Source organism: Apium graveolens, chromosome 10, assembly GCF_009905375.1.
Source record: "Apium graveolens cultivar Ventura chromosome 10, ASM990537v1, whole genome shotgun sequence".
Classification (NCBI taxonomy): Eukaryota; Viridiplantae; Streptophyta; class Magnoliopsida; order Apiales; family Apiaceae; genus Apium; species Apium graveolens.
Window position 1 is genome coordinate 38,661,192 of NC_133656.1, and position 72,089 is coordinate 38,733,280.

At 36.4% G+C, this 72,089-nt stretch overlaps 1 non-coding gene across 1 annotated transcript; it reads left to right on the forward strand.

Moving 5' to 3' along the window:
* The first annotated feature begins 39,919 nt into the window (after positions 1–39,919).
* Positions 39,920–40,026, forward strand: LOC141694766 (small nucleolar RNA R71). The gene has a single exon (XR_012564050.1). It is a non-coding gene; the product is annotated as a small nucleolar RNA R71 (small nucleolar RNA).
* Positions 40,027–72,089: the final 32,063 nt, after the last annotated feature.

A 72,089-nucleotide genomic window follows, 5' to 3' on the forward strand; every position in this document is an offset into this window, starting at 1 on the left:
TGCCTTGATGAGTAGTGAGTCATGATTATTGATCTAATTGTGATAGTATATCTGTTAAGCAAATGCACACATACATGTTTCTGGTTTGTAACTTGAATTGTGGGATTTGATTGATCTTTGTGCGAATAACTGCATTTGTTGAGATGTTGCTCATTGGTTGGTTTAGTTATTCTGAGGGGATCGTTCCATTCATGTAGCTTGCATTCATGCATTTTTATTTCTTGTTCTTTGAGTCTGTTTATGCTTGAGGACAAGCATCGGTTAAAGTTTGGGGGTGTATTAAGTGGCATTTATTTCCACTTAGAATGCTCTATAAAGGCTTGGATTGATGTTTTGTAACTCAAGTTATTTATGTTTTTGATGTGTTTTGTAGTGTTTTTGCATTTCAGGCATTTAACAGGGATCAAGGTGATTTAGCATTGCTTTAATGCTAAAATGGTGTTGGAAAGGTGTCATCAAGATTGCTCATGCAAATCCGTCAAGAACCAGCAAAATAAAGAAGGCAAAATCATTTTTTTCCAGAAGGTCGGCGCGCCCGCGCTGTGCTAGTGCGCGGCCGCGCCAGAGAAGTAGAATGTCAGTGCGCTCGCGCTGCGCCCGCGCTGGTGAAGCGCGCGCCCGCGCTGCGCCCGCGCTGGTGAAGCGCGCGGCCGCGCTTGGTCGGGATTCCAGATTCTTGTTTCAATTAGAAGACTGTTTTTATAGGCTTTTGGATTAATTGGGTTGCTATTTAAAACAACTTAATGATGTTTTTAATAACAGAGCTTAAGGAGAAGACAACGAGAAGACCTATAGCACAAATACAACCAAGGCGAAGAAGATCTAGTTTATTCTTGTGATTCTTTGTTTAAGTTGTAATCTTGGACGCTCGGTTTCTGTTTGTTGAACCTAATACTCTGGATTAGGTACTTTGTTTATTATTCATTTTATAAAGACCTAGTTTATTATACCATGCTTTCATCGGAACCCATGGTGATGATGAGTTCGGTTATGGGCTAATCGTTATCATGGGGTTCTAACGGATTTACTTATGGATTTCAATAGTTAATATGTTTTGATACCTTAGTGTGTGGTGATTGTATGACGTCCTAGTATTGGTTGTGCTTATTCATCTTATGAGCGTCGTGAACTTATAAGATAGTGTGTTAATCTCTAATAAAGCGACAATGAATTTAGAGGTTTAGAACTTGCCATGCTAGCATAGGTTCATGTATTTGATATGCATGATTCGTAGGTAATTTTAACCATCTTACTTGCCCTATATAATCACGATAGATAACTTGTTCGTCAAACGTTTATGTTGTCAAATTCTATAGATATATAGGGTCTCAATATAATTGGTGTCTATTCAGCTTCTATCTCTTTTGTAGATGTCTGGTAGTAGGGTATTCGTACAACGAAAGTTGGCGTTTACTAGTTTCGTGTTATCTGATTAGTGTCATCACCATTGCACGCTAAAGTTAAGAACAAAAGGGTTATTGAATGAAGTAGTAATGAAGTTAGAATCCCATGTATGTGTTATATAAGAAAATCAACCTTTTACTCTCTTAGTTAATTTCATGTTAGTTAATAATCTTAGTTATAGATAAAACCAATTTGTTATTCGTCTTAAAATTGAATAATAACCATACCATTGTTGCATAAGTACATTAATCAAAATTATCCTATACCAGTCTCTGTGGGAACGAACTAGAATTAATTCTATATTACTTGCGATCACGTATACTTGCGTAAATATTAGCGCGTGTTTTCGTCCTAACAGACATCTTGTTGAGAAGGTGCCCGTAGAGTCTATTTATTTCCCTCTTTTACAACTGCATCCTTTTGGGAGGATACAGAGGTAACTCCATGAGTGGTCAGCTTAATTTTTTCTTTGTCTACTTTGGCTTCTTGACCAGGTTAGACTCTAGTTGTGTTTCCTCACCACTCTCTGTAATTACAGTCAATGGTGCATTCCTTCTCTTCTTTTTACTCACTCCATCCTATTGGGAGGATGAAGTGGTTGGTTTCCTAGCTTCTAATGGTAATGAAGAAGGGGTTTCAGTTGTGGAAGGCTCCTGTTGGTTTTCCTGTATTTGTACTTCCACTGGTACAGGAGGCATAACTGTATTAGATATGGCACTAGACCTCATGTCAGGCATATGGTATGGGTAGGTTCTAAATATCTTTAACATAAATTTAGTGATTTTTAGACCTACTGGTACATTATTCTTTGTAATTAGTGAACCAAACAATATATTGGACACTTGTTTACAATTTCCTATTTTAGTCCTATCAGTACCATTAAGTAAATGTATGTCTGCAGCTTTATGATTTAAAGTAGACATAATAAACCTAGAAACAAAAATTTCCTTACCTCTAGTGGCCAAAGGCATTGTGAGCCTTGTGCTGAGTTCTTCCAGGATCAATAGCCCTACATTAATATGCCTGTTGTGAGCCATGAAGAACACCAGCGTTTGGACCACACTAATATATTTTCATATATAGTCTTCATTCAGGTTAAGGCTCTTACTATTAAGTCAATCAGGAATGACCATTCCCTCCTTAGATGCTTCTTGTTCAAGATGGCAAGGTTGATCTTCTCACTGTAATTTATGAAATCCATAAATTTAGCTAACTCATGTTGAGTTGGTACCTCCACCATGCTGTCAGTAGGGATTCCTAGTTCCTTGTTGACATCATTCTCATTAAATTTCACTTGTTAGCCTTGAACTGAAAAGCTTACCACTAAAGACATAGCTTGATTCTCATGCACAGCAGTCCTAACTATAGCTGAATTCCAGAAGTCATTGAGAATATCCAAGTACGTGATAGGATTAGCAGTCAAGTCACCTGCAAAGTAAGTCTCAGATAAAAACTTAACAAATCTCTTAAACTATTAGGAGCTTAGTTAACATCAGTGAAAGCTAAGTAGTTGGTACCGTCCTTTGGGATAACATCTCTAACAGTGTTTGAAGTCATTGAAAGTGTATGAATTTGAGTGGGTAAGAAATTTGAGAGATAAAGAACTTGAAATGAGAGAGAGCGGTTAAGATTCGCAAAAACTAGGTCAATTGAGATCTCGAAAGCGTAAAGAGGGGTTATGACAAGATGTCTGAGTATTTATAGAAAAATATAAGTGACTTGTCGAGAAGTAGGAGTAAATTGTTGAGATTTGCTGCTCGATAAGTCATGTGAATGAATAGATACATATCGAGATGTTGCTGTCCTGACTCTTGTCGAGAACTGGATAGTGACTTATCGAGATGTCAAATAAATACCCAGTTTGTCCTGAATGGTCTGGATAGTTGAATTCTAAGAATATAACACATTGGGGGTGGATGTGTTTCTTGAATAAGTTTGTCTTTTAAACTTGTTTGGATTTTGGTGAATAAAGCAGTTAGTGATTTGTAGAGGTATTGAAGTAAACATAAATAACACAAACACACAATATCAAAAACTCACATAATTGTTTTAATCAAGTTTATCTTTCTACAAAATTTGTGTTCCTATAAATTAAGAACTCAAATTCTATCTTGAGAGAATACAAGAAACTCTAGATTTGTTTGTTACTTGTGAACTAAGGACCCATGCATGCTTTACAGACTAGCAACACAGGTTTACAAAACTTGCACTAAAATATACTGAACCATTTTCTAAAGCAACCTATTTCTATTACCATTTCTGGCTTAGAAAATCTGTGCGGAATCTTGCAGGTCTGTGACCACCCTTTGTCCAGTTAATCTTGGCCCTTGATCTTGTATTCTTTAAGTTGCTTTGTAGAATTTCCAATTCAGTAAATGAATTGTGTGTTGACTGATAATCTTGAATCTTGACATTGTCTGCATTCTGTAATTGACAAGTATGTCGAGATCTCCAATTTGTTTTATAGAGAGGTGACATCTCGATAAGCATAATAACTTATCTAGATCGTTGGGTTCTCTATGGGTATACTTGACTTGTCGAGGTCTCTAGATTCTTGCATATGAAATGACTTATCGATATGTCTGAGATCTCAACATGTAGAAATAAATTGTTGATATCTATGAGATCTCTATATGCACAATTTAACTTATCGATATCTCTGAGATCTCTATATGAGAAATTGACTTGTCGATATCTCCAATTCTTCACATCTTCATTTGACTTGTCGATATCTCTTAGATTTCTACATGCACAAATGAATTGTCGATATCTCCAATTCTCTACATCTTCATTTGACTTGTCGATATCTGTGAGACTTCTCTATAGGCCATTTTGGACTTCTCTACAAGTCATATTGGACTTCTTGAATGGTTTCTCGATATAACTTGATCTGTGACTTGTCGATATCTTGACTTAGAACATTTTTCATAGAATAACTTTATTATACTCCAATATTCTACATCTTTTCTCTGAGGCATGATCATGGCTTGATCTTCTTCCAGAGTTTATTCCTTAGCTTGAATCTATTCACAGAAAAATCCCTCAGTCTAATCTCTAAACTATAGACTTAAGAAATATAAGACATAATACAAATATAGATTACCATACAACTTAATCTTAGGATTGTCAATATGACTTAGTCTTGTTATTATACAGGCATGTCTTGCACAACACTTTGTGACAAGCATCACATACCCCATCTTGAAAAAAATACGTGTATGTCTCTTCCTAACTCTCTTCTTACTAGAGTGTTAATTGCCTTGAAATTTAGGTGAGAGAGCTTTTTGTGCCACAACCAACATTGTTCATTTGATGCTTTAGTGTAGAAGCAACACACCTTGTCCTTGTTTGCTGAGTTCATATTTGCAATAAACATGCTACCTTTTCTTAATCATTTGAGAGCACTTTCACCAGTCTTTCTATTTGTGATTGAGCAATCTCCTCTGTCAAAGTTCACTTTGAAACCTTTATCTATAAATTGATTGACACTTAGAAGATTAACGTCAATCCTCCAACCGGTGTTACATCTTGAATGACAATATTATGACAAATCAAATTACCATATCCGATTGTGAATCCCTTAATGTTATCTCTAAAGGTCACCAAAGGGCCAGCCATCTCCTCAAATTGTGATAACAGGGCTCTATCACCTGTCATGTGTTAGGTAATGAATACAACACAGGGGGGTGAATGTGTTTTGGATATTTTTAAGGCTTTTTGAATGTTTGTTACTTGGTTAATAAAGCAGATTAGAAATGCAGTAATGTTATATTAGCTGAAATAAAATAGTGCACACAATATTTCAAAACTCACTTAATTTTGTATTAAAATCAAGCTAGTGGTTTGCTACAAACATGGGTTCTTTCTAAGTAAAGAACTCAGCTTCTTCCTTGAGAGAGTACAAGATAAACTAGATTTGTTTCATACAATTTAAAAGCAAAGGACCAATGTTTACTTTACAGATTAGTAAACACAGGTTTACACAACATGCAATAACATGTACTAAACCCAACTTTAAGTTATCTCTAAAGCTTTCCATTTTTGGCTTAGTGTATCTTTGCAAATCGTGTATGTCTGTGACTTTCCTTTGTCAGTTAATCTTGGCCTTTGATCTTGTACTTTTTAAGCTGCTTTTGTGGACTTTTCAATCTAAGTGATTAGATCGTTTGTTGCTTGATAATATTGAATATTCAACTTGTTTGCATTATGTACTTGAGGTTCATATCGAGATCTCCAGTTTGTTGTATAGAGAACTGACATCTCGATAAGTATAATGGCTTATCGAGATCTCTAAGTTCTCTATAAGTGTCTTTGACTTGTCGAGGTCCCTAAGTTCTCTATAACTGAACTTGGCTTGTCGAGGTCTCCAAATTTCTGCATGTAGAAATGACTTGTCGATATCTCTGAGATCTCTATAAGCATTTTCACTTATCGATATCTCTGAGATCTCCAATGAGAAAATTGACTTATCGATATCTCTGAGATCTCCAATGAGAAAATTGACTTATCGATATCTCCAATCTTCATATCTTAATTTTGACTTCTCGATATCTCTGAGTTCTCTAAAGCAGAAATGACTTGTCGATATCTCAGAGATCTCTATATACATTTTGACTTGTAGATATCTCTGAAATCTCTAATGATAATTTGACTTGTCGATATCTCCAATCTTCATGTATTCATTTGGCTTGTTGATATTTCTGAGACTTCTCTATAAGCTATTTTGGACTTCTCGATAAGTCATTCTGGAGTTCTCGAATGACTTCTCTATATGACTTGATCTGTGACTTGTAGATATCTTGAGTTAGAAACATTTTTCCTAAAACAGATTTATTCAACTCCAAGCTTCTTCACAATCTCTCTGAGGCATGATCTTCTTGATCTTTTTCCATAGTTTATTCTTAGACTTGAGACTGTTTACAGAAAAATACTCCAGTCTAATCTTTCATATTTTTACAGACTCAAGAGATACAATACAAAATACAAATTTAGATTATCATACAACTAATTCTTAGATTTTCCAATTTGAATTAGTCTTGTTATGATACAGGCATGTCTTGCACAATAATCTCCCCCAATTTGTGAGAAGAATGTTTATCACAAATTCATGCCCGGTAACAAGACTAACCCCAAGTTATAATGAATACATACAAATTGACAGATTAATAAATTTAACTTTTATATACTGATAAATTACATGAGTTCAATAAGTACATTCATCACACAAATTTCTCGTAGCCTATTTCTTGTCTAATGAGGTCCTTTAAGTCTACAAGTACTTCCAGTTCCTCTATGATTTGTGTCCCTCTTAGAGCTTCCACAAACTTAAGCCGATCATTTAATGAATAACTATTCAAGTAATTTATTCTCAATCCTGGGAATCTGCCAATTCTAATATTTAGAAAATGTCCATCCTTAGATATTCTGCTCATTCCCTTTGCCTTGAGTTCCTCAGATCTTTGCTCAAACATTTCTATTTCTTTAGTACATTTACTTTCCCTCTCCTCTCTTTTAGCCTTTTTTTTGCCCTTTTTTCTTCTCTTAATATCAACCATACACCCAATACAGCTCTCCAGGCCATCGTACTTGTATCCTTATCCTTCAGTAAGCTAATCACCCTGTTAATTTATATGGTTGAAAATGTGTCCATTAAATTCCTGCCAAGTAAAGTGTCGGAACCATCTTGATAATAAATTCTGACTTCCCTCAATGATACTACCCAAACTTTGACTATTTCTTGAGCTAACTGTTGAAAGTAGTCATCATCAGTGATGCACCAGTTTAGAGGTAGAAAATCATTTTGATTAAAACAATTCCAGATAGCCCTTTCAGTAACTTGTAGTTTCTTTGGTTTTCTTCCAACATACTTGTAATGAGTTTTGATTGGTGGCTTGAAATAAGGTAGGTTTGAGATTTTCTTTAAGGTGGTTTGGCTGGAAGTGATTGGTATTTTTAGTATAGTGTTTGCAGTTGGCTTGTACAAAAACATAGGCTTAGAGGTTAAGGGTGTTAAGTTGTTTGAATTTGTTGGCTTATAGGTATGAGTTTGTTGGATTTGGATTGGTGGGACATTTTTCTTGGTTCCTGAACCATCCTCCTTCTTATTTCTTCTTCTTTCATCTCCTGTCTTCTTGTCACCTCTTTTCTTATATTTAGTCTTGCTGTCAGTTGCCTTTGAAGGTTCACTTGGATTTGATCCAGAAGGTTTTTGGTCATCTTTCTTCTGCGCATCATCATCTGTTATGGATAAAAACTAAAGGTATTAATTGTTGTATTTGTTACCAGGGTTCGTGAGCTTCGAGGCTCAATTTGACTGTTCATGTGTTTCACGACTCGATCTGCCTTAACAAGATGCCTACGTACCTTGCTATATGCCAAGGATCAAGTCAAATACGTATTTCTGATTTGTGGGGTGAGGCCCCTTATATAGATGTTGGGAGTCCTTGTTTTGGACTAGGGTTATGAGACTTGGGGGACAAGTCTCAGAATTAGGATAGACTTTGGAGTCCTATAATAAAAGAATCAGAATCATTATTGGTTTGGCTGCCCTCTAGGCTATCTTTCATAGAGTCATATTACTGATTGGACTCATTTAATGAGTTGTTTATCCTCCCTATTTATTAATTACAAAATTAATAAATATTCAGGGTCAATGGGCCTTCTTTGTTCCATTAGGCCTGATCAATGTGTTAACCTTCTTGGGCCTGATCAATGTGTTAACCTTCTTGGTCTGAATGTCATACATATGGCCTTCTTTAATGGGCCTTGTAATTAATGCAACATTGATGATGTAATTAAGGTTTATTTTCCCCTATCATTTGCCCCCCAACTTCTGGGAAATCGTAAAAGATTTCGTAGAAGTTAAGCTCATTTGTTCCCTTACAGGGTATCGTTTTTTGCGTAAAGTGTGGAGCAACCTACACAATTACAACGATTTTCCTGGTACGTGGCTTTATGATTTTTATTGGGGCTCCCCTATTATTTTCTTCCCCAATTCTAGGAATTTTCCCTTAATTTGTGGGATTTATTCTTAATTTACATGAATTTTCCCTTAATTTCCGGGACTTATCCTTAATTTACAGGAATTTTCAATCAATTTTCCACAATTTCTGAAATTATTCCTTAATTTTTAGGATTTTTCCCTGATTTACAATTTCCTGGAATTTTCACTTTTCAGCTTTTTTCGACCAGGATCCTAGTCGTTAAAACGACCTGGATTCTGGTCGAATTTTTTCCATCTAATGGAGTCTGGTCGAATACACACGACCGGGATCCACAACCAGGAATTCGACTCGGATCCTAGTCATTTTAATGACCTGGATTCTGGTCAAATTTTTGGCCTATTCTTGGCTCCTGGTCGAATACAAACGAACATGATTCACGACCAAGAATTCGACCTGGATCCTAGTTGAATTAACGACCTGGATTTTGGTCAAATTTTTGGTCATCTGTTAGCTCATGTTCGAACATTAACGAGCAGGATCCACGACCAGAATTTCGACCTTGATCCTAGTCGAATTAACGACTTGGATTCTGGTTGAATTTTTGGTCATTTGTAGGCTCCTGTTTGAACAGAAACGAGCAGGATCCACGACCAGGATTTTGACCTTGATCCTAGTCAAATTAATGACCTGGATTCTGGTCAGATTTTTGGCTTATTCTTGGCTCCTGTTCGAACACAAACGACTAGAATTCACGACCAGGAGTTCGACCTGGATCCTAGTCGTTTGGGCTTTATTTTTTCCAAATCCTGTGTGGATTTGGGCCTTGAATTGGGCCTTTATTTTTTCAAATTCTATTTAGATTTTGGCCTTGAATTGGTCCTTTTCCAAATTCTATTTGGATTTGGGTCTTGAATTGGGCCTTTTATTTTTCCAAATTCTATTTGGATTTGGGCCTTCAATTGGGCCTTTTTTGAATTCTATTTGGATATATATATATATATATATATATTCTCTTAGATTTCTTCAGAATGCCCAAGAGTATTCCGGAATGTTCCAGATCTTGGGCTTTTCCTTTGGGCATATGTGTTTATGGGCTTTTTTGCCCTTCACCTTCTCCTTGTTGCCTATATAAATAAGTGAGGTGAGTCATTTCACCTCACTTCTCATTTCTTGTTCCTTGAATTCTCTTCTTCTCCCTCTAAAAACCCTAGGTCATTTTCAGAGTTTTCGAAACCTTCCTCCGCTTTTCTCCCGGTTCTTCAAACTCCCAGGTATTATTTCTTGTATTTTTTTTGTTTTTTCCCAAACTTGCATTTTAGTTTTGTGTCTTTCTTAAATTTTATGCATATTTTCATTTTCTACACTTTATATTAGATAGATGCCTGAATCTGCTTCTTTTGTACTTTTTAGATAGAAGATAAGATAATAAATTGCTTGGCCAAAAATAAATGTGGCCAAGAAGTCAAGCAAGTTTCTTATTTGATCGAGGTATTCCTCCTTGATCGATATGATCAACACCCATGGGGATGAGTACCCTTCTGATGCTCACTTGGACATATTTGATCATATCAGTACGTTCCAAGATGCTAAGGAGTTGGAGAAGCTAACCAACATTTTCAAGATCCAAAATCCCTACAAGTTGGTTTTTGCAAGCACCACGGACAGGGATTGCCACTGGAAAAAAGATGCTCTATGTGTCTACAGGGACACACTCAGAGCTGGAGTCAGGTTCCCCTTTCACCCTTTTATTCCTCATCTCTTAGAAGATGTCGGAATTAACCCTTGTCAACTCCCTCCGAATGTGTGGAGGTTGATACTTTGCTTCTTGTCACAATGTGCTAAGCACAATGTGGCCCCAACAGTCGCTATGTTCTGAAAGATCTTCCAATTTAAAAATAGCCCTGATAAGAACCCGAGATGGGTTAGTTTGAATCAACGTCCCACAATCCCCCATATAGTCAATGGAAAGTCCATTCCTGATAACAATGTGGGGTGGAAAAGGGATTTTTTGCATTTGGTTTGGGAAGGTGGCGAATGGGGCACACTCTTCCGTTCATCTTTCGAGCAAGTGGTAGATGGAAGCCCCAATAATATTGTGTTGTCTAAAGAAGAGACAACAGCTTCTAATCTCCTTACCCAGAATAACGGGACATCCCACTCCTGGGAACTCATCAAGGAGACGGTTTTGGTCGAGCGCGGCCTTTCTCCCGTCTCTATGAAAAGTAATTTCCAACTTTTATCTCTTTATTTCTTTTTGCATTTTTATCTTGGTTCTTTTCTAGTTTCAACTAATTTTTATCATTTCATGTAGTGGCTGAAAAGATCGTAGAGGTGACCAAGCCCAAGGACTTGGAAACCACGAGGATGAAGAGGGCTGGGAAAGTCTTCAAGGACCCACGCATGGGTGATCGTTTCCCCGAATTTCTTCTTTTGACGAGAGAAGGGGATGAGGATGGCCCCAACCAACTCCTACGCACAAAACAGAAGCCAGGGGCCTTCTTCCAACCGGCATGGGGAATACGGGGAAAAAACACAATCGTCGGAAATACGAAGCACGATAAAAAATGGCCGCTTCAGTCTATTTCCACGGTAGACTCCCAGGATTTTATCCTTTAACAGGACTTGGAAGCCAACGAGCTGTTCGGTGCTCAGGCCATGGCGACGGTAACTTATTCTCCTTTTCGTTTTTATTTCATTCCTTTTCTTAGCGGAAATTTTATTGTTTCTTTTCTTTCCTTTTCTTTCAGGCCAACGTCCATTTTCAAGAGGCATTCCATCAAGCTAAGGCTTGGAAGGTGGCGTATGACGACACCAACAAGAAGCTTGAGGAGACTAATGAACAAATCGAGAGCCTCAAGGCCCAACTGGCCTCCTCAACTTCTGACTTGGAGATTGCTCGGGCCAAAATTGTCATTTTGAACGACCAAAAATAAAAGAATTTTGATGCCTGGATGGAAACTCAGGAATTCAAGGACTTGATGGAGGAGCATGACGCCCTTACTCACCCCGTAAGCTACAAAGAAGACTGGGATGCCGCGGTTGAGGCCATTCAGGCTGAGTAACCGGAAATGCTCGAGGCAGAACCCTTTATTTGCCCTCTCAAGATCCCAAGGCTAGGGGGATTAACAGATAGGGTTGTGGACCTTATCCGTGAATAGGAACGATCGGTTCCTTCTCCTGATCACAGAGCTTCTTCAACTTAGGCTTCAGTGGTTCAGAAAAGAAAAGAGCCTGAGTCTAGCTCCGGAGAAGAGGGATCCTCCTCTGACGATGAGGCTGAACCTAGTGTGAAGAAGGCCAGGGTGGAAGAACCTCCTAAACCAAATCAGGTTTGGAGGAAACTTCTGATGGGCCAAATCAGGAATCATCCGAGGAGACTTCAGAGAGTAGCTCCGAGGAGTTTGAGGAGTCTGAACCTTCTAAACCTAGTGCTTTGTTTTTATGTTTTCTTTATTTTGTAGAACTTTTAATGAAAGTCTGACTTTGTTACCCTACGGGGTTTTATTTAATATCATTTTCCTTGTTTTCCCATATAATTAACAACTTGAACTCTAAAATAGGAAAAGTTCTTGAAAATTTATTTTCTTTGTTATCAAAGCAAGAATTTTTCTAAAGCAAATAAAGCATTGTCATAACCTGGATATCCAAAGTTTGAAATAATTTCAACTTAAGAATACATAGTCTGGTTTTCCAAAACCTTTGTTACATGGGTTCAACCCTTAATAGTCATGAATTAGAATGTAAATCCTACTAAAATAGAGATATAAAATCCTAAGCAAGCAAAGCTTCCAGGTGCTTTTGAACCTTGTTACCACTATAGCAAGGACAAGCTATAGGTAGTAAACTTTCAGATTTTGAGCATGCTAAGTTCGAGGTACTTCTTCTCAATCCATGGTCTCCAATTTATAAGATCCTCTTCCTTGAATGCTCTTAACCTTATATGGCCCTTCCCAATTCGGGGTGAGCTTTCCTTTCTGGCCTACTCCAGAAGCTTCCACCTTTCTGAGGACCAAATCTCCTTGACCGAAGAACCTTTCTTTCACCCTTAAGTTGTAATAGAATGAAGCCTTTTTCTGATGTTCCACTATCTTCGCATGTGCCTCAACTCATACTTCATCAATTAGATCCAGGGCTAGCCTTTTCCCTTCCTCATTTTCTTCAGCATTGTATGCTTGGATTCTGTGAGACGAGTGCAATATTTCTACAGGAACAACTGCCTCTTCCCCATATGCTAACATAAAGGGTGTTGCTCCAGTAGTGACCCTGCAAGTAGTCCGATAAGCCCAAAGTATCGGGAGTATTTCATCCACCCAATTATTCCTGGATTTATCGATCCTCTTCTTTAGCCCATATAAAATTATGTGATTTGCCACTTCTGGTTGCCCATTGGCTTGCGGATGAGCAACGGAGGTAAACCGCAACTCAATCTCATTCTCCTCACAATACTTCCTGAGCTCTTCATTATTGAACTGTGTCCCATTATCGGTGACCAGAATTCGGGGAATTCCATATCTGCATATGATATTTTCCCACAGGAATTGTATAACTTGTTTGGTTGTGATCTTGGCTAATGGTTTAGCTTCGATCCACTTGGTGAAATAATCTATAGCTACAATCAGAAACTTCCTTTGTGCGGTGGCCATGGGGAAAGGCCCAAGTATATCCATTCCCCACATAGTAAAAGGGATGGGAGAATTGATGGAAGTCAGCATCTCAGGAGGTTTACGAACAACTGGTGCATATTTCTGACAATATTCACACTTCTTCACATAGACTTTGGCATCAGCCATCATCTCTGGCCAATAAAAGCCTAAACAGGTTATCTTATGTGCCAGTGCTCTGCCCCCCAAGTATTGCCCACAGATTTCTTCGTGTACTTCTTCAAGAGCCAAACGTGTATCATCAGGTCTGAGACATATTAAGTCATGAACCATATAAGATCTTTTATACAAAATCCCATCGATTAAGGAATATTTCAATGCTCGAACAACCAATTTTTGGGCTTTAGTCACATCATTAGGCAGCCAACTAGTTTAAATATGGGCTTTAATGGGATCTATCAATGATGTCCCCAGCCCTAGAGGGGCTACAAGCTTAACATCAATACTCCGTGTTTTCAAAACACGGAAGTACACACTTCCCGAGCTCTTCTCTATCTCTGACAAAGTGAAATTAGACAACGCATCTGCCTTAGCATTTTCCTCCCTTAGAATGTGCTCAACATGGCATTCATCAAATTGAGTCATCACAGCCCTTACCCGGCGGACATACCTAGCCATTATTTCATCTCTTGCCTGAAACTCTCCCTTGACCTGGGATATGACCAGCTTCGAATCCCCACAGACTTTCAAGTTCTTGACCCTCAATGTTCCTGCCAGGCCGAGGCCAGCTATCAGAGCTTCATACTCAACTTCATTATTTATGGTTGGGAAGTCTAACTTCATGGAATATTCAATCAAGAAACCTTCTGGGCTTTGTAAAACAAGCCCTGCTTCACTCGAATTTGTTTTTGACGCTCCATCAAAATAGAAAACCCAATATTCCTTCTTCTTGTTCCGTTCTCCTTCATTATCCTCTTTTCTCTTCATACCCCGAGGTTCAGTATTTTCCTTCCATTGTCCCCCCCCCCCCCCCGACTTCTTGGTTGGGGATGGTACATTCAACCATGAAGTCAACCAAAGTCTGGGCTTTTATCGCCGTTCGTGGTTTATACTTTATGTCGAATTCTCCCAACTCAATAGCCCATTTAATCAGCCTTCCACTAGCTTTAGGACTGTGAATAATTTTCTCAAAGGTTGATTCGTTAGTACTTCAATTTTATGAGCTTGAAAGTAAGGACGCAACTTCCTTGAGGCCATGACCAGGGCTAGAGCAAATTTTTCAATAGTCGAATAATTCAATATAGCGCTCAAGGCATTCTCCGTGCAAGATCTTACTGACATAATATATGGGTTTCTGGACTTTAAATTCCTCCTTAACCAATATAGCGCTCAAGGCATTCTCTGAAATAGCCAAATATAGGTACAAAATCTCATTCAGAGTTGGTTGGCCATCAACGGGGCTTGAGCCATATACTTCTTTAATCCCATAAACGCTTCCTGAATTTCCTCAGTCCATATAAAATCTTTCACCTTTTTCAAGGATTTGAAGAATGACAAGCACTTGTCTCCAGATTTAGAGATGAATTGTCCTAGAGCCGCAACTCTTCCAGTGAGTTTCTGAACGTCCTTTATGGAACGTGGTGGTTTCATATCCAGGATAGCTTTTATTTTATCGGTATGGCCTCAATTCCTCTCTTAGAGACCATCAATCCCAAAAAATTTCCAGATCCTACTCCGAAAGCGCACTTTGCAGGATTTAACATCATTTTATGATATCTGAGCACCTCAAAAGCTTCCCTCAAATGAGTTATGTGATTATTCTTCACCAAACTTTTGACTAACATGTCATCGACATATATTTCCATAGTTTTGCCAATAAGATCCTTGAAAATCTTATTAACCAACCTTTGATAGGTAGCTCCTGCATTCTTGAGTCCAAACGCTATAACAAGATAACAGAAAACACCAAATCAGTGATAAATAATACTTTTGGGATGTCATCCTTATGCATCTTAATATGATTGTATCCACTGAACCCATCCATAAAACTCATCATCTCATGACCAGGAGAAGCATCTATCAATGGATCTATCCTTGGCAACGGGAAACAATCCTTTGGGCATGCATCATTCAGATCAGTAAAATCCACGCACATTCTCCATTTTCCATTAGCCTTCTTTACCATTACAGGGTTTGCTAACCACTCTGGAAATTGTATTTCTTTAATAAAACCTGCCTCCAAGAGCTTTTCTACTTCTTGCTTGATTGCCTCCGGTCTCTCAGGGACGAAACTCCTTTTATTTTGCTTCACCGTCTTCCGATTTGGATCTACGTTCAGTTTGTGAGTGATCAGTTTCGGGTCTATGTCGGGCATATCAGCTGTTGACCATATGAATACATCGCTATTCTCTTGTAAAAAATTTACCAACTTACCTCTAAGGGGCTCCTCTAGTGACACTCTAATGAAAGTTACTTTCTCAGGATCCTCGGAAGCCAAAAGAATCGGAACCAAGTCTTCTGTTGGCTTCCCTCTTTTCTCATCATTCTCACGGATATCCAGATCTTCAATGGGCAGAACCTGCCCCCCAACTCTATCAGCCCTAAGAGAGGCCACACAACAGCTCATTGCCATCTTTTGATCTCCTCTCTCTATCGCCAATCCCATTTCTGGTGGGAAACTTCATCACTGAATGATATGAAGAGGGGACTGCCTTAAAAACATGTATTTTTATTTTTCCCATGATTGTGTTGTAAGTTGATCCAATCATTACCACTACAAAGTCCAACATTTATGTTGCTTATCTTGGTTCTTGACCTATAGTCATTGGCAACTTAATTATCCCTTCCACGGGGCACTCCACTCCAGCAAATCCATATATCGGCATATCAGTTGGGGTTAATTGAGAATCATTATAACCCATCCTTATAAAGGTATCATGAAGCAAAATGTCCACCGAAGCACCATTATCTATGAGGACCCTGAAGGAATTTACGGACGAGAGGAAGCATGACATAACAATTATTCCGTAAAACCATGTATTGCACATATAGAAAAAACATATAAAATCAAGGGAGCGGAGGAATCGTAATCATACATTGAAAATCAAAGCTTTATGACAATGGATGCTAGCAGTTGTTCCTCAGAGTGTGAAGCACTCTACTGGTATCCACCAAGAATAATCCTTCGATGAAGATTTTATAAAGATGAAGCTTTATAAAAGTGGTGCCCTTTTCTTTTGACAAAGAGAGAGAGAGATGAAGAAGAAGGAGAGGGTGGCGACTAAGTTTTCACAAAAACACAAGTGCATACCAAAATCCTTCTTATCTCATTCTTTATATAGGGCTCACTAGGTTTCATATAATTAATATATATTATTATATAAATCCCACACTCTATCTTATAAAATGTTTAAGTAATAATTAAAACTATTTTAATCCTTATTATTTTTCTAAACTCTTTAGAAAACAACTTGCTCTTTCAAAATACCTTCATCAATAAATTAATCTTTTTATGGTGTGACCCTGTAGGTTCATTATTAAGCCGGTAGTAGAAATAAATAATAATAAACCTTCTATTTATTTTTTATATGAATTCTAAAATTTATTAAATATAAGTAACTGATTAATTATATTTATTCTACATCGTCAGTGATACTTCTCAACATATCGCGACTATCCGGATAATATGAATTCACTGCTTAGAATACCAAGAACCTGCCAGTGACTAGTTACCGTACAATGAATTCCTTCTACCCTTATAATATCCTTATTAAATACAAGGCATGGATCTCGTGTCAGGCCTATCAAATTTAATCATATGATTTCTTATTCATAATGCAAAGTTAATATTAATACAAATTAGAAACTCCTTTCTAATTTCATACACTCTGGCCCAAGATTCCAGAACTCGCATACTAAGAATAACATAAGATATTCTCTTCCTATACTGGAAGGGGTAGATCCTCTATTGACGTTAACAATCTCCATACACAAATCCCTATGCCCATAATAGACCTAATGGATGTCCTTGAGACTAAGGACTAAACCAAAGCATAGTTCATTATATACAAGATAACTTTAACGATCTCAAGTCTAAGGACACTTGTACAACTATCACTCAGTGAATAACTATTGACACGTGAGTAATCTCATTAGTTGTCCAACTTATCGAGTCATGTTCAGTGAACTTATTCCCTAATAAGAACCTACATACTAGCTATAGTGTCACCACACAAATGCCTATGAGAACAGACATCCTCATGAAGGGAGCAAGCATAGTATGTACCAATCTTTGCGGATTCACTAACTTCTAATTAGTTATCCTATGATCAGGAACTATTTAAGTCTAAAGTTATCATCTTCTAGATCTCACTATTACAATCTCATTATTAATTCTAGAAGCTTTACTCTAAACTATGGAACATCTTATTCAAAACACTTTAAATAGATAAAGCCCATAATAAAACCAAAACAAGTCTATTATTAATATTAATGAAATCAAATAAGAATACAAGAAAGTTCTTCCTAACTCATCATACATGATTGGATTTAGGACAAACACTTTCAGACCCTCTTTACTGGGCTGTTCCCTATTATTGGTGTTATGACTAGAGGATCGTCATGTGGAAATTTAACACCCTCCAAATCAGAATCATCGAGCGTCATTGTGACTCCTGTCCTAGCCCTCTTTGGGGCTTCCCCGATGTAACACCCCCAAATTCAAGGTCGGGAATTCGGGTTGTTACGATCACTTAATATTGTCTAATAAATAATTAATCCTCTTGTCACATCATTACTCGACCTTTTAATCAAACTCACACACACACAGGTTATATGCTCAGAAACATTACTAAATTAATGTTAAAGTATTTAAGTTATTACAGACCAAAAGAAATTGTCTCAAAAGGGTGAACGCCGAGAACAGCTCTACATGAGACTGGCTCGGGTCACAAATAGTCTTGGTTCAAGTACTCAAAAGGAAACTATCTCTACCCGTCTACCTGAGGTGGCTGGCGGACGAACAGTCTACGGTACTCACGTGCGTCCCCTACCCGCTTGCGGGCAGTCATCCTGGTTCGGGCCATGCTGGTAATCTGTTGTGATATGATATTCATAAAAGCAAGAGTGAGCACTAACACTCAGCAAGATATAGATATCCATTATTTAAATATGATCATTTAGGGAAAACAACCATTACGCATTGTATAGCCAAGGTTTCTAAAAGTTTATATGCTTGTCAATTTTATGATAAACTCAACTTTAAATGTATCAGTTTAATCAGTTTTATTCTCGTACTCATTTCATCTCAAAATCTCAATATGATGCTTGAACCAAGATTCTCAAATGGACGTGATATATATTCATCAACATCCTTATTAAAACTTAGCCTTGTTGGCCTTCTGTTGTAGGTTTCACAACAATTTATCCAAAGTGGAGGAAAGGGACTATACTGGAATAAACCACGTACCGGTGATCAGCCGAATACGAAATTTTCTCTACTAGTAGAAGGAATACAAACCTAGCCGCCTTTGGGCTTATCAAGACATTACACGATGGTTGCTCATTTCCGTGCAAGTCCGAAAGTCAATGGTCACAGAGACCATATAACTGTATACTGCGCCACTCCGTGCTTGGTCACTACCCGATACCTCTCTGTGCCGGGCAGGCCACATTCCAGTCCCAAAACAATTATATCATTTACATAAAATCCTATATCGAAGGAATAGATCGTTCTGAGTTGACCTTTAAATAATATTATTTATTCATCACTTTTAATACAATTGCTCCTTGGGAGTTGTCGGAGTTTTGAATTTAAAATCATTTTCAAACCCTTAACTGTAGTAGAGTTTTACTTATATTGTTCACTTGTTTTTATTGAGCGAGGAAGTAAAACCCTCATGCTTCTAGACTAAGTTCCCTAAGGTTTTGATAGGTTTCAGATGATTGATCTCTTCCGAGAATTTTGAATAATTTAGAAAGTATCCTTGGGAAATATGTCTATTTTTAAATGATTTTTAGAAGTACGGAATATTAAATATTTACGGTCTCATAACATTTTTAAGAAGGGTTCAATGAATTGATAAAACCTTAAGTACTAAATGCTTTTCAATAAGGTTCAATGAATTGATAAAAATCTTAATTAAATACTTAAGACAGGATTTGACGTCTTATAATTATCCTTCGAATGGTTACATACGTTTTAGATAGAGTGAATCGATTTAAAAACTTTTCAATATCTCTTTAAGTATTTTCCGGATATTTTAGTAACTCTTTAGGTATTACTTATAAATAATTAATCAAATAGGATATCCCTTGAGTGAATATTCGATAATCTCTTATAGTTATAAATCAATTCGCAATCGTTCGCTTAATGTGTATGTTACGCGAAAGTAATTTATTTATTGAAATAGAAATCTTCCGCGTCCGGCTCGTTCCGGAATTAAATCGATTTAAAAAATATCTCTGACTCCAACTATCTTGTATTATATTAAAATTACGTTTCAATTTCTCATACTCGTATAAAACGAAGTTTGTTTTCGTAAGCAATCGTATAATTTGAATGTATTGATATCACGGACAAGCATATATTTTCAAACTGTAAATCATGGCATCAATATTACAACAGTATATATTGCATGGATAATTTGTGATAGGGTTTCGTAAACTTGCCTCGAGTGCTAGGAGTGGTCTGGTCTCGGGGCTTTCGTTGGCGATCTAAAATCAATAACCAACGATCTTAGTTAGTACGCAATTATCGATTCCCTTTACTAAAACATTTTTATAAAATCGAAAAATTAATATTTTCTTAAAATTATTTTTGGACAGTCTTCCTTGCTGCATTATTTAATTATCATGATTTTTCCAAGATTCCGAAATCATTTTTAGCCTTTCAAAATCATCATGCAAATGGCCTATGTGAAGTTGGCTTTTCGTATGAACGCTCTACACTAAAACGGTCATAACTTCTAAACCGTAAATCCCCTCGCGATGCTCCACACATGTACAGAAACTAAAAATCAAGATCTACCCAGTCATGGCCAGTGACTCACAAGTTTAAAACATTTACATGGCCTAATACACTGCAGAAGGCAGACCAAGTGCAATAGGCTCAACATTCCATTTCAACTACTTGTTCTTGACACAATCACTACTTATGACCAACACAATACTTTTTACTTCTTAAGATACACCCACATACACCTTATACACTTTATCTAGCATCACATAAAATCATCACAACTCAAAAACTCAAGTACTTAGCAAGAATATGAGCAAAACAACCTTACACATACACAAACTTTTGGATCTTGACACTACATCATAAATAACTCATAAACCCACCCTTAAAACTTTAAAGAGTTGGAAGTTATACCTTCTTGAGCACTAGGAGGGTTGGTAATAAGATGATTAGGGCTTGGTTTGCTTGAAAAACACTTAGAAAGGCTATATCCTTAAGAAACAAAACCAAGAAACCATATTAGTCAAAACAGTCCATAAAGTTCTTGAACTTCAAGAATTTGTTTCTTACAAACCATTAAGAATTTGGCCATGAAATCATATACATACCTTTACTAGGATGTAAGGAAGCTTTGTGAATTTGTATAGAATTTTTAATAGAGGGAAGGATGGAGAAGTGAAGTAAAGAAGAGGGCTCTCCCTCTATTCTGCATGAACAGCCGAGAGCAAGAGAGAGGTGGGGGGGGAGGTTTGGCTTGATTTTTGTTAAAGTGGTGGAGTGTGTAAGATGGGTTTGATAGTGTGTATATATGGGAATAATAATCAGCAAAAGAAATGGCTTGATTGACAATTTAGATGAGTATAAATGGGGAGGTATGGCCTTGCACTTCCTTGTCTCCCCATTACTATTCACTCACTATTCACTTACTATTCCACTAACCATTTTAGTTAGCTTCTAATTCCCTAGTTACATCTCCTAACCACTAGTTAGCTTGGTTTTGCATGGCCAACTTGCATGGAATTAATTTCTCATTCGATTATTTATCGCACACGCGATTGTCGTTCCATTCCGATAGTTTAATCGTATAACATTTCGTTTCGTAGTGAATTCTTTTATCGCTTATAATCCTTTAACCAATTCTATTCTTTTCTCTTGATCATATAAACACCTTGATATAATGTTTATTCCACGTAGTATTCCCGGTTCTACGCCATTCCTTATGGATATGAAAACACGTAGTATAATCGTGAATCTTCGAATTCCGACTGCTTTTACATTCATTTATTTTCCTCGATAAACAAGAATATGATCTCGGATTTCCAAAATTCCACTATTCATATTTGTGATGAACTCCATACGTATTACATAACTAGTTCCAGTTACTATTCACTGAAGTTTTAAAATATTACAAAAATCAGGGTTCTTACTCCCGATAATATGCATAACTTCTCTAGTATGAGCTTTCCTCGAGTTTCTAGATGAGCCTGCAGCAGTTGGTCCTCCAAAAATCATATTAATCACTGGCCCTCGGAGTCATGGCCCTCGAAAGATTGTATTTATCATCGGTCCCCTAGGCTCGGGATTTCGCCACTGATCATCTTGATCCCTCCTACGATCATCGAAATTCTTTCTTCTATTGTTATTCCTTTCTCCTCCATCTCCAGTATAGTTGCTCAACCTTCCTTTTTCGAATGAGGAATTCTATTTCATCTTTCAATTGCCTACACTCATCGGTGTCATGACCAGCGCCCTTGTGAAATCTGCAATATTTGCTCTTATCCAGCTTGGTAGGTTCAGACATTAGGGGCTTCGGCCAATGAACATCTCTATCTTTCTCAATTTCCATCAATATCTGACTTCTTGGAGCGTTCAACTTAGAATATTCAGTAAACTTTTATCCAGGTCCTTTCTTCTTCGAGGTTGAATCAGTGTTTTGCTTAGTTCTAGGATACTAGTTCATAGCAATATATTCCAGATCAGCCTTCCGCTTCTTTCCACCAGCAGATTTATTATTCACCACTGTCTTCCTCATTCTTTCTTCCACTTTAATATACTTTTCGGCTATGTCTTGGAGCTGTAACATGCTTTTAGGTGCGCGCTTGACTAACATCTTGAAGAACTCGTCCCTATTCCCCTGCTGTAGTGATATCATAGCTACATTATCGTCAAGGTCCAGGACTTTCAAAGCTTCGTTGGTAAACGGTTCAGATAATCTCTCAAGGACTCTTTGGCTCCTTGCACAATGCTCATGAGGGATGCTGAACTTTTCTCATGCACTCTCCCACTGATGAATTGCTTAATAAAATCTTGACTTAGCTCTCTGAAGGACCCGATAGAATTCGGAGGCAAACGACTATAGCATCTTTGAGCCATTCCAGACAGGGTTTGAGGACAGGGCCGACACTTAATAGCGTCATTCACGGGTTGCAGCAACAGTGCATTAGAGAACGTCCTGACGTAATTAGCGGGATCTCCAGTGTCATCCTAAAAATTGATGGTGGGTGTCTTAAACTTCCTTGTGATATGGGCATTCATTATCTCTTCAGTGAATGGTGGAGTGGGATCATCAGGATCTCCTAAGGGCAGAAGATCACTTGGATCAGCCCTTGGGACAACAACCCTTCTCTGCAGCGGACCATCCAGGTCTATGATTGGAGGATAATTTCTCCTCCTTGGTGGTAGTGGGGGTCTTGGGGTTAGGTGCGCCTCCAGATCATGCTTCAGCCTTTGGATCTCAGCCTTGTGAGCCCTGATTCTCTCACACTTCTTGGGGATTCGTCCCTCGGGTGCCCCCTGGGACGCTGATTACCATCAGGCATCGACTCTTTGCCAGAATGCCTCCTTTTTGGAGCCACATCATCATCCAAAGATTCAGAGTCTCTCTCGATGTAAGGCCCAGAGAATTCTTGATCCTCCGGAATAGGAGCCAAACCGCGTAGGTAGGAGGCGTTTGCCCTTGCTATTTACTCCGATTTGCATGTCAACTTCCTCCAAACTCAGGGTACAGGGGCATTCCATAAGGGGGTTAGTGGTCACAATAGTGGAATACTCATACCCAATGGGTCGATGATTCACAGGTGCATATAGCTGCTGAAATTGGGAATTCGCCCTTTGAGAAGTCAGGGGGTTCATCCCTTGTAGAGCCGGGGGATTTGTCCCTTGTGGCTGAGGCTCGGTTTCCCCTATCGGGGTTCCTCCTTGGGTAAAGGCATAGGACGAGTGTGGGGGTATATCCATCGTTGACGAAATTATTTGAGTTGTTCCAGCTTGTGTTCTTTCAGGGGAGCTATTTCCGCTCTGTGTTCTCGCCATGGTTATTGTTATGCTTTCCCACAGACGGCACCAAATGTTATGGATAAAAACTTAAGGTATTAATTGTTGTATTTGTTACCAGGGTTCGTGAGCTTCGACGCTCTATTTGACTGCTCTTGTGCTTCACGACTCGATCTGTCTTAACAAGATGACTATGTACCTTGCTATATGTCAAGGATCAAGTCAAAAACGTATTTGTGGGGTGCGGCCACTTATATAGATGTTGGGAGTCCTTGTTTTGGACTAGGGTTATGAGACTTGGGGGACAAGTCTCAGAATTAGGATAGACTTTGGAGTCCTATAATAAAGGAATCAGAATCATTGTTGGTTTGGGTGCCCTCTAGGCTATCTTTCATAGAGTCATATTACTGATTGGACTCATTTAATGAGCTGTTTATCCTCCTTATTTATTAATTATGAAATTAATAAATATTCAGGGTCATTGGGCCTTCTTTGTTCCATTAGGCCTGATCAATGTGTTAACCTTCTTGGGCCTGATCAATTTGTTAACCTTCTTGATCTGAATGTCATACATATGGCCTTCTTTAATGGGCCTTGTATTTAATGCAACATTGATGACGTAATAAAGGTTTATTTTTCCCCTATCATTATCCAAGTCACCATTAGTATTGATTTGAGTTTTGGGCAAGTTGGTTTCAACATTTTTCAAATATCACACCAGCAACTTGATCATGTCTTCATCTTCAACAATCTTGTACTACTTTGTCTTCAAGTATGTTTCCAAATTCATAATCAGCTTCTTGTTTTCCATGACACATTGCTTTGGAATTTGGAAATGTTTGCAATATTTGGTGGTTGAACAGATGTATGTCACTCCCTTGCTTGGTTGTAGATATGCTTCTGGAAAAGCAGCTACTTGAGCCTTCTTCAATTCATATACCAAGAGAGTGTCTTCTTAAATCACTCTGTTAACTTTATTGATCAGAATTTCATATTCAGATTCCCTTCTAGTTATGACAATTATTTTCCTTTCTTAAAATCCATCCACAGTTACCATGATCACTATTAGAAAGTTTATTGTTTTGCCCAAGGCCTTTTTGTATGTGAAAAAGTTGTTGTTGAGAGGAGTCAAGAGATCCTTTATTAATTCATCAAATTCTCTGCTTATACTAGGTCCCTCGGCTGCTTTTATAAGCCTCTTAATTCCAACATCAACTTCTTTGGATTTGCCTTTTTGAGCAGCTTTGGTAGATGATTGAGTAACTTGGACAGATTGTTGAGCAGATGATCTTAATAACCTAGTCTTTATCTCCCCCTTATGCTTGTTAGTAGGCAAGATGAGAGGTGTATGGATTTCAGGCCTAACAACTTCTACAAGTGCAGACAAAGGAATGTTGAGTGCACCCATGATGGCTCCCAAAGACACTGAATTTTGCATTTGTAGGTGCTTATGAGAGTCCACCAGGGTCTGGATATCAGCCTGTTGACTTGCTACCATAGCTGTGAGTTGTGATACTTGAGTTGTCAATGACTCATTGGAAGACTGCAAAGTGGAGACTTGAGATTGGAGAGCTTGAATTTGCAAGTTGGTGAGCTTGAAGATAGAGGAGCACCAAAAGTGGCCTTGACAGCTTCCTTTATTCCCTCTATCAAAAGAGATGAAGGTTCAAATCTAGCCTGATGGAGTTGATCCAGTTTGACCCTAATGTCATTATTACTTGTGATTTGCTTCTGGACAACTTCATGTAGAGCTATAAATGACTCCCTGAGATTCTTGATGCTCTTGTCTACAGATGATAAATCAAACTTGGCCATTTGATCAGTAAATCTAGATAACTTTTGCTTGATTTCCACCTGAGAAGGAATGATCTCATCTAGCTTGTCCTTGACCAGTTTACTTGTTCTGTCTTGATGATCAGTCAATTACAGTTTTAGAGCTTTACCAAAGAGTTGAAAAGCTTTAATTTGAGCTTTCTAGACCTCAGTGACTGCATCATAAACTTCTTGTGAAGTTAGAGATTCGGCATTACTCCCAAGAATGGTCAAATACTCCTACCTGAACCTTTTTTAACACTACATCCATCTCCAAATTAAAGTCTTTTTCCAGCCAGGCATCATAATTATAATCTTTTTCATCTTCATTTACAATCTTGGCCCGTTGTTCTTGAACCTCTGCCTGATAGGAAAGCATGATAGCCTGGTAATCTTGGTTAGACATGTCTGAGGTGAAAAGCTATTGTGAAATTTGAGCAAGTACATACAATTGATCAACTAAAAGATCATTGATAGTTGTTGGTTGAGCTTCTGCCTCCTATAGCCATTGTGAGATCAAATGGGGTTGTGGTTGAAAAGGGTTAGAAGTGGAGGGTTGGTCATTTGGAGTTGAGGTAGAGGGTAGAGACTCAATATAACCACCTGTTACAGATGTCACAGTTTAACTCACAAGTTGAACTGTGGTTATGACAGTTTGTTGTTCTCTAGTTGTGGTGGGAACCTTCATTGGAATTGGAGGGGAGTTTACCAGGTTACTATCATGTACTCTAGCCTTAAACCCTTGTACTTATTTCAAAGCATTGTCACTTGAATGTGATGTACTTGCCTCCCCCATAGCAGGATCACTGACGATTGAACTCCTAGCTTCAATTATGAGAGCAATTCCAGCTATGGTTTTGAGGGGAGTTGTTCCTTCAAGAGGAACCTCCAATTAAATTGGAGAGGATTTAGATAGCTCCCCCTCAGGAGTACTACCCGCAAACCTTACAATTTGTGAAGGTTGATTTGCACATGAAGGTGCATTTAAAACTACCACAGGGTCTTCAGTAAAAACTGATGAAACCCATGTGTTTGTGTTGGTGTCATCAAGGTTTTCCCCATCATGTAGCCTCTCACCAACTAAATTTGGGTCCTGGGTCGTGAGCACAGTTTCTTGAACCATGTTACATGATGTTGGCAACACTTGAGAATCGGATTCAAGTGTTTGATTAAATGAAGAAGGAATTTGAGAGATTAGATTTTGAATTTCAGAATCGAGTGTTGGAAGCTCCCCTGAATAGATGAGGGAGCTTTAAAAGATGTGCTCTCTTTGTGTGTGCCATCTTTATTTCTTCTTTCATACACTTGAATTTGTTCAAGTGTTGGTGTAGACTCTTTACATGGTGCACTAGGGAGAGTGCTCTTTTTAATAGAGACACCCTGTTGGGAGGATGCCCCTAGAGTCTTTTTAAATCCCTCTTTTTCAACTACATCCTTTTGGGAGGATACAGAGGTAGCTTGAGTGGTCAACTCAGTTTGTTTTTTCTTCTTTGGTTTCTTGACCAAGGTTGACTCTGGTTGTGTTTGATCCTCACCACTCTCATTTATTACAGTTAATGGTGCCTGCTTTCTCTTCTTTTTACTCACTTCACCCTTTTGAGAGGATGAAGTGGTTTGTTTTCTAGATGCTATACGTAGAGAAGAAGGGGTCTCAGCATGGGAAGGCCCCTGTTGGTGCTCTTGTATTTGTACTTCCATAGGGACATGAGCCATTACTGCACTAGATTCAATGTCAGACCTCATGTCAGGCATAGGGTAAGGGTAAGTCCTAAATCTCTCCAACATGAATGGAGTGAGTCTAAGACTTACATCTACCTTATTTTTAGTAGTAGGTGAACCAAATAGAACTTTGGACACTTGCTTACAGTTGCCTATTTGTGTTCTATCTATAACATTTAGCATGTGAATGTCATGCACTTTATAATTTAAAGCACAAATTATGAATCTAGGAAGAAAGATTTCCTTACCTCTTGATGCCAAGGGCATTATGAGCCTGGTGCTCAGCTCCTCCATGATGAGATGACCTACATTGAAGTGTCTGTTCTGAGCCATTGAGAACACCAGCTTCTGGATAACACTTGAGATATTGTCATACCCTGTCTTTATGCAAGTGAAGGCCCTCACAATAGAGTCAAATAGAAAGGACCATTCCCTCCTGAAGTTCTTCTTGTTCAAGCTTTCTAAGTTGATCTTCTCACTATAGTTGATGAAGTCCATGAACTCAACTAGCTCTTCTTGAGTTGGAATCTCCACCATCTTGTCAGTAGGGATGCCCAAAGCCACATTGAAATCATCCTCATGAAATTCCACTTATTTCCCTCTAATGGAGCAGTTAACCACAATAGATACAGCCTGATTTTTATGCACCACAGTCCTTACTATAGTCATATTCCAAAAATCCCTGAGAACATCCAAGTACATCACTGGATTGCAGTTAGAGCACCTGCAAAGTATGTTTCTGAAAGAAACTTCACAAAACTCTTGAAAGTGTCAGGAGCCTGATTTGCATCTGTAAATGCAAGTTAGTTGGTTTCTTCCTTTGGGATCAAGGGTATAACTATGTTTTGATGCCATTGTAAGTTTTTGAATTTGAGTGGGTAGGAAAAATTAAAGAGAAAGAACTTGAAATGAGAGAAAAAAGTTTGGATTTCGAAAAATTAGGTCACTTAGAGATCTCGAAGGCGTAAAGAGGTGTATGTCGAGATGTCTTGGTATTTATAGTAAAAGGTACATGACTTATCGAGAACTAAAAATAGACATTTGGGATTTGCTTATCGAGAAGTCATATTAGGAGAATAGATACATATTGATATGTCATTCTTCTGACTTTTATAGAGAACTAGAAAATGACTTATCGAGATGTCAAATAAATACCCAGTTTGTCCTGAAAGGACTGACTTGTTTCCAATTTTTATTTGAATAAATCAAAATAAAATCAGAATGAATTTTATCAAAAGTATTTACCAAAATAATTTATGAGTTAAATATCAAAGTGACCACTCAACTGAAAGCCATATATCAGTTTCACCGTCAAACTTAACGGGGTATCATTTGAATTACTAAACTGATAATAAATATCAAGCATATACCTCAAAATATATGCTCAAGAATTAAAATTATTTTTATGAAGTTCTATAGATTTTTCTTGAATTCTATTACAACCAGATTAAAATTTATGAATTCTAATATTTTTGATAATATAGTGAGATTTTTAAAATATGATCTACTATTTAGTTTTTTTTTATTTTTGTAGTGATATTTTTTCATTTAAATAAAAATAATTAGTAGATAATTTTTTTTAAAATATCATTATATCATCTAAAATACTAGGATTTCAAAAATTTTCATTTGGTTGTAATATCATTCAATAAAATGTTTAGAACTCCATAAAAATAATTTTTAATTCTCGAGCACCTATTTTGATGTATACGTTTGATATTTATTACGATTTTAGTGATTCAAATAATACCCCGTTAAGTTTGATGATGAAACTGATATATGGTTTTCAGTTGAGTGAGCACTTTGATATTTAACCCAATAATTTATTAAGTTAAATTATCTTAGTTCTGAGTTATTAATAAGTCTAAAGTTTATACTTGTAGAGAACTTTGTGAGTTAACACTTATAGAGAACTCTACAATGACTTATCGATAAGTCATAGTAAATCTTGTCGAGAAGTCAGCAAAATGCTTTATCGAGAACTCATTCGAGAAGTCTTAAAATGGCTTATCGAGAAGTCAATTAGACTTATCGAGAACTCGGTTCACTATATACTTTTGTTCTATTGATTCTGTCTTGTGCTAATTTCACATATTAAAGATGTGAATTAACATTTAGACAGTTTTCTTAGAATTAAAAAATTCCAAGCTAAATTCTGAATTTTGAAAAATAAATATACAGAGATTTTTAAAATAATATTTCAGTTGATTTCGAATTAAATCAAACGAATTTTGATTTATTAGAAATCAATATGTTGCAAAATATTAGCTGAGTTCTTGCCTTTAGGATGAAGAATTTAGCATTCCAATTTCACCTATAAGTCTAGTGAAAGTTGCTTCATCCAAAGGTTTAGTGAAAATGTCAGTTAACTGTTTTTCTGTTGGAACAAAAATAAGCTCAATAGTACCATTTGCAGCATGTTCTCTAATAAAATAATACCTTACATCAATGTGCTTTATTCTAGAATGATTGACCGGATTAGCCACAATGGATATAACACTAGTATTGTCACATATAATTGAAATTGTGTAACACTGGGCCATAATTCATTAGCTGATTTCTAAGCCAAAACACTTGAGCACAGCAACTTTCAGTAGCTATGTATTCAACCTCAGGTGTGGAAGTTGACACAGATTGTTGTTTCGTACTATACCAGGATACAAGTCTTTGTCCAAGAAACTGACAGCTTCCACTAGTGCTCTTTCTGTCAACCCTGCATCCTGCACAATCTCATCTGTGTATCCAACAGCTTCAAAACCTGTTCCCTTAGGATACCATAATCCCAAGTTTGAAGTCCCCTTTAGCTATCTGAAAATTCTCTTCACAACCATTAAATGTGATTCCTTTAGATTGGCTTGAAATCTTGCGCTCAGATATGTTGCAAATATAATATCTGGTCTACTAGCAGTTAAATACAGCAAAGATCCGATCATCCCTCTATAACCTGAAATGTCTACAATTTTTCCTTCATGATCTTCATCTAACTTAGTAGTTGTTGACATAGGTGTAAATGCAGATGAACAATCAACCATATCAAACTTCTTCAATAGATCCTTGACATACTTAGTTTGGCTGATGAAGATTCCATCACTTCTTTGACTGACTTGAAGTCCAAGAAAGTAACTCAACTCTCCCATCATGCTCATTTCATATTCACTCTACATGAGCTTTAAGAATCTTTGACATAGCTTTTCATTAGTAGAGCCAAAAATGATATCATCCACATAGATCTGAACTAGGATCATATCACTACCATGTTGTTTGTAAAAAATAGTCTTATCAATAGTTCCTCTAGTAAATCCATGTTTAAGCAAAAATTCTGACAGTGTGTCATACCATGCTCTAGGTGCTTGCTTTAGTCCATATAGAGCCTTGAGTAGTTTGTACACAAAGTTTGGAAATTCTGGATCTTCAAAGCTAGGTAGCTGTTGCACATAAACTTCTTCTTCCAACTCACCATTAAGGAATGCACTTTTAACATTCATTTGATACACCTTAAAATTTGAGTGTGCAGCAAATGCAAGAAATATTCTTATTTCTTCAAGTCTTACAACTGGAGAAAAAGTTTCATCATAGTTAATTCCTTCCTCATGTGAGTAGCCTTTTGCAACCAACCTTGCTTTGTTCCTGGTGACAATCCCATTTTCTTCCATTTTGTTCCTAAAAACCCACTTTGTTCCAATTACACTTCTGTTCTTTGGTGCAGGAACCAACTCCTAAACTTTTTTTCTCTAAACTAATTTAGATCCTCTTACATAGTAGTGTCTAATCAGGATCAACTAGGGATTCCTCAGTTTTCTTAGGCTCAACTTGTGAAAGAAAACATACATGAAGACATTCATTTATAGTTGTACTTCTAGTCCTCATTCCAATAGCTGGATCACCAATAATTGCTTCTCTTGTGTGACTCCTATCCCATTTCCTTGTGTGAGTTTGTTGACTTGAATTTTTTATATTTTCTTCATCATTGGCATGACTTACAAAACTTTCTCCTCCTTCTCCCCCTGAGTTTGTGCTATCAAATTCAGGTGATTGAGATGAGCTTCCATTCTCATGATTCACTTGTTCAGTTGACTCTTCATTGTTAGTCGCTAAACACGCGCTAATAATACACGCAAGTATATGAGTTCGCAAGTAGTATAGAATCTTTTCTAGTTCATTCCCATAGAGACTGTATTGGTTAACTATTTAATTTATGCACCTAAGCAACAATGTATGGTTATTATCCAATGCTAAGAGGATAACAAATTGAGATTGTTTATAACTAAGAATTAACTAATAATTATAACTACGAGAATAAGATTGACTGAATTAATATATATGACAAACATGGGATTCTAACTTCATTAAATACTTTATTCAATAGCCTTATTATTATTAAACTTAGCATGCAATGGTGATAATACTAATCAGATAACACGAAACTGATAAACGCCAACTTTCGTTGCACGAATACCATTCTACCAGACATCCATAAAAGAGATAGAAGCTGAATAGGCACCAATTATATTGAGACCCTATATGTCTATAGAATTTGACAACATAACTATTAAGCACAAGTTATCTATCTTGATTACACAGGGCAAGTAAGATGGTTAAAATTACCTATGAATCATGCATGACAATACATGAACCTATGCTAGCATGCCAAGTTCTAAATCCTTAAATTCATCTTCACTTCATTAAGAATTAACACACTATCTTATAAGTTTGTGACGCTCATAAGATGAATACGCACAACAAATACTAGGATATGATACAATCACCATATACTAAGGCATCAAACAATTTAACTAAAGAAATTCATAAATAAATCCGCTAGAACCTCACGATAACGATTAGCCCATAATCAGACTCATCATCAACGTGGGTTCCGATGAAAACATGATATAGCAAATGTAGTGTTTGTACGAATAATTAAACCAAATACAAATAAGAGTATAGGTTCAGCAAAATAAGAAACAAGCATCCAAATTACAACTCAAAACAAAGATTCACAAGAATAACTAGATCGTCTTTGCCTTTGTTGAATTGTGCTAAAGGTCTCTTGTCGCCTTCTCCTTGCGCTCTGTCCTTCTTTGACTTGATATATTATTAAAAATGACCTAAAGTTATTTATATAGCAGCCCTCAATAATCTGGAAGCCTTCCCTTTTAGAATTGTAATAGAAACAGGATTCTGAAATTCGGCCTCGGCGCGGGCGCGCTGTATTCCTTGAACCCCGGCGCGGTCGCGCGCTATCACAGCGCAGGCGCACCGTCCTTCTGGGAAAAACTCAGATTTCTTCTTAAATCTTGCTGCTTCGAGCCGGCTTTCCACGAGCTTTTATTCCAACACCACCTGGACACCAAATTAGCACCAAAACAATGCTAATTCACCTGATTACCTGAATAATGTCTGAAATACAAAAACACTAGAAAACACATTAAAATAATTAGCAACTTGAGTACAAATGCATCAATTCAAAGCTTATTAGAGCATAATAAAGTGTCATAAATGCCATTCAACATACCCCCAAACTTGAATCGATGCTTTTCCTCAAGCATAAACAGACTCAAAGAAAAAGAAACAAAAATGCATGAATGCAACTATATGAATGCAACGATCCCAATAGAATAACTCAACCAATCAACAAGCAACATATCAACAAATGCAGTTACTCGCATAAAGATCAATCAAATAATACAAATCATCTTACAAACTAGAGACGTGCATGTGTGAAGATGCTTACATATATACTATCGCAAATAGATCAATAATCATGACTTACTACTCACCAAGGCAAACGCAAGGTTATAAATAAAATAAAAAGCTAGACTCAAAATAACTTATAACACTTCAATTCTTATATTGGAGTTTTATATGGATTCATGCTTTTATTCACAACAAAATAACACAAGTATGCTTATTTGATCGTGCAATGAGTGAGATCCACAAAAGACTTATACAATAGCACCCATGTAGCGAGCGTTAGGTTAGCGGATCCCAAACTATAAAAGCCTTAGGTCACTAGGCACAAAGTCCCCTAAGAACTTAATAACTCGAGTACTAAAGAGCCCACTCGTGATCAATTATATATAACACTTATTCTTTTTTTTTTCTTTTTTTTCACAATTTCTGAATGAGTGGGTTTCGCTCCATCTCATTCAACCCTAGACTACTCATAAAAATATGAGCCGGCTACTAGCCAATTGACACCTATCCACACAACTAGCAATAAAATCCAACTTCTCCAATTTTTAAATATCCATGTCTTTTATTATTAAGAGAATACCCTAAATTCTAAATATAAAGAAACGATTAAACCTCGACAAATTAACAAACCATGATCATGATCTAGCATTCTAGCAACCTATAAGACTTAGTGAACTACAAGTGTCTCTAGCATGCAAATCAACCCAATAAGACTCAACATCACTAAATACGACATCACTACACTAGCATTAAAATCACAAGTCAATCGGAAAAATTATCTAAGAGATCATGTTATAATGCAAATACATGAAACTACATGAACAAATTATCATAAAACTACCAAAATAAAAAAACTACATGGAAAAATATGCAAACTATATGAACTAAACTATCATGAACATGCAACTATATGAGACTCACACAAAACACATAATCCTTAACTACTACCCCCAAACTTAAAATATTCACTGTCCTCGGTGAAGGTAATAGTAAGGAATCATGCATACCTACTCTGAATCAAAATCCTCACCCTCAAGGGGTGGAGTGTCAGGCATGTTAGGAGGCGGATACACATAGTCCTCACCAAATACTGGCCACTAAATGTCAACTCCGGTGGCTCTAAATGCAGTCCCAATTGCCTGGGTGAGATCTTGTGCAAAATGACTATAGATGTCGTGCATCGCATACATCTTCCTCGCAAGACGCCTATACTGCGTCGTACTCAAACCAGCTCCTATGTCTGCCCCTACTGCCTCCTGCTGCTGTTATGATGGTCCTCTTTCATCTCCTAACTGAGATCTCCATGCAGTCCTGCTCGCCTGACCAGCAGCTGGCCTCCCACCAGGTAGGTGGTTAAAAGAATACCCAAGCCCCTTCAGATCGGGCTTGCCTCCATCCCTTTCCTGCATCGTAGCCAAAGTAGTGTTAGCGATCAGAGCACTCAAAATCTGCAACTGCTCATGTGCGGGCCAATACACACCAACTGCCACGCACAGTTTTGTCACCACGGACGCATACAGAATAGACCCCGTAGTGCTCCCCCTCAAGAACTTCATAATCCCCTGAAAGATAACCATCCCCAAATCTATACAATCACCCTGCAGAATGCCTCATAACAGCCGTGCACGCACCACAATAACCTCATGCACATGCGAAGATGGCATGATATTAGCACATATAAAGGCGTTCCATGCACGGGCAAACCTGTTCATGCCGGACGCCGGGAATGTAGAATACTCGGCGGCCGTGCCCCTCTTGATCTTCCAATGTGTGTAGGGTCGGCACAGAGTAACAACAATGAGATCCAGATCAAAGTCCTCTGGAGTCTTATCATTCCAAGTATCCTGCCCGGGCTTCCTCACGGGCTGCTCAATCACAGTTCTGATAGCCTCTGCACTATACTCCACCGTCCTCCCTCGCACCACAGTAAAGCCATTCTTCTCGGCCTTGGCATTCACATAGAACTCGCGAACCACACTTATAGGCACAGCAGCTGGTACTTCGCAAAAAGGAACCCAACCCATCTTAAGAATCATCTCTAAAAGCATACCATCATTCCTTGATGGAAGAAAACCTCGCTCCTTGATGATTGGGTTTGAAAGAAGCCTCGTGTACTCCTCCTCAGCTTCAGGAGTAGAAAACCTGGGCCTCACACCACTCGAAGTTGAAGAATCGGTGGTGTTGCTTCCAACTTGTGTTCTTTATCTCTTGGGTGCCATGGAAATTGATTAGAGAGAATAAGAGTTGTGTTTGAGAGAGAATTTTTGTTAGAGAGTTTGTGAATTGGTGAAGAAGTTTGTGTATGGGGTGTATTTATCTATAGGTGGTCAAAAGAGAATTAGATATGGAATAGAAGTGGGATTTGATTATGGGAATAATGGGAGTAATGGGTTTGATTTGGAGAGGGAATTATGGGATGCGGGAGAGTAAAATTCGGTTGAAAATTGATTTTGGGACAAAATTCCCATTTTTCCCCCTTAAACTACCTTTTATTTTTTTCCAGAGTCGGGACACGGCGCGGGCGCGTGCTGGGATGGCGCGGGCGCACGCTACTTCTTCCAAACTGGCGTGGTCGCGCGCTGTAACAGCGCAGGATCGCCTTGTTTCTGTGTAAATGGCGCGGCCGCGAGCTGGGACAGCACGGCCGCACCAGGCTTCTGTAGTCAGACCTGAATTTTTTCCATTTTTTGATATTTTTTTGTGATTTTCTCTTTTCTTCTTGCTTCCTCTACTTACTAATGTACAACAAACTTGGGTTGCCTCCCAAGAAGCACTTCTTTTAAGTCGCTAGCTCGACATAGAATCTTGAGATCAAGTGGACAATAAAATGGCACTAACCACCTCAGGGTTGCCGTGTCACCATAATAATGCTTCAACCGTTGACCATTTACCTTGAATACTTGGCCCGGATCATTCTCAAAAATTTCCACCGCTCCATGTGGAAACACGGTTTTGATTCTGAAGGGCCCTGACCATCTTGACTTGAACTTTCCAGGAAAAAGACGGAGATGAGAGTTGAATAAAAGAACTTGTTGCCCTGGCACAAATTTCTTGAGCACTAGACCCCGATCGTGCCACCTCTTGACTTTCTCCTTATACATCTTGTTGTTCTCATAAGCTTGAAGTCGAAACTCGTCAAGTACATTCAACTGAAGCATCCTCTTCTTTCCAGCTGCATCCAAGTCCAGATTCAATTTCTTCAAAGCCCAATATGCTTTATGCTCGAGCTCCACAGGCAAATGACACCCCTTACCATACACCAACTGAAACGACGACATTCTCAATAGAGTCTTATATGTTGTTTTATACGCCTAAACAGCTTCATCAAGCTTCAAAGACCAATCCTTCCTTGATGGACATACCACTTTCTCCAAAATGCACTTGGTCTCTCTGTTAGATACCTCAGTTTGACCATTTATCTGAGGATGATAAGCCGTAGCAATGCGATGATTCACATTATACCTTTTCATCATGGCCGTGAACTTGCGATTGCAAAAATGCGACCCCTCATCACTGATTATGACTCTTGGAGTTCCAAACCTTATGAATATTTGCTTGTGAAGAAAATTAAGCACCACTTTTGCATCATTCGTTGGCAACGCCTTAACTTCAACCCATTTCGACACATAATCAACCTCCAACAAAATATACTGATTGTTACAAGACGAGAAAAATGGCCCCATGAAGTCAATTCCCCAAATATTGAAGACCTCAATCTCGAGAAGCACATTAAGAGGCATCTCGTCCCTTTTAGACATATTACCCACATATTGACATCGATCATATTTCAAAATGAACCGATGAGCATCTTTAAACAATGTTGGCCAAAAGAAACCTGCTTGAAGAACATGAGCTGTTGTCTTTTCTCCACCATAATATCCTCCATAAGCCGTTGAGTGGCAATCTCGCAAGATCCCCCCGTTTCGCTATAAGGAATACATCTCCTGATGATTTGGTCAGCTCCTTGGCGAAAAAGAAACGGCTCATCCCACATATACCACCTCACTTCATGAAGAAACTTCTTCCTTTGAGCATAAGATAAGTCGGGAGGAATGATATTACTCACAAGGTAGTTTACAATGTCTGCAAACCATGGCTCTTCTTCTTGCACTCCAAACAGTTGCTCGTCGGGAAATGACTCATTTATCAATGTCTTATCCAATGAAGTAGCATTAGGATTCTCTAAACGCGAGAGATGATCAGCAACTTGATTTTTAGTTTCTTTTATGTCCTTGATCTCTAGTTCAAATTCTTGGAGAAAAAGAACCCATCGAATCAATATAGTCTTCGAGTCCTTCTTTGAGACGAGATATCGAATGACGGCGTGATCAGTGAAAACCGTCACCTTAGTCCCAAGTAGATAAGATCGAAATTTCTCAAAACCGTAGACAATAGCCAAAAATTCTTTCTCCGTAATAGTGTATTCAGCTGAGCACCATTTAGAGTCTTACTGGCGTAGTAGACCACATGAAATATGTTGTTCTTTCTCTGCCCAAGAACTACTCCAACTGCGTAGTCGTTTGCATCACACATCATCTCAAAAGGCTCATTTCAATCAGGTGCAGTTATGACAGGTGTCGTAATTAGACTCTTCTTCAATGTCTCAAAAGCTGCAAGGCACTCGTCATCGAATTTAAAAGGAACATCTTTCCCTAATAGACTGCACAAAGGCTTTGAAATTTTTGAGAAATCTTTGATGAAACGCCTGTAGAAACCCGCATGACCAAGAAAACTGTGAATTCCCTTAACAAAAATTGGTGGAGGAAGATTCACAATGACCCCCACTTTGGCCTTATCCACCTCTAGGCCTTTATTAGAAACCTTGTGCCCGAGAATAATGCCCTGATGCACCATAAAATGGCATTTCTCCCAATTGAGAACCAGATTGGTCTCAACACACCTCTTGAGAACGTGTCCCAGATTCTGCAAGCATTCATCAAAAGAATCGCCAAAGACTGAGAAGTCGTCCATGAACACCTCCATATTTTGGCCAATCATGTCAGAAAAGATGGCCATCATACATCTCTGAAATGTGGATGGTGCACCACATAGACCAAAAGAAACTCGTCTGAAGGTGAAAGTACCAAATGGAAAAGTGAAGGTAGTCTTCTCCTGATCTTCTGGAGCGATACAAATCTGATTGTAACCCGAATAGCCATCCAGAAGACAGTAATATTCATGACCGGCCAACCTGTCAAGCATCTGATCAATGAAGGGCAATGGGAAGTGGTCCTTTCTAGTGGCCTTGTTCAGCTTCCGATAGTCCATGCAGACCCTCTGCCCCGTGACTGTTATGGTAGGGATAAGCTCATTCTTTTCATTTGCTACCACAGTAATTCCACCTTTATTTGGTATATATTGAACTGGGCTTACCCATGAACTGTTAGAGATAGGATAGATGATCCCTACATCTAGCCACTTCAGAATTTCCTTCTTCACTACTTCCTTCATGATAGGATTAAGTCTTCTTTGCTGCTCGACTGTAGGCTTGCTACCTTCCTCTAGCAGAATTTTATGCATATAGTAAGAAGGGTTAATCCCCTTGATATCTGCTATAGTTCATCCAATTGCCGATTTGAACTCTCTCAGAATCCTCAAAAGATTTTCTTCATCACTACCTGAAAGGTCAGATGCAATAATAACAATCAGTGTAGATGCATCACCTAAAAATGCATACCTCGAATGCTCAGGTAAAGGCTTAAGCTCAAGAGAGGGGGCTTCCTCAATAGAAGGCTTGAGGCATGTATGAGCTTTGTTCAATTCATCCATTCCAAGAGATTCAAAAGGCATATCAATTTTCCTTTTCCAGGGAGAAGCATTCAAATATTGCAATTGTTCTTCACCTTCATCATCTTCATTATCTGAATTCCCCAATAAGGCTTTTTCTAAGGCATTAGACCTTAGCAATTGATTAAGTTCCGATGTGACCACCGAATCGACCAACTCCACTTTTAAGCACTCCTCATTATCAGTAAGAAATTTCATGGCATTGAACATATTAAAGGTAACATCCTGATCCAGCACTCGCATTGTAAGCTCACCCTTCTACACATCTATCAAGGTTCGGCCAGTTGCCAAGAAAGGTCTTCCCAAGATTATGGGAATCTTCTTATCCTCCTCGAAATCAAGAATTACAAAATCAGCAGGAAAGATGAGTTTATTAACCTTGACCAAGACATCTTCCACAATACCTCACGGATATGTAATAGAACGGTCGGCCAACTGCAAAGTCATATAAGTCGGTTTAGGATCAGGTAGATCCAACTGCTTGAAGATTGACAAGGGCATCAGATTGATGCTAGCTCCCAAATCACATAAACATCTGTCAAAAGACACTTTTCCAATAGTACATGGAATAGTGGAGCTTCCTAGATCTTTAAGCTTTGGAGGCAACTTCTGCTGCAGCACAACACTGCATTCCTCCGTGAGAGCGATAGTCTCTAAATCATCTACATTCACCTTCCGAGAGAGAATACCTTTCATAAACTTTGCATAACTAGGCATCTGCTCAAGAGCCTCAGCGAAAGGTATGTTTATATGAAGTTTCTTGAACACCTCTAGAAACTTCTCAAATTACTTGTCCAGCTTTTTCTTCTACAGCCGCTTAGGAAAAGGCGGTGGAGGATAGATCTGTTTCTCCTCTGTATTACCCTCAGGCGGAGTGTGCTCAACAGTAGTCTTCCTTGGTTCCACTTCTTCATCCTATTGCTTTGCTTCTTTCTCAGTCCCAGCTTCTTCAGTTAACTCTTAAGTTTATTCGAGATTCGCAACCTTCCCAGACCTCAAAGTGATTGCCTTTACCTGCTCCTTAGCTTCCCTCTTTCTTGGCACTTCAGTGTCAATAGGCAATGTACCAGGTTGACGATTTAGCAAGGCATTGGCAATCTACCCAATTTGATTTTCCAAGGTCTTGATTGAAACAGCTTGACTCTTGCACATAAGCTTCAACTCCTCTAATTCAGATTTTTCATTAGCTTGTTGTAGCTGGAGTTGTTGTCTTCGTGCATACTACAGTTGCTGAAAACCAGGGGGTTGTACTACTTAGCTGGATACTGCTGAAAAGGCTGTTGAACCGCATTCTGAGCGTTGCTCTAGCTGAAATTAGGATGATAGGTGGATGGCACTCGTTGCTGCGATCGCTGGAAGTTGTCACGAACTAAGTTGATTCACTAGAAATTGCACACTGATCTGTTTCATGGGCACCAGCACAAAGCTCACAGATACTAGCGATTTGATTTACTCCATAATTATCCAAAGTGTCCACCTTCATTGTCAAAGCCTTAAGTTGGGCAGCGATAGCAGTTGCTGCATCCAACTCCAGATTTCCTGCTACTTTTCCTTGAGTCAGTCTCTGGGAAGGATTCTGGTACTCATTAGCAATCATCAGTTCAATAAGTTCATAAGCTTCATCGTAGCTCTTAGCCCATAAGGCTCCTCCTGATACTGCATCAAGCATGGGTCTAGAAGTAGGACCCAATCCATTATAGAAATAATTAATAATCATCCAAACAGGCATGCCATGGTGTGGGCACTTCCTTAGCATCTCCTAATATCGATCCCAAGCCTCACACAGAGATTCTCCAGTTTATTGAGCAAACTGAGTAAGAGCATTCCTGATTACAGCAGTCTTCACCATAGGGAAGAACTTAGTAAAAAACTTTTGAGCAAGATTTTCCCAAGTGGTGATAGACCCTGCTGATAGAGAGTGTAACCAGCACTTAGCCTTGTCCCTCAGAGAGAATGGGAAGAGACGTAGCTTGATAGCATCTTCAGTCACATCATTGAACTTGAAAGTGTCGCAGATCTCGATGAAATCGCTGATGTGCATGTTCGGGTCTTCAGTTGGAGAACCCCAAAACTGAACTGAGTTTTGTATCATCTGGATCGTGCTTCACTTGATCCCAAATGTGTTAGCCCTAATGGCTGGTCTAATGATACTCGACTGAATGTCATTAATCTTAGGCTGAGAATAGTCCATCAAAGCCTTTGGATTTTTAGCTTGATCACCCATAGATACTACAATTGGCTCTTCATCTTTCTGTTCTTCCTCTAGCTTCTCTTTATCCTCAAAAACTTCCCTATGAACTACCATAAGTTCTTCCTCGGCTTTATCTAATGTTCTCTTATGAGTACGCGAACGCGTATGCATATACCCTCGCTAGAGTACCTGAAACTAGACAAGGAACAAATAAGTAACAATATCCGAGTCAATGAACTTTAACGACCATTGATGGAAAGCACATAAACAATAAATTAACACTGCAGTCCCCGGCAGCGGCGCCAAAAACTTGTTAGTCGCTAAACACGCACTAATAATACACGCAAGTATACGAGTTCGCAAGTAGTATAGAATCTTTTCTTGTTTGTTCCCACAGAGACTGTATTGGTTAACTATTTAATTTATGCACCTAAGCAACAATGTATGGTTATTATCCAATGCTAAGACGATAACAAATTGAGATTGTTTATAACTAAGAATTAACTAATAATTATAACTACGAGAATAAGATTGACTGAATTAATATATATGACAAACATGGGATTCTAACTTCATTAAATACTTCATTCAATAGCCTTATTATTCTTAACTTTAGCATGCAATGGTGATGATACTAGTCAGATAACATGAAACTGATAAATGCCAACTTTCGTTTCACGAATACTATTCTACCAGACATCCACAAAAGAGATAGAAGCTGAATATGCACCAATTATATTGAGACCCTATATGCCTATAGAATTTGACAACATAACTATTAAGCACAAGTAATCTATCTTGATTACACAGGGCAAGTAAGATGGTTAAAATTACCTACGAATCATGGATGACAATACGTGAACCTATGCTAGCATGGCAAGTTCTAAATCCTTAAATTCACTTTCGCTTCATTAAGAATTAACACACTATCTTATAAGTTCGCGACGTTCATAAGACAAATATGCACAACCAATACTAGGATATCATACAATCACCACATGCTAAGGCATCAAACAATTTAACTAAATAAATCCATAAATAAATCCGCTAGAACCCCATGATAACGATTAGCCCATAATCGGACTCATCATCAATGTGTATTCCGATGAAAACATGATATAACAAACGTAGTCTTTATATGAATAATTAAACCAAATACAAACAAGAGTATAGGTTCAGCAAAACAAGAAACAAGCATCCAAATTACAACTCAAAACAATGATTCACAAGAATAAACTAGATCATTCGCCTTTGTTGAATTGTATTAAAGGTCTCTTGTCGTCTTCTCCTTGCGCTCTGGTCCTTCTTTGACTTGACATATTATTAAAAATGACCTAAAGTTATTTATATAGCAGCCCTCAACAATATGGAAGCCTTCCCTTTTAGAATTGTAATAGAAACATGATTCTAAAATTCGGCCGCGCGCTATCACAGCGCGGGCACGCTGTATTTCAGGAACCCCAGCGCGGCCGCGCCCTATCAGAGCGCGGGCACGCCGTCCTTCTGGGAACAACTCAGATTTCTTCTTAAATCTTGCTGCTTCGAGCCAACTTTCCATGAGCTTTTATTCCAACACCACCTGGACACCAAATTAGCACCAAAATAATGCTAATTCACCCGATTACCTGAATAATGCCTGAAATGCAAAAACACTAGAAAGCACATTAAAACACTTAATAACTTGAGTACAAATGCATCAATTTAAAGCTTATTAGAGCATAATAAAGTGTCATAAATTCCACTCAGCATTCATTCATTCTGTGATATGTGTTGACTTCAGCTTCATCCTCAGAATCACTATCAATATTGAGATTTTTAAATTTCAGGGCCTCAGCTTCATTTTCATAAAGGCATTCCAAGCATGTACACTTGTCATCATCAAAAGTTACATTTGTGCTTTCCATAATTTTCTTTTGTTCAAGCACATAGACTTTGTAGGTAGTTCTCTCCAATGAATATCCCTAATAAAATTACTTTAAAAACCTTAGAGTCAAATTTCCTCACACATTCAGAGTTGTCTTTCAAAACATAACACTTGCTTCCAAACACATGAAGATGCTTCACTTTAGGATTTCTTTTAGATAAGATTGAGTAGGGTAATTTGCCAAGATTCTTGTTAATGAGATATCTGTTTTGAGTGTAGCAAGCAATGTTGACAGCTCTCTCCCAAAAACTTGTTAGAAGTTTGGCATCCTGTAGCATTGTTCTAGAAGCCTCTACTAGTGTTCTATTCTTTCTCTCAACTACCCCATTTTGCTGAGGTGTTTTAAAAGCTGAGAATTCTTGAACAATGCCCTTGTCTTTGCAGAATTCTGTTAAAGTTGCATTTCTGAATTTTGTGTCATTGTCACTCCTCAATCTTTTTACACATACCTGATCTTCATCCTGCTTCTCAATCTTCTTGATGTGTTCAATTATGATGTGTAGAGTCTCATCCTTAGAATGCATAAATTCTACCAATGTGTATATTGAGTAGTCATCCACCATCACAAGTGCATATTTCTTCCTTGAAATTGATAAGACATTTACTGGTCCAAATAAGTCCATGTGAATAAGTTACAAAGGTGCACTTATAGAATTCACAGTTTTACTCTTATGACTTGATTGCTTCATTTTTCCTTTTTGATAGGCCTCACATACCTTATTTTAAGGAAACTTCAGATTTGACGTATCTCTCACTAACTCCTTTTTGACTAGAGTATTAATTTCCTTGTAATTCAAGGACCATTATAATGCATACTAATTATCTTTTCTTACTGATTCTAGTAATTCATGCTCACGAATGTTTGAAATAATTACTAGTTGTTGAACCTCATTCCCATATGTTCCTTTATTCAAGTAACCTAGTTGTAATCTCTTCCAATCGCATTCGAGGCTCTTTAATCGTTCCTTTCTTCATGTCCATTTGCGAATGATATACTGAAACCATGGCGTATTTGATTTCTAACATTCTTGAAATTACTTTTGAATTAGGAATCAATGAGAAAGCTTGACTAGATATGATTACCGTACAAACTTATCACCATATCTTAATTTCCTTGAATCATAGTCGAGTATATTTGCCGAGCGAACATCTCTTACTACTTAGAAGACAATTTACTAATTTGGAGGCATCACCCGCTTATACTAACTTTTATTATCATTTACTTTGGTTTTAGGAAGTTCTCATACAAAATTGGCTGTAATGCTCTCCTTGACGTTTAATCACATATAACACTTATTCTTTCTTTATGCCATATTATCAGAAAGTCCTCTTTGACATCTATGTCTTGTATCATTCTCGGAGTAGCTTGAATCCCTTGAGTTATCGTAGCCAAATTTCCTTCTTTTAGTTCCTCCTTACTTAATGCCCGTTTATCGAGGAGTGGTATATACTATTTTGGTTCGACATAATTCATCGTATTCTGAATACTCCTGTTTAATCTCACATCAAACAATATTGATCATTTACAATAAACTTCTAGATCTGGTGACGTACCACCATTTTTTTAAGCAGCAACTAACCCACTTATTAGATGAACTGTTTATTAATAAAAGAGAATGATTAGGTTTGGATAACCTATCGATTAATGATGTAATTAACGCTTTCCTCACCTTCAGTTCTCATGTGATTTCACTATGACATCTCCTGGAGAAACGTATCCATCTAGCCTTTGATGTCCCGCCTTAATTCTTGGGTAGGTATAACTTTTATTTACATTTTTTTTCTTTCCCATTTTCTCTTCATGTCTGGTCAATAGATATTTTCCGTTAGCCCTTGGTACTTGATCATACTCCTGGGATGCATTCCCTATCTCAATTTACAAATATTTCCTAAATTTTTCACCTTACTTTTGTCTTTCATATTACCCATATTTTACCTATATTCCTGGCATCTTGTAAAGTTTCTTTATCACCCTTTCGATTCCACTTCCTCTCCTATTTCAATTCTTTATTCTCATAGCTTATTCAAAACCGAACTCTTGACATTAATACTCATTTTGATGATATATCAAATTAAATATCAATACGAACTTTGATGCTCACAACATCCTATTCTGAAGTAAACATCAATCATCTATATTAATACCACTTTCAAAATTTAACAACAACCTAAGTATCAATATCATTTAGAAACTGAATTAAAACTGTGTCTCACACTTCATCCAAAATAGAAATACTTGGTAAATTATTTATAGTATGATTATCAAAACAATTTAGAAACAACACGTCTTTTAATTAACTTTATTGTACCAAATTTCTAATAAAACCCATATTGGTGTGATTATTAATCTCTTCTTTATTCCACCTCCCTTCTTCCTTTCCTTCCTTCCTTCTCTTTGGTCTATCTTCAATCTTTAGTTCTTGAAAACATTTTTCTCACTTTTCCATACCAATAATTTTTTATTTCTCTTGTCCATTATAAAGGGCATATTCATCCAAGTAAAGCCTCACACACTTGCAGCAATTCCTGAATTCTACTGGTGTCCTTACTTCCTCCAAATTTCTCATTCCTTTGATTTTGGATTTGAAAGTCACATAAGAATTTGACTTAATCTAATTGGAGTCGATTTGCATCTAACTGGCCATTAATTGGTAAAATTAACCAATTAACTTACTCAATTGATCAATTATACCAAGTGATGACTAGATAAATGAAATCAAAGACCAATTATATATAGTCGGATTGGCTATAACAATCTTTTTGAAGAGCCAATATCACAATTGTTTGGAGTATCAACATGAATATTAATAACATACGGAAATATACTTTCTATCTTCAAAAGTAAGGTATTTTTTGAAAATTTGGGTATCATCTTCTTTATATTATTGACTACCAGTCGGGCTCAAGACGATACCAACCATCAATCAAACAACCAACAATCAATCCTCAAATATACCAATCCATTGCCACTTTCTGAACTCACCACTTCATCACCTCATGTAATATTAATCAGTACAACCCATGTTTCTAGTCCAACTTAATATTATAGCGAACAATCTTATTATACCATACATTTTTCTCATATTTTCTGATTATAACAGAATATCACTACTGAGTACAATTACAAATTATTTTAGAATTCTTCTAGTTTATGTTTCAATTCAAGCTCTTTAATTAACAATTTATCCATCCTTGAAAATATACGCTTATTCTTATTAGTCAACTTGTTTAACTTCTGATAACCAACACATGATCTCAATCAACACTATCATAATCTTGTGAAAGAATTCAATTGGTTTTAAGGCATCACTTCTTAAAATTTTTTGCAGTTAAACCACCATATCTTCATCTCTACCTATGTCTTTCCGTACTGAACCTTCTTTGCTGGCTCAGTTATGAGCATCAAATTTGCCATATCTCATTTACTTAAGTGGGAAAACCCCACCATTCCTTGAAGAACACCCTTGAAGTTTATTCGTAACTAGAATTTCTTCGATCTCGAATCTTCATGACAAATATCTTCCACATGATTAAGGTATGCTTCATCTTCACAACGTATTAGTCAATTATCTGATTATCATTAAGAATTTCTTCATTCGCTTCCGTTGTCCAATCAATCATTTTCCTGATCCGATATACGCAACTTTACTTTCTTATTCCTCCAGTTAATTTACCTCATACAGTTCACTAACTTCTCCAATTCACGCCAAAATAGCATACTTGAGACGTATCATGTATACGGGTTCCCACCTCGGATTTGATGTCCTCGTAACAACCACGTCATTGGCATAATGGTTCTTCTCGGCACGTATACGTCCACCAATTATTGGCTTACAATTATCCACACTCATCATATAGCTTCATCTGCTACATGGGTTCATTTCACTTCCTTCTTTTTCTTTTTTTTAATATTCAAAGAATAGACCTTACACAAGAAGGAAATTAGTGTATGTGATTCTGTTTGGAAACCTTTTGTAAGGAGTAAGAGTACAAGGAAACAATCGGAAAGATCCATAAATCAAGAAATCGTAATTGAAGAGGAAAGAATGAATGATGATTTGGATATGAATGAGACAACCATATTTGTACTCAAGATGGTCAGTCTTTCATACTATATAGCATACTGTACATGATTAGGTATCGCCCACCAGACTCTTTGTCATTTCGACAAAGCGTCACACCATAACACTGCTTGTCTCAATCAGAAAACAATATTTTAAAGGAGGAATGATTTGAAATGGATTCGAGAAATTTCTTATCACCTTATAGAGCTGATCATGAAAGAAATTCATATTTTACTCGAGATTTATAAGAATATATATAGGATTATATAAAAGAATGATATCATAGGTCGCCATCCATATTTTATCTGTTTACAGCTTCAACGTTTGTCCGATCAATGGATCCCATTCCAAGTCATGTACTAACTTCAGAAAATTTTTCTGAAATGCATTCTCAAATCGATTATTAGAATAAATTTTCCATTTATTAGGTCTTGTATCCTTAGTGTCGCGCTTCCATGTTCAATATTTTTATGATTCGACCCTGTTTGCATTCTTACGAGATTTACAATCAATTTCTTCAAATTTTGCTTACGCTAACGATCATTCAGCATATCGACTCTTTTGCTAATAACATTCTTCCTTTAGAAAAGTCTGGAGATTTTCTCAATCTTCTTTGCTCATACTTGGCTTCTTGTAGATCGACGTATTCTTCGAACTCTAATAGTTTCAGAAATTGGATGAATAGTTTCTCTGTACATTGATTCTGTCGTTAAACTTATCAAATAATATTTGCATTCTTCTGCTAGGAACATTCAAATCTTCTCCATAATAGCGGGTCCACTAGGCCTTCTAAACGAACCATACTAGTTTCTAGAACAATTATTCTTCTAGGTAATCCAAATCTTATAACAATCGAGAAACTCAAGTAGTAATTGGACAACCAAGTTTAAAACTTGTTTTTTTCCAAGGAATTTTAGAAAAAATTTGTGAAAAAAATCTCTTTTAAAACCTGTTTAAAATTTTGAAAATAATACACCTAGTCGTCATTACTATATGAGTTGGTTGTTGCCCTTTTTAATAATTTCAAGGTATCAAATCAGGGAAGCAATCAGATAAGAGCCCATTCATTTCCATATATCTTATACCCTTTATTGGGTCCATTTGCCTTCATTGGTTGAAAAAAACTCCAGTTACCTTTGCATATTATCTTATTCGTAACTTCACTTCTAACGTTCCATATTGGTAACACTCCTATCATCATCTCTTACGATTACTAAGTATAATAGGTCTATCAAATCTATTTTATAAAAAAAGATCGGCTAATATCACATCACATTACTACTATAAGCATCATGTTTGGTCACATCATCATCATCTACTTCCAAGAAATGCTCGATTTCCAATATTCTCAAACACCCTTAAAATCCATCAGGCTCACTTGACAAGATAATCATGGGTGGCATACTTACTAGTAGTTCCATATAACCTGGTAGCGGCTATCTTTCGGAATACACGTATCCTCACTCTAGGTTCTTTCTCACATTTCTTAATACCTCGTGTACTAACCCTATGTTATAGCTCTCGAATCCATCCTCATAGGTGTTGTTACTTCATAAGATGAGTTTTAAACGGATGTCATAGAACAGGATGTAGAGTAGGCAGAAAAGATGCACCCATAGTTGAGTTTTCGGTAGAACCAGAATCAACATGTGGGGGATCTCGAATAGGTAGTCTCCCATCAAAGGATGAAATAGTAACATGAAAAGGTACTACTGTCGCAACAGGATGTGACATGGCTAACACCGGTGGAAGTGCAGGGCATGAATTAGATGATGTTCCTCCGACTGAATGCTCCGATTGATCAGATGATACCGGAATAAAAGAATTTGCCATCGCCACTATCTGAAAATCGCGTCGACAGATAAGAATCTCGAATCTCATCACGAATCATACCAAAACCTATTATACAGTCGCACTCAACCTCTTGACGTCCTATTTTTGTATTTCTTAATCCTAATCATAACCCTTTATCCATTCCCGACATTCTAAGCTTGTTTTAGTGACTTATAACATGTGGCTCTGATACCAAACCTGTAACGCCCTCCAAACCCGGGTCAGAAGTTTGAGGCTCACAACCACAAACACAACATATAAACATGTATCTAAAATATATATGTATTGACCTTTCTTTTTACAACCATGGATCGCAACAGGTTCAAGTATGAAAACAAGCCACAATCTTATCTTTTATTACATCGTACCAAATCCCAACTAATTCAACGTACAATTGCTAATGATATCGTTCTTACAATCTTGCAAAACTCATCTACAATATAAAACTCCAGCTAGCTCGATCCAATTTAACCTGGAATCCTCACTCACACATTGGACTGGGAATCCTCGTTACCAACCATTTTCCTTTTCAATTGTTGAAAATATAAAAAGGTTTGCATGAGTGAGCTAACTAGCTCAGCAAGTCATAAAAGTAATAACTGAGGTTAAACAATAATCAGTTGAAATGATTCAGAAGAATCAAGTTTCTGAATAAGCAATGATTAGGATTGGATATTCACTTTTCATTTTAAAAACCAAGGTTAGGCTGCTGATCAGTCAAGCACTAACCCCGAGCAAGGCTCCCAGCTTTGCTCTATATACTAGATCCAAGGCATGCATTGGCCTATTATGACCACGAATCTGGTCTGACCACGAATCTGGTCCATATTTATAAAACCATCTAATTCTAAAATAATTCAATATGATAACCAATGTAATTCAATAAGCTGAATCATAAATAACATTTATCTTGAAGCATAGGGTGATTCAAAATACCATGGAGGTATAACAAGGAATTCAAAAAGATTGGCTTTCAATCAAGGAAAGAATCAGAAAGTAGAAGACCAAGGGTTCAAGGGTTACAAGGATTGGTCTTCTGTTAAACAAGGAATAAGGGTTGGTTTGTCGAGCAATTCAATATTAGAAATCAGTATGTGGTAGATATGTATTTGTGGAGTAGTATCGTATATGTCTGGCTCGTATCTGAGAATTCAACAATCAATGGTTTATGAAGAATAAGGCTTATGGCTCAAGATCAAGAAGAATCAGGGTTCAAGGTTGAATAGTTTAAAGCGCTTGCAATATAAAACAAGATTTATTTTGAATACTAGCAACATGTTATGAGAAAGTTTGAAAATATTTGCAATATATCTTGAAGAAGGTTCAGAAGTACTTGCCTTGTCACAAATGATTTCCAACTTTACTTGCACTCATCTAACAATTTTACTTTTCAATCATTTTCTTCTTTTTCTATGCGTTGCTTCAATTCATGAATCACTTTTCTTCTCTTTGTACGCTTCGATTCAATTTATGGATCACTGACTTTCTTTTTCTATGCCTTGCTTACTCTGCTAGGCATTATAAGTATTTATCAATACTCAATCTCATATCATTCTAATCGATATATAAATGTCATAAGCTTTTAACTACCCTTCGTTTCATCCAAATCCGATTTACGGATTGAAAGTTATGACTAAAATAGTCAAACAATAACCACAAAGGCATATAACACATCAATCAGATAGCACGTAGCACATAGCACGCAATATATTCGATCAAAATAATTTTTTGAAGAAGATTCGAGGTCAAAATGGTTTTTCAGGTATTTATTACGAACTTTTGAACATTTTTCGGAATTAAAACAGGACTCCGAATTAATTTATAATTAAATAATAGGGTTCGAACACCCGAATCTGACTTTAAAATAATTCTATAATAATTATGAGCCTTGAAAATAATTTAAAATAATATTTAAAAGCTCGAAACTATTTTTCAGAATTTTTAAATCAAACAAAAATAATTAAATCTAATTATTAAATCAATTACAATTAATTATTAATTAATTAAATTATTAATCAATTAATATTTAAATTAATTGACTAATTAAATAATTAATTATCAACTAAAATTAATTAATTAAATAATTAAGATTTAGTTTTAAATTAAAAAATAATTCTCACAATTTAAATAGTGAATTTTGTTTTTGGGATTTTTAAATAATTAAAACAATTTTCTGAAAATAAAATATAAACAGAAAATAGTTTTTTATAAATTTATAAACAGAAATCCGAAATTTGTAAATTTTTAAAACTAAAGTACTAGTTTTGCAAGCCAGGGGAAACTTCAGGGGTCAAACAGCACTTTGACACCCCTGTCGTCTTCCCCGGCGAGTTGACCGGCCAAAGTTCTGCCGCGCCGTCGCTGGCCGTCGCCGGTCGGCTTTTTCTTGCCCAGAACAGCACAAAACGTAGCAGAATTGCACTACTAAATTCCAGGAATCTGTTGCTGCCCTCAAACAGATCAATCAACCAGTGGTTTGGCCGGAAAACCTCGTCGAAGTTTTCCGACGCCGCCACGGGTTGTTTTTCCGGTGAGAAGTTTCCACGCGTCCTCTGATCAACTTGTACACACCAATCGAATTGTTGTTAAGCGATCTACAAGCTGGTATTATCCAAATATACCAAAAATCAACCGAATAAAAGTTCCCAATTTTCAATTGAATTTGTTCAAGAACATAAACCCTGGTTTATGAATTTGTGAATCAAACACACTTTTCTATATGTTATTGAACTTGGTTTTTGACATATAATATACCAAATTGACCAGAAAAATATTATCTGCACGATGAAATCATCAAATCATATCAACAACATTAAGAACAAATTTTCATAATTTAATCTATAAATAATTCAAAATAAATTAATTAAATAACAAGAATACCTTGATTCTTGCACAAAACAGATGATTGATTATGAAAGTACTTTTGGAAAGCTTCGATTCGGTATATAGCACGCTTGATTCCGAGTTCGGTAACGCCTTCGTTTTCAGGTTTGATTATCAAGAACGCGACATGAATTTGACATTTTCTCTGTATTTTACGGGATTTTACTGACTGATTATCATTATACGAATAAAATTAAATAATAAAAGGACTATATATATTTATGGAATATTGGTTCTGTTGGATCGTTTTGGATAGATAAATTGGTTATTTAGCCGCTAAGTAGCTGCAAAAATAATCCAATTTGGTACCCGTATTGGATAATTATCCAAATCGGGCTTCTTATAAAACACTTTATACGAAAATAATGTAATATTATCTCGTCTTTCGAGAATACGGGTTTTCTTGATTCACCGAAATGATAATCGTATCGAAAATCTTGCGCCGGGACGCGCACGGGTCAAACTGTAATCCGGATTGAAAAAGTCAAAACACGGAAAATGTCTGGAATTACCAGATTAGGTTAGAAAGGAGTTTTCGGAAGAGTTTCGGGTTGTAAAAATGCAAAAACGGTTGAAGTTGGACGATTCCCGGCTTTATAAAATAATTTTGTAATTATTTAGAAAATAATTAATAAATTCATACATCAATATAAAATCATATAACAGTCCAAAAATTACCAGAAAAATACCTTAATTATCTATATTTTATTTTGGTCATAATAAAATTAACATACTTATACTTTACCACATATCAACATCCACATAACAACACCAATTATCAAATAATTCACCAAAAATCACATAATAATCATTTATCGATAAAAATAATTACACGCTATGTCCCGGATATTACATCCTTCCTCCCTTAAAAGGATTATGTCCTCAGAATCACATTAAGGATCAGATAATGATACATTCAAGTATCTCACTTTCATTTTCTCGGGTTGATCCCTCAATCTTAAAACTTTTCATAAGCTTTTACTCACAACATCACTCATTATTTAACAGCCTCTTACTGACATCATATTCTATCTGTTGCTTATATAACTCAACTCAAGTCTCCATTTTATATATAATGGAGCTAAATTACTCTTCCTGAGTATACACATATAAATACCTTATGAATCTGCTAAACGTATGGCGGTGAAGCCAACTTACTTACACTTATCCTGACTATTTTACGATCTCAAAAGGACCAGCATAATGCATACTAATTATCGTTTCTTACTGATTCTAGTAATTCGTGCTCACGAGTGTTTGCAATAGTTACTGGTTGTTGAACCTCATTCTCACATGTTCCTTTGTTCAATTAACCTAGTTGTAATCGCTTCCAATCGCATTCGAGGCTCTTTAATCGTTCCTTTAATCTTCATGTCCATTTGTAAATGATATACTGAAACCATGGCGTATTCGATTTCTAACGTTCTCGAAATTACTTTTGAAATAGGAATCAACGAGAAAGCTTGACTGGATATGATTGCCGCACAAACTTATCACCATATCTTAATTTCCTTGAATCACAGTCGAGTATATTTGCCGAGTGAACATCTCTTACTACTTAGAAGACAATTTACTAATTTGGAGGCATCACCCGCTTATTCTAACTTATATTATCATTTACTTTGGTTTTAGGAAGTTCTCTTATGAAACTGGCTGCAATGCTCTCCTTGACGTTTAGTCACATATAACACTTATTCTTTCTTTATGCCATATTATCAGAAAGTCCTCTTTGACATCTATGTCTTGTATCATTCTCGGAGTAGCTTGAATCCCTTGAGTTATCGTAGCCAAATTCCCTTCTTTTAGTTCCGCCTTACTTAATGCCCGTTCATCGAGGAGTGATATATATTATTTTGGTTCGACATAATTCATCATATTCTGAATACTCCTGTCTAATCTCACATCAAACAATATTGATCATTTACAATAAACTTCTAGATCTGGTGACGTACCACCATTTCATCAAGCAATAACTAACCCACTTATTGGATGAACTGTTTATTAATAAAAGAGAATGATTAGCTTTGGATAACCTATCGATTAATGATGTAAATAACGTTTTCCTCACCTTTAGTTCTCAGGTGATTTCACTATGACGTCTCCTGGATAAAAGTATCCATCTAGCCTTTGATAGCCCGCCTTAATTCTTGGGTAGGTACAGTGTTATAGATTTCGGAAATTGGAATTATTCGGTTGAGGTACCGATTTGCGATTTATCGGACGATTTTTAAAAAATCGGATGATTTATCGGCGATTTATCGGAAATCGGTCAAATAGGACAAATATTTTTGACCGATTTTTGAGCGATTTATAACATAGGGTAGGTATAACATTTATTTATGTTTTTTTTTCTTTCCCATTTTCTCTTCACGTCTGGTCACTAGATATTTTCTTTTAGCCCTTGGTACTTGATCGTACTCCTGGGATGCATTCCCTATCTCAATTTACAAATGTTTCCTAAATTTTTCACTTTACTTCTGTCTTTCATATTACCCATATCTTACTTATATTCCTGACATCTTATAAAGTTTCTTTATCACCCTTTCGATTTCACTTCCTCTCATATTTCCGTTCTTCATTCTCATAGCTTATTCAAAACCAAACTCTTGACATTAATACTCATTTTGATGTTATATCAAATTAGATATCAATACGAACTTTGATGCTCACAATATCCCATTCTGAAGTAAACATCAGTCATCTATATTAATACCATTTTCGATATTTAACAACAACCTAAGTATCAATATCAATTTGGAACCGAATTAAAACCGTGTCTCACAATTCATCCAAAACAGAAATACTTGGTAAATTATTTATGTTATGTTTATCAAAACAATTTAGAAACAAGATGACTTTTAATAAACTTTATTGCAGATGATAAAATCTCTTTGATTGTGTAATAAAACCGATATTGGTGTGATTATTAATCTCTTCTTTATTCCACCTCCCTTCTTCCTTTCCTTCCTTTCTTCTCTTTGCTCTATCTTCAATCTTTAGTTCTTTAAAACATTTTTCTCACTTGTCCATACCAATAACTTTTTATTTCTCTTGTCCATTATAAAGGGCATATTCATCTAAGTAAAGCCTCACACACTTGCAGCAATTCCTGAATTCTACTGCTGTCCTTACTTCCTCCAAATTTCTCATTGCTTTGATTTCAGATTTGAAAGTCACATCAGAATTTGACTTGATCTAATTGGAGTCGATTTGCATCTAACTGACCAATAATTGGTAAAATTAACCAATTAACTCACTCAATTGATCAATTATACCAAGTGATCACTAGCTAAATGAAACCAAATACCAATTATATATAGTCAGATTGGCTTTAACAACCTTTTTCAAGAGCCGAGATCACAATTGTTTGGAGTATCAATATGAATATCAATAACACACAGAAATATACTTTCTATCTTTAAAAGTAGGGTATTTTCTGAAAATTTGGGCAGCATCTCCTTTATATTATTGACTATCAGTCGGGCTCAAGCCGACACCAACCATCAATCAAACAACCAATAATCAATCCTCAAATATACCAATCTATTGCCACTTTCTTAACCCACCAGACTCTTTGTCATTTCGACAAAGCATCACACCATAACACTACTTGTCTCAATCAGAAAGTAATATTTTGAAGGAGGAATGATTTGAAAGTGATTCGACAATTTTCTTATCACCTTATAGAGCTTATCATGAAAGAAGTTCATACTTTACTCGAGATTCATAAGAATATATATAGGATTATATAAAAGAATGATATCATTGGTCGTCATCCATATTTTATCTGTTTACAGCTTCAACGCTTGTCCGATCAATGGATCCCATTCCAAGTCATATACTAACATCAGAAAGTTTTCTGAAATTCCTTCTCAAATCGATTATTAGAATAAATTTCTCATTTATTAGGTTTTGTATCTTTAGCGTCGCGCTTCCATGTTCAATATTTTTATAATTGACTCTGTTTGCATTCTTACGAGATTTATAATCAATTTCTTCAAATTTTGCTTATGCTAACGATCATTCAACATATCGACTCCTTTGTTAATAACATTCTTTCTTTAGAAAAGTCTGGAGATTTTCTCAATATTCTTTGCTCATACTCGGCTTCTTGTAGATCGATGTATTCTTCGAACTCTAATAGTTTCAGATATTGGATGAATAGTTTCTCCGTACATTGGTTATGTCGTTAAACTTATCAAATAATATTTACATTCTCCTGCTAGGAACATTCAAATCTTCTACATAATAGCGGGTCCACTTGGCCTTTTAAATGAATGATACTAATTTCTAGAACAAGTATTGTTAGGTCCCAATTTGTTTGTAGAAGGGGGGGTTGAATGTAAACAATACCGTTTCGTCGAATAAAATGCGGAATAAAATTGTGAAACAAAATTCAAGTTAAATAAAACTTTTATTAAACTTGAAAGGTGTTACAACTACGGTATCGATTACAAGGGTTTAATCTCAAATCAATTATTACAAATTTAGAATAAATTCGACATGAACTTTTTCTATTTTTGTAATTAAAAGATCAAATGCTAAAAGCGATTTGAGATTAAGTTCTAGGGATTTTAATCCGCTAGATTGATATACAAGAACAAGATAAGTAATTCTAGTGGTTTGGATTTAACATTAACAAACTAGAATATTTGATCTTGAATAAGCAGATGAATGATGAAATATTTTCTTTTGTTTTCTGCTGTGTTTTCTTGTTCTGTATGTGCTGCTCTGTTTTTGCTGAGTTATATGTTGATATTGTCTTCTGCTTTCTTTTAAACAATCACAGCCGAAGTTGTTGAACTGGTGTGACAATCTATTTGAGCTTGAAGGACTTTCGGTGAGACAATCTATTAGAGCTAGGAAGACAATTAAAATGAACTAGCAAGACTTTCGGTATGACTATTGATTGTCATACCGATTGTCATAGTAGTACAATTGAAATTGTTTTTCTGAATACATAATTGATTTTAATCTAATTGAAAATTCTATCAATACAATCAACTGAATTAGCAAGACATTCGGTATGACTATCAATTGTCATACCGATTGTCATACTAGTACAATCAGTTGTCTTTTTAGAATTATCACAGATTTTAATCAATTAACATTCTGAAAATCCTTAATATTAATTCTAAATTAATTAATCAATTTAATTCAATTAATCAATAAATTAATCCTTGCAGATATAATTTATTCTCTTAATTAGATTATATGACTTAATTAATTAATAGAGAATTAATACTATCCCTGAGCAGCATCCATTCTTCTGACAATCTTCTGAAAGTCTCTGAGACTTATGAATCAATTCCGTCACTTCAATGCTGACACTCGATGTACTGTCTGGTTCATGAGTGACTAACTTTCGTGACGTTTCTTCATGTCTTGACTTTGTTGTTCTGATTGAATCCTTGTAATAAATGATACCTTGACGAGATCTCTGTCACTTGATTAAATCCACGATCTTGATTTATATCACTGAGGCATGATCAAATTCTTGAACTTCTTCCAGTGAATCTTCAAGTCTGCAGATGAACAATGTTTCTTTATTCTTTGACAGATGTTACTTTGTGAGATCTCTCTGATGCTTGATCCACTATTTACTTATTACTTTCTTATTTGAGTTGAGTTAAATACTCGAATAAACGAGTAGGCTATGACATATGCCTTTCAATCTCCCCCTATTTGCTTGTTAGACAATAACAACAAATACCTAGAGGATAACTCAACTAACAAATAAGAAAAAGATATAAACAGTAATGTAAAGTAAATAGCAGAAAAGTTCTGGATTATATTTAACATTTTCCAGATTCCAAATGAAATTTACAAGTGAATACAAGATAGATGTTCCTCTAGCCTGAACATATAACTACATTAGACTATCTTGATTCATAACGCTCTAATCATATTACATTGAGTTTTGAGCTAATTGACTTTAGTTGTCTTCTCTTCTGACTTCACCTTCTTCTAAATCTTGAAGCAATTCCTTGTCAAAAACACGATCCTTTTCTGAAGTGAAGCTTGCAGGTCTGACTGGTTGAACTCCAACTGTCTTCAACTTATTCTTGAGTTGATTGTACCTTTTAACATTCTTCTCACAATAAGCTTGAATCAAGTCAGCAGCTTGAGTCTTCAACATGGATGAATATCCAGCAGTTCTCAAATGATGTTCCATCCAGACCAGATGCTTAGCTGAGTAGTCTTTAAGAGATTGTACATCTAGCTGACAGATTTGAAGACAATCAGACTTAAAGAATCTCACCTGATGAGGATTGTTGACCACTTGAGGACTAGCCCTGCTGGCAAACTCTTTAAGCCTTTCCCGAAGAACTTCATTCAACTCTGAGCTTCTTTTCACTTTGTTTAAAAGAACCCAAATCTCTGACAACGAACGATTCTCAAATAGATGAAGTGACACTTTGAATGATCCTTCACTCTGACAATATACAAAAATGCTCATCTCATTTAGGGATCTATCAAAAGCAGCTGTGATCCTTGAGACTTCAGTCTTGATAGCATTCATGTACATGTCATTGTTAGGATTTGAGATTTCCAGCTTGTCAAGAAGATGTAAGAACTGCCTATCATTGTTAGTGCATAGCTGAGGCATATCGAGTACTCTCCTAGCTTCATCCCACTTTCCACCAATCTTCAGTCTGACATCTCTTCTCCTTTCTTGAGCTTTAATGTCATGAAGACGTTGCTTTTGAAGAGTTTCTGTTCTTTGTATGTCTTTTCTCCTATCAATGATCTGTGAGACCTTCTTGAGTTCAGCTTCTTTTCTTTGCATCTCTGACTGCTCTTTCTGAAATTCTTTCTCAAACCTAGGATCCACTGTATCTTCTTCTTCCCAATCTTCAAAATCACTTTCTTCTTCAGCTTCAAATAACCCATCTTTATCTTCCTGAACTGGTTCAGTGGGAATGTCAAAAATATCGAAGTCATCCTGTTCTCCACTGTAGTAGGCATCATCAGCCTTTCCTTTATCTCCAGCAGAAGTATCTTTTTCTTTCCCTTTGGAACTACTCCCTTTCTTCTCCCCCTTAGTTGAGGGATCCTCTACTGACTTTCCTTTGAAACCTCCACCACTTCCAGAGCCTGATCCTCCACCAGACGGTCCTTCAAAATAAGCTCTTTGTTCTTCATTAGGGCAATGAGAATTCTTGATCATGTAATATAAGTGCTTCATGCCTTCATTTAGATGTTCCATGCCCGTCTCTATCTTTAGAAATCTTGAGTTGTCCAGTGAATGATTCATCTCAACGAGGTCTTCAAGAGAAGTCATTCTTGTATGTAGGGAGCAGAAGTTGGATATGTCATCAGCTGATAAATTTGGAGTGTCCTGAATCGAATTGAGCTTTGGTATTACAGTAGTCTTTAAATCTGAGATGTCATTCCTTATGATTGCAAGCTGATTGTCGACAGAGGTGGAAGAAGAAGACCGTTCAACCACTTGTGCTTTGAATGCTTGAGCTTCAGCTTGACTTTTAGCAAGTTCTTCTTTCAGGGCAGCAATCTGAGCTAACAGGTTGACAGTATCAGTGTCTGTGTGTGCTCTCACCTGAAGTTCACTCGTATTTGGTTCACTCATCTCACGTGCATGTGTTTCTCTCAATATGATTGCTCGTGAGGAGTCTTCCAATTGCTGTTCTTTTGTACCTGCATTAAAAATCACCCTAGCCTCTTCAAGAGAGGTCAGTGGTGGTGCAATGGGAATTCGCGAGTCCCGATCCTCAGTCAATGCTATCAAATCTTTTGGAATAGATGTCTGAATTGCTTCAGGGATAGATTGACCGAGTTGCCCTCCACTTTCTCCAGATAAATCTGCGAGTGGAGAATCCCATAAGGGAGCCAGAGTTGTTGGATCTGGGAGGGGAGAAAATGACTCTATTAAAGATGGCGGAGAGTCAGATTTTCCCTCTGAAGCATGTGACTGCTCTTCTGCCGTAACTATGGCAGGCACTGTAACCGACTCTACGTGCACTCCTCGCTGGGTGTCCTGAGTATTATCTGGGGAAGTGTATGGTTCCATTGTGAGTAATGGAATTGTGCTTGACTCAGTACAAGATGCCATGGCCCGATGGCGAATTTCAATAGATGCATCCTGTTGAGAGAATGCCTCTAGTAACTGTTCATTGGCCATTTCAAAGTCCATGTCCTGTTGGGAGGACAAGGATGGGCTTTCAGATGCCTCAGAATAGGTTTTTCTTTTCTTAGGAGGAGGCAGAGCTGAGGGTTCACTCATATTTGACATTGTACTACTTCCTAGTAATCTTCTGGGTAACATTTTAGACAGTGGGGGAGAGGGTGAGATAGAATGAGACTCTGTGTTTGGCTCTATGACCTGGGATTGAAGCTGTGGTTCTACAACTTCATGGTCAGCCCTATCAACCACTGAGGGTCTGTTAACAGAAGTAGGAAGAGAGTGAGAGTGAGAGTGAGGAGTTACTACCTGTAATGGAAGAGCCTGGGTGGCTTGAACCACTGGAGGTTGAGGTTGCTGTTCATGGCCGGGAAGATTAAAAATAGGCAAGGGAATATAATTGGCCATGAAAGCAGATACAAGTACTGGTACTTGCATAAATTTGAAGGTTGTGTCTTGGCGAGTGTAAATCTTTTTGCTAACTGGTGGGGGTTCGGTTACAGCAGAGTTAGCAAAAAGTGCTTTGTGTTCAGGGGTGAGTAGATGATCTGCTATGAGCATAAGAAAACGAGCATAGTAACATGATACCCTACGATTTGTAGAATGATCACGTAAAGCAGAAGTTAGACGTCTCAAGAGAATGGGAAAAAGTAGTTTGCCAAAATTGATCCTTTGATTGAAAACAACCGCAAGACCAATATACTGCAGGGTGGAAGTAATGTTATGAAAATTAGATTTTGTGCAGTTGGCAAACACTTTGGAAAGTGTATCGAAGAATATATCCCATTCAGACACCAAATTTGATTTAGAAAGTTTGGTTAAATTGATCACCCCCTGATAGTGAATAGCATTGAAAAAATTTGTGATATCATTTTCAGAGGGTAAATTACAGAAATTGTCTAGTGGAAAATTTAACGCACGATTGACAACTGTTTCATCAACTACATACTGTGTGTTTGCGATGGTGAATGAAAAAGATTTTGAATCATCGGCCACAGTAGAAGTTGTGCAAATCAGTCTAAGTAGATCGACGTTTAAAATCACATTTGATTTAATAGCAGAGCTAACAATCGAATGATCATTTAAAAATCTAATCCAAGGCTTAAATTTTTCAACATCACATTTTTCCGGATTGAAATAACCAACTTGATTATGCGCGACAATTTGGAAATTGAGAGCCATTTTTTTTTTATAAAATAATAATAAGACACAAGCTTTTCAGAATTTTAAGAATAATATTAAGAAAATTCGAATTAATTAAATTAATTTAATAATTCGAATTAAATTAATTATAATCGAAAAATTTAGACAGAAATGTATCTCATTAAAATTCTTAAATCACTAACACAGTTTTGACACACCAAAAGACACAAATAAGAAATTAAAATTAAAATGGAATTTGAAGGGGCAAACTGATTTTAATTTGATTTTTGCGTTTTTTATAATAACTTTTATTTTTCAGAAAATTCAACAGCACTTCTTTATGTATATACTTATATGTATATATCACTAAAGTGATGATTAAGTTTGCTGAGTAAAAACTCGAGCAAGGAAATAACAGGTTTTTGGTTTGGTTCTTGTTCGAGGAGAGAGAAGAGAGAAAAAGAGAGTGAAAAACTGTTCAAAATTCTTGAAAATGAACTGTTATGTTGAAAATGATTTAACATAACACAGCAAAAGCCTTATATAACAGCTGGTATGACAATCCGGGATTGTCATACCGATTGTCATACCAGGCAAAAGAAGGAAAAGAAACAAATAAAAATAAACAACTGGTATGACAATCTGATAGTCATACCGATTGTCATACCAGTACAAAATAAAACAATATAATTCTGATATTAATTTTATTACTGGCATGACAATCAATAGTCCTACCGATTGTCTTGCCAGTTATAAAATTAATCTGATATTAAAATAAGCAATCAATATTACTAAAATGACTTTCAGCAAGACAATTTCAATTGTCTTGCCGATTGTCTTTCTAGAATAAGATAAAATAAGCATTAACAGATTTATATTTACATGTTTACTGAAATGATTTTCAGCAAGACAATTTTAATTGTCTTGCCGATTGTCTTTGCAGTAGAAAAACAAAATGAATATGTACAGACAACTATTAATGTACTGAAACTTTATTACAAAATAGTAAAACTGAAATAAATACTTAAAATTTTTACAGAAAATAAAGACAATATTTCAGAATTAATTATTTTTATTCCAAAAATAGATTTCTGTTGAATTTTAGCAAATAAAATTCATAGAAAAATATTTTTAGAGGAAATAAAATATTCTGAGATATTTTAAATTAACAAGTAGAGTAAATAACATAGATAAGATAATATATATTACATAGAAATAAGCAAGAAATATGATAAAATGATAAAATAAATTTGCAAATGAATTTTTCATTTATGAAAAATTCATTTGTAAATTCATTCAAGAACAGATTCCAGATATTAATTAAATTAATCACAAAAACTATTTAACATGCCCAATTTACCAACTAATCTGGTAAATGTGGATTCGTCAAGTGGTTTAGTGAAAATATCTGCTATTTGTTCTTCTGTTGGAACAAAAAATAGTTCAACAGTACCATTCATGACGTGCTCTATTATAAAATGATACCTGATGTCAATGTGCTTTGTCCTCGAGTGCTGCACAGGGTTGTTGGTGATGGCTATTGCACTTGTGTTGTCACATAAAATAGGAATCTTGTTCAATACAGAGCCATAGTCTCGTAGTTGGTTCCTAATCCACAAGATCTGAGCACAGCAGCTTCCAGCAGCAATATATTCAGCCTCGGCCGTTGAGTTGGAAACTGTTTGCTGTTTCTTGCTGTACCATGAGACTAGCCTGCTTCCTAAGAATTGACAACTTCCTGAGGTGCTTTTCCTATCAACAACACTTCCTGCATAATCTGAATCTGTATATCCGACAAGGTTAAAACCAGATTCTTTAGGGTACCAAATACCAAGATTTGGTGTTCCCTTAAGATATCTTAAGATTCGTTTCACAGCAACGAGATGAATATCTCTAGGATCCGCTTGGAACCTTGCACATAGGCATGTAGCATACATAATATCTGGTCTACTTGCAGTAAGATAGAGTAACGAGCCAATCATACCTCTGTAGCTTGTGACATCTACCTTAATGGAGTTTTCACATGGTCCAAGCTTGACAGCTGTAGTTGATGGAGTCCTTGCTGATGCAGAATCCTCTAGCTTGTATTTTTTGAGGAGTTCCTTGAGATACTTGGATTGACAAATAAATGTTCCATCTAACCTTTGATTTACTTGTAATCCAAGAAAGAACTTCAGCTCTCCCATCATGCTCATTTCAAACTTGCTGTGCATTAACTTAGCAAATCTCTTACAGAGATTATCATTAGTAGACCCAAATATTATATCATCCACATAGACTTGGACTAATATAGTATCATTCTTATGTTTTTTAGAAAAGAGAGTTTTGTCTATGACACCTCTAATAAAGCTATTTTCAATAAGAAATTCAGAGAGAGTGTCATACCATTTTCTTGGTGACTGTTTTAGCCCATAGATAGCCTTGAAAAGAAAGAAGACAAAATCCATATGATCTGGATCTTCAAAACCAGGAAGTTGCTCTACATATACCTCTTCATCCAGCTTTCCATTCAGAAAGGCGCTCTTGACATCCATTTGATAAACTTTAAAGTTTGAAAATGCTGCGAATGCCAGAAATATCCTGATGGCCTCAAGTCTAGCCACTGGAGCATAGGTTTCATCATAATCAATACCTTCATCTTGAGAATACCCTTTAGCTACCAGTCTTGCCTTGTTTCTTGTAACCACACCATCTTCATCTAGTTTATTCCTGAATACCCACCTTGTACCAACAGCTTTCTTGTGTACAGGCCTAGGTACCAGTTTCCAGACTTGTTGACTTTCAAACTGATTGAGTTCATCTTGCATAGCAATCACCCAATCTGGATCAGTTAGTGCTTCTTCAATTTTCTTAGGTTCCATCTCAGAAAGAAATCCTGAGAACAGACACTCATTTTGAGTAGCACGTCTAGTTCTGACTCCAACATCTGGATCACCAATAATCAACTCAAAAGGGTGAGCTTTATTCCAGACAGTCTGTCTTGGAAGATTTGATCTTGATGATTCGCCTTGAAATTCATTGTGATGTTGTGTCCTACTAGATGATCCTTCAGCATCTCCCCCTGAGTTGTTGCCATGTTGACTTGAAGATTCTCCGTCAGTAGCAGTGGTATCTCCATTGTTTCCAGAGTTTCCATCACTATTACCTTGAGTATTATCAGGATTAACAGGTTCTTCAACAGCAACAACCTCAGGTTCTTGACCATGTTCTGACTCTGAATCTGACGTATCATCAAACTTCAGTTTCTCAGAAGGATCTTCAGTTTGGATACTAGGGAGTTTAGTGTCATCAAATGTAACATTGACACTTTCAGTTACTTTGTGTTGATCAATGATATACACTCTATATGATCTTCTTCCATATCCAACAAAAATACCCTCATATGCCTTTGCCTCGAACTTACCACGACGATCATCTCCATCCTTGAGCACGAAGCATCTGGCACCAAATACATGAAAGTATTTGATAGAAGGTTTCTGTTCATTCAAAATCTCATAAGGAGTTTTCATGAAGTCTTTGTTGATTAGAGTTCGATTCTGAGTATAACATGCAGTATTGACAGCTTCAGCCCAAAAGTACATTGGAAGACCTGATTCATTTAACATCGTTCTTGCAGCTTCAATCAATGTACGATTCTTCCTTTCTACCACTCCATTTTGCTGAGGGGTTCTAGGAGCTGAAAATTGTCTGGTAATCCCTTTGTCTGTACAGAATCCATTTAGAAGTGCATTCTTGAATTCTGTTCCATTATCTGACCTTATTGCTCTAACAGGGACGTTAGAATCTAACTCAATCATCTTGATATGATCAATCACAACTTGTGGTGTTTCATCCTTAGAGTGAAGAAATAAAACCCACGTATACTTGGAATAGTCATCAACTATCACAAGACAGTAACACTTCTTTGACATAGAAAGGATATTAACTGGACCAAATAAATCCATGTGCAATAATTGCAGAACACCAGTTATGGAAGATGTGTCAGTGCCTTTGTGACTTGCTTTCTTTGACTTTCCTTTCTGGCAAGCCTCACATAGTCCTTCTGGAGAGAATTCCAGCTGAGGCAGACCTCTTACCAATTCTCTTTTGACAAGAGAATTCATTGTCTTGAAATTGAGATGGGAAAGTCTCTTGTGCCATAGCCAACTCTCATTTGACGATGCTTTTGCATAGAAACAATTGACTTCAAGATTGCTTCCAGAGTTCATGTCAGCTACGAACAGATTTCCTTTCCGTATTCCCATTAAGGAGGGTTTTTCACTTTTCTTGTGCAGAATCTGACACTTCAGCTTGTCGAATAAAACATTGTAGCCGTTGTCACAGAACTGACTAATGCTAAGCAGATTGTGTTCAAGTCCTTGCACAAGATATACATTTTCAATGATAACATTTCCAGCTTGCAAACAGCCATATCCCTCCGTTAAACCTTTGCTGTTATCTCCAAAGGTAACCACTGGGCCAGCTTTCTCAACCACATTTGATAGCAGGGCTCTATCTCCGGTCATATGTCTTGACGATCCACTGTCAAGAATCCACACTACCGGTTGTACCTGTTTAATGCCCTCTTTTCTTGACGATGAGGTGCTTGCATCACTAGCCATGAGAGCAAGATTCCCAACTTCTTCGTCTTCACTGTCAGTATCATCCCAACTTCTTCCCTTTGCCAGGTACGCCCTTTCAGATTTACTCTTCTGATTAGAATCATAAGAGTTCTTCCTTGCTTGTTTTGGCTTCCTGCATTCTGTGGCAAAGTGTCCCAACTCATTACAGTTGAAGCATCGAATGGTGCTTCGATCAACCATCCCTGTTTTATACCCACCACTGCTGGTGTTAGAGGATGAAGATCCACCTTTCTGGAATCTGTTGTAGTTGGACTTGTACTTGAACTTGGGATTCCTTTTGAATCTGACATTTGAGAATCTCTTGACAATCAGGGCCATTGACTCATCCTCCAATTGCTCCAGTTCTTCCAAGGAATAATAATCATCTCCTGATTGATTTGTAGTAGGTGAATCAAATTCTGCTACTATCACATTATCTTCAACCTTGGAAGACTGTACCATTCTATCTGACTGTTGAGATTGTTGTTGATATAGTGGTTGTTGTTGTTGTTGTTCATCAGCTACCAGAGCAGTAGACGTGCTGACCACTCTTCCTTTCCCGTAAACTTCCTTCTGCTGAATCTGCTCCAACTCATAAGTCTTTAACACACCATATAGCCTTTCCAAAGAAATCTCACTCAGATCTCTTGCTTCTCTTATGGCAGTGATTCTATGTTCGAGATGAGTTGGCAGTGTCAAAAGGAACTTTTTATTGACCTCCCTGATGGAATAGTATTTACCATTAATGTTCAGGTTGTTGATCAATGCATTGTACCTCTCAAACACTTCAGTGATTCCTTCTCCTGGATTAGATTTAAAGTATTCATACTCAGAGGTTAGGATTTCTAGTTTGTTCTCCCTAACTTCCTCTGTGCCTTCATTAATAATCTCAATAGTTTCCCAGATATGTTTAGAATCTTTACAATTCATCACATGTCTGTTCATTAGGGGATTAAGGGAATCTACTAAGATTAATTGAAGGCTAGCATCCAGGGAAGCTTCTTCTATTTCAGCAGGAGAGAAGTCCTCAGGATCCTTCACATAAGTTCTCGCTTTGGTGATCACCACATCATTCTCTATTACCTCTGGTTCAATAACCATAGGAATTTTTGGACCCTTCTTCAACACTTGCAAATATTTGGGATTAGCAACCTGTAAAAACAGTAGCATCTTCTTCTTCCACATCACATAATTTTCTTTATCGAAAAGTGGAATTTTAACGGTTCCAACTTTTTGTGTAGTCATTATGAATTTTTGAGTGAATAAAAATTCAAGAAGTGAAAGAAACACAAAAGTCTAGGATCTTGATTTGTACGTTAATCAGAAGGCTCTGATACCAATTGTTAGGTCCCAATTTGTTTGTAGAAGGGGGGGTTGAATGCAAACAATACCGTTTCGTCGAATAAAATGCGGAATAAAATTGTGAAACAAAATTCAAGTTAAATAAAACTTTTATTAAACTTGAAAGGTGTTACAACTACGGTATCGATTACAAGGGTTTAATCTCAAATCAATTATTACAAATTTAGAATAAATTCGACATGAACTTTTTCTATTTTTGTAATTAAAAGATCAAATGCTAAAAGCGATTTGAGATTAAGTTCTAGGGATTTTAATCCGCTAGATTGATATACAAGAACAAGATAAGTAATTCTAGTGGTTTGGATTTAACATTAACAAACTAGAATATTTGATCTTGAATAAGCAGATGAATGATGAAATATTTTCTTTTGTTTTCTGCTGTGTTTTCTTGTTCTGTATGTGCTGCTCTGTTTTTGCTGAGTTATATGTTGATATTGTCTTCTGCTTTCTTTTAAACAATCACAGCCGAAGTTGTTGAACTGGTGTGACAATCTATTTGAGCTTGAAGGACTTTCGGTGAGACAATCTATTAGAGCTAGGAAGACAATTAAAATGAACTAGCAAGACTTTCGGTATGACTATTGATTGTCATACCGATTGTCATAGTAGTACAATTGAAATTGTTTTTCTGAATACATAATTGATTTTAATCTAATTGAAAATTCTATCAATACAATCAACTGAATTAGCAAGACATTCGGTATGACTATCAATTGTCATACCGATTGTCATACTAGTACAATCAGTTGTCTTTTTAGAATTATCACAGATTTTAATCAATTAACATTCTGAAAATCCTTAATATTAATTCTAAATTAATTAATCAATTTAATTCAATTAATCAATAAATTAATCCTTGCAGATATAATTTATTCTCTTAATTAGATTATATGACTTAATTAATTAATAGAGAATTAATACTATCCCTGAGCAGCATCCATTCTTCTGACAATCTTCTGAAAGTCTCTGAGACTTATGAATCAATTCCGTCACTTCAATGCTGACACTCGATGTACTGTCTGGTTCATGAGTGACTAACTTTCGTGACGTTTCTTCATGTCTTGACTTTGTTGTTCTGATTGAATCCTTGTAATAAATGATACCTTGACGAGATCTCTGTCACTTGATTAAATCCACGATCTTGATTTATATCACTGAGGCATGATCAAATTCTTGAACTTCTTCCAGTGAATCTTCAAGTCTGCAGATGAACAATGTTTCTTTATTCTTTGACAGATGTTACTTTGTGAGATCTCTGATGCTTGATCCACTATTTACTTATTACATTCTTATTTGAGTTGAGTTAAATACTCGAATAAACGAGTAGGCTATGACATATGCCTTTCAAGTATTCTTCTAGGTAATCCAAATCTTAACAAAATACGGAATAATAACTTGGAATGAATCAAAACACAAGTAATTAAAAACACAAGTCTTTAAAAACTTTCTGGTAGATTTGAATGTATCCACCAGAGATATATATATTATATCAAGAGAACTCTGTGAAGCAAGATTAGCTCACAGTTGCTTACAAATATGAACAACTTAGTTTAAAGAGAAATGCTTAAAATACAGCTTACAAATGTTTCTCTAAGAATTTTCTTGCTTAGTGTTCTTGTTGTTCTATTTGCTACTTCTTGGTTTATATATCACCAAGATGACAAAGTAATGAGATAAGATAAGAAAACAAAACCTATCAAGTCTAATACTATGCTGCTTCATTACTCTATTCCAGCATCTTTGAATATCTTCATAATAGCATGGAAATGGTAATGCTTCTTTGTTCTCTAAAACCCAGTTGAATAGGCTCCACATTCATTTTGCATACACTCGATGCATGTGACTGTGTTGTCACTGTCAACAGATGTTTGAATTGATTATCCGTCGGGTACATGATCATCCGTCGAGTTGCCTTGTTGATCATCCGTCGAGTGGCATTGTTGTTTATCCGTCGGGTAGCTATCTGGCACTTGACTTCATTTCATTTATGCAGAATTACAAGACATCATCTATGTACTATTAATCAACCTATTTTGCATATATAATTAAAGTCAACATGACTTGAGTGCTACTACATAATCTAAACAAGGTGTATGCAGAAATGTGCTACAGACTCATTATTACACAAGCTACTCACTCGATGGATAATTGATCATCATCCGTCGAGACTATATTGAGTCATCCGTCAGGACTATATTCCTTATCCGTCGAGTGCTACATTTTTCACTAAGTAAAATCTACTAAGGTATTTTATTAATAAAATCATCAAGTTCAAAACATATCCACAACAACGGGAGTGTCTGGGGAGTTTATAGCGTACGGAGCCTTACCCTCATTCCAAAAACTAAAAAGGTTCTTAACTTAAAAGATAAATAAAAAGGTTCTTTCCTCAAAAGACCCCCCCACTTGTGTGTGCATAAATATGTGTGTCATAAATAAAAAATGATAAACAATGATATATAAAAGTAAATAAAAGTAAGCGAGACAATACCCTGCCCATGATTTTTTTACATGGGACTTATCTATTCCGTAAAAAATTATCGGTCAAAAGTAGTTATCGTAATTACATTTTATTTCTCATATTGCAATCATTTTGATACCCCAAACTCATCTTTTCCTGAAGATCCGCTCCAAACTAAATGTTTTGAATATACCACCCACTTGAACACATATTTTCTACCAAAAAGCCTCAATTTTCACAAATCCTAATTTTCCCCCTCTTTCACTCCTCTCTCTATCACCACCAATCACTCTCTCTCTCCTCTATTGATTCAATTTTTCAACGTTACACCACTAATTCTCCGATAGCAGTAATTGGGGGTACATTATTTTGCATTTTGAATAAAAAACAAAACATAAGTTTCAAATACTTAAATTTACTATCCAAGCTAGATTAGTTCCCGGGCCGATACCTGGTTATATTATAATTATTTTTTTTAAAATTATTTTGAAATTGCTTAATTTGAATTATATATATTAATATAATATATGTTTAATACATAATAATGAGAGTATAATAAAATTATAAACACGTAAATTCAAAAACTAATATTACCCAAATTACAAATATTGACTATCAATTTTTTAATAAATATTAAAATGTAATAATGATAATTGGTGTAAATAAAATTAATTTTGAATAAGATAAAATTAGTGAAGAAAATAAAACTATTAAAAACTATTAATTTAAGAATATAAAAATGAGGAAGAAAGAGAATGAGAAATAGGTAAGAGAGAAATGAGAAATGGGTGAGAAAGAGAATGAGGTATAATTTGGTACAACAGTTATTCCCTAATTTTGGTTATTAAAAAAATAAATAAATAGTGTTATGTATTCACTAAACTACTAAATTATTAAACTATTATACATATAGTTTATTTATCCTACTAAACTACAACCACAACTTATCCAATTATTATAAAGATAAATAAATAGTGTTATATATCCGCTAAACTAATAAATTGTTAAACTACTAGATATCGTATATTTATCCTACTAAACTACGACCACATGTTATTCTATTATTTTTATTATAAATTTATAATTATTATATATTTATATAAATATTTTAAAATTATAACATGACGGGTTAAATAAATTTTTTAAAAATTAACGGAAACTCGTGCATCGTATATGATTCAAGCTAGTTATACTATAATAAACATAATGTGGTATAATTTGGCTCAACAGTTATTCCCCAATTTTGGTTATTAAAAAAATAAACAAATAGTATTATATATCCGCTAAACTATTAAATTATTAAACTCTTACACACATAGTCTACTTATCCTACTAAACTACAATCACAACTAATCCTCTTATTAAAAAAATAAATAAATAGTATTATATATCCGTTAAACTACTAAATTGTTAAAATACTAGATATAGTATATACTTATCCTGCTCAGCTATGATCACAAATTATCTTATTATTTTTATTATAAATTTATAATTACTATATATTTATATAAATATTTTAAAAAATATAATATGACCCGATAAATAAAAAAATTAAATATTAACGGGAACCCGTGCATCATCCGAGATTTAAGATAATATGAACTTAATATAGACAAATTAAATTTTATTATCCTAAGAAAAGGACTTCAATTCAAAATATAAATTATATTAAGAACCGAAATTTGAAATTAATAAATAATAAAATAGATTCGTCCCAATTTTGCTTAGATTTAAGAAACTTAAATGCGGTTTTGTTCAAAAAAAGGAACATGAATAAGATTAATAGTGTTTAATTAAATAAATATTTTTTTATAATAAAAAACTAAAATTAGAGAGATAATCACGTGTATAGTAATATTATAATTATTTTTTGTAAACTAGTTGATAATATTAAATGTATCATATAGTACTTTTTAATGTATCAAGATTTACTTGGAATAATGTTGAGAATGCCTTTTTCTTGGAATAATATTTTAAATGTCGAGTCTGTTTTCAATCCTGTTGTGAGAGGAATTTGGTACAACACTTTTTGGAGGAAATCGCTGAAATAACGGGAAGCACGCCTCGATTTAGGCCTGATCGACGACCTATTCGTGACAGCTGTATACGCCTAACTTGCCGGAATCCGGTGGTAAGCAAGGCTACGTTTGGACTAAATTTGCAAGGTTCCCGAGATGTGGTGACTGAATAATTCCTACTCAGTCGTTCGGGTACTCGAGAGATCTCACAGAATGCTTCTACTCAATTATTAGTAGAGAAACGTGTATGTGTGTAACCCCGCAAATGGCCTACATATCCTATATTTATAGGAATCAAGTCCGCATGTAGTTCTAGCTGATGTAGGACTCCTCATCAGATTTGCCAACCATGTTTTTGCCCGAGCCTAGGGCTGTTCTTAATTCTTATCCAGCTAGGTTTATGCTAGGATAAGAGAGTCCTACCTCTAATACACCACTAACCTTTACTTATCCATGTAATTATTGTGTTTATAAACCATATATATGTATATTCCATGCATGTATTAAGTTAATCCGTTTATAGGTAGTTGTAAGTTGCTAGGAGTCATTTCCTTCTTGTTGTCCCCTTGTATAGTTCGTTTTTGACCACAACACTGCCACTGCAGGCCTCTTACCGTCATCTTCATAGTCCCAGCTAAGCAGCATACCCTGAAGACCCTGGTGTCTTGGCATACCCCAGAAACCCTAGGGTATTTGGCATCCTCTAAGGGTGCTTCTAGCCTTCCTTTACTAATACCCCTTCAGGAAGGCAATCCCCAACTTGCGTATACCCCCACAATAGTAATACACTCGGGTTCAATACCCCCATGCTTTGCCATCCACAAAGCCCATTTCCCTCTATGGGCCATAAATCCGGCCCATGGCTGATTTTAGGCACAACAACTACCCCCGGTTACCCATAGTCATTATATGCTTGGGGAACCAAAACACTTCTCATTACCTAGTTCCTTTCCCGGTTAGACCCCTTTGGGATTCACCATATCCATCCTTACGGGTTCATGGCAATATCCCTGGTAGAAAACATAAATCATTGTTACTTGACCTTTTTTCGATTCACTATCATGTTGTAGGCTTTAGGGTCCCCCACGTATCATTACATACACCCTGGGGGTACGAGACCTTGGGGTAATCCCCCTTTATTCTCTATGCCCTAAACCTCATGTTGGTCATACCGCCTAGAGCCGATAACCCTATGTTATCCCTTTTTATCCTCAATATAGGATTTGAATTTAAGTCCATATTGATCCATAATCCTTTTTAATGCAGAGTCCTGG